The following is a 69,960-nucleotide window of genomic DNA, read 5'->3' on the forward strand; positions in this document are numbered from 1 at the left end:
GGGCAGAAGAACTGAATAGATATTTTTCCAAAAGAGGGAATGCAGATGGCCAACAGGAACATGAAAAGTTGCCCAACATCACCAGTATCAGGGAACTGCAGATCAAAATCACAGTGAGACACCATCTCACACCGATCAGAATGGCCATCATCAAAAAGAACACAAGTAACAAAAGTCAGCAAGGATGTGGAGAAAAGGGAACCCTTGTACACCACTGGTGAGACTGTAAATTGGCTCAGCCACCGTGGAAAACAACATGGAGGCTTCTCAAAAACCTAAAACTAGACGCACCATACGACCCAGCAATTCCACTTCTGGGTACACATCTGAGAAAAACAAAAACATTAATTCGAGAGAATACATGCACCCTGCTATTAATAGCAGCATTATTTACAATCACCGAGATACAGAAACATCCAAGGTGCACATCGACAGATGAATGGATAAAGAAGTTGTAGCATACATACCCAATGGAATACAGCTCACCCATATAAAAGAAGGATGTTTTGCCATTTGTGGCCCTTCATTTACTTTTATTTTTGCACTTCGAAAGCCAGAATTTTATAACTGGCATAAACATTTCCACTGCATCAAAAACAACAAAATACCTAGAAATAAACTTAACCAAGGCAGTTACCTATATTCTGAAAACTGTAAAATACCAATGAAGGAAATTGAAGATGGCACAAAGAAATGGAAAGATATCTTGTGCTCTTGGATTAGAAGAAGCAATGTTATTAAAATGGCCATACCACCCAAAGCAATCTACAGGTTCAATGTAACTCTTGTCAAAATATTCATGACAATTTTCACAGACTAGAATGAATAATTCTAAAATCTATATGGAATCATGAAAGACCCCAAATTGCCAATGCAATCTTTTATAGGTCTTTTTTTCCCCCTCTTTCTTCTTTTTGTTCTCTTTTCTTATTTTTTGATGATCAGAGAATTTCCTTTAACGTTTGTTGTAAAGCTGATTTGGTGGAAACAATAAGATATTTTTAATTAAGGCATATGCATTGTTTTTTAGACATGACGCTATTACAACTTAATAGACTACAGTCTAGCATAAGCATATCAGTTCTATGCACTGGGAAACCAAAAAATTCATGTGACTCATTTATTGTGATGTTGGCTTTGTTGCGGGGGTCTGGAACTGACCCTGCAGTGTCTCCAAGGTGTGCCTATACCTGAAATACCTCAGTCCCTGGAACCAGCCTCCCTGCCCCGCTTCCCTGTGATGCTCCGTGACTCCATCGTGCAGCCCACTTCTCCCTGTTCCCCTCCCTTCCCCAGCTGTTTCATGAAGCCACCTGGAACGCTTGCTCCCTTGTAAACAAGCTACACCATCAACTCTCGAAATTTTGCCTTCACTTCCTGTTCTTAACTGAAATCTGCCTTCTCTTTAAGGAATGGGAATTGAGTTTTACTTTCAGTCTCTTGTCTCTACATCTAGTCATTCATCAAGCCGCCAAGCTGAGCCTCCAGTTCTCTCTTGAGTCCAGTCACTTCTCTACATCCCTACTGTCATCACCATGGTCCCTGCTCCTGCGACCTCTTGCCCAGACAGTGGCCTCAAGCTCTTGGTTTGACTTCCTAGCTCCAGTCTTACTTTTCCTCAATACATTCTTCACTATGTGACCAGAAGGATGCTTAAACATGAACAAGTGATCATGCCACGCTATTCAAATAAACACCATGTCAGCATATTCTCCTTAATGTTTGAGAGAGTAGTCAAAGTGAACTTTGGACACAAATTTGAACATTTGTGCGATCTCGAGGAGAGAACCCATAAAAATTGCTTCTGAGATGTAGTCTTATCTAGGAAAGAGTGGAGTGTTTCAGAGTCAGGTAAATGTGAGTCAGGTAAATTCCAGCTTGACCATTTGCCAGTCTTCGCTCATCCTTTCTAGGTCTCAGTCCCCTATCCATACCCTTTGGATATTGGTATCTCCTTCCAGGGATTTTCCGAGGCTCGAATGAAAGGGCATGACTTATGGAATACTGGGAACTTTCTGCCTGTATTACAGTAGAGGCTGAGTTTCACACTCCCCCCTTAGGAAGTCCTGTCTTCACTTTCTTGAACTCGGATTTTTTTCCCTCAGGGATTTCTCCAATGTCCTTGGCATCTGGATACTGTCTAAAGCAAGCATTTTGGCTGAAACATTAGTCTAGATAAAGAACCAAGAAACATTAAGAAAATGAGAAGAGCTAGGAGAAGGGAGACTCTAAGTCATTCTGTGTAATGAATGGTCCAGGCTTCCAGCCACATCACTGAGTTCTCTGGGACCATTCAGTATGTCTCCAAATCTGCAGTGGGAATTAGCTGGTGAGTGACAGTGTTTTCTTCTTGAAGTTTTCCATTTCTTTTGGTAAATTCTCTGCCCTAATTTCCACTAACTAGACATGCACTTGAAAGGGTAGAATCTTCTTTCTACCGTACTCCCCCTAATAATCTCCAAATAAGCTCTTCTGAGGGGCTGTGACTCTTCTGGGGAGGAATTTGTGACTTTGCATGTGTTTAGCAGGCTGGGCATCATAAGGACCCTGAGATCCTTGAGAGAGAAGCATAAAGAGAGGAGGAGGAGAGAGATGGGATGGGAAGAGGGAGGGACTAAGTATAAATTTTGCACAGTTCTGAATTATGATTGCAACACCATGAGTCTGACCTATGCAAGGATTCACAGCATCACAGCCTCTGTAGAGATTCTATCCACAGCCTCCCGCACCCCACTTCTCCTAAAAACCTCAGGTTACCACACCCGAAGACTCCCTTTTCTTCTGGCCAAGTATAATTTGGATAAACCGCATTAGGCACACGCGTCCAGCTTTCCAGGCTTTGTAGTTATTTTCCAAGTAAAAGACATTTTGTTGGTGCCCATTTAGTCTGCAGAATCTGATGACCTGGGCCTTGTTTGGCACTGATTCAGAATAAATAAAAAATGCTTTACCATGAGATCTGATTTTTGCAACCTGTTTTCTGGACATTGGACCACAAACTCCATAGGGCTGGATGGGGCTAATTGCTCCAGATAAGAATTGCAGTCTTTATGCTGTCACTGGAGTTGACCTGGCACGTCACTAGTGTGAAAAGGTGTTAAGGAGACCTAACCCAAAATCGGAGTTGGGAAGCCGCGAAGGGAGGGCTTCCACGCATGTGTCACTCATCGCAGCTTGCATTGTTCAGCAGGAGGAAGGACGATTCCCTCTTACCGGCAACAGAAGCTGCAGGCGCCCAGCAGCGGCGCGCTTCCCTTGTCTGCAGCCGATAAGAACCGCCGCTTCGAACTCTCACTTTCCTCCAAGGAATTGTTGCTCAAAGCAACCCCTTCTAGCTTTCTTCTTTCCTCTATAAAACAGTGCTCTCCTCCTTTATTCTCTGGATGTGCCTGTGGTCTACCATAGTTTGCTTGCCCTGAATGGCAATTCCTCTGCTGTTCCCAAATAAATTTATTTATTTATCTTTAATGGAGGTACTGGGGACTGAATGTGAACAGACTAACCACCACAGCAACATTTTCCTTTTCTCCCCTCTCCTGTACCCTATGAACCCTTTATGGATATACATTATTAGCACTCCTCTCAGATAACTTCACTTGAAGTCAGCTAACTGATAAACTCAAAACCAGCCTATCTCACCCCAGCTGCATATCAAGAGGTAGTCATCCTCCCCAACCTGAGGGTCATGGTGTTTAGTGCCCTCCTCCCGCCCCCACCAGTAGCATGAGATCTTTTTCTCTAAGGAGTGTTCTGTGGTCTCCTCTCCCTTGGTCAGTGTCACAAAGCCTCTTCCCTTGCTGACTTCGGGGCATTTCTGGGGGTGGTGCTTTAGCTGGTCCTCAAATGTGAACGCACAGCTGTTAGAAACAGACTCACAGACATAGAGAACAAACTTATATAGTTACCAGGGGGTAAAGGGGATGGGAAGGGATAAATTAGGAGTTTGAAATTTGCATATACTAAATACTATATATAAAATAGATATACAACAAGTTTATACTGTATCACACAGGGAACTATATTCAATATCTTGTAATAACCTATAAGGAAAAACAGTATGAAAATAAGTATGTATAAAAAAGAGCAGAGATGTTATCTTCATGCGTTAAGGAGTTGGGCTGTGGTAGTCCCGGGCCTCAAACCAGTGTCTTTTTCTTTTCTCCTTCAAGTAGGCACTATTTCTCCAGCAGTGCTGGGACAGTCTTTCTAGGGTGACTCAGAGATGACTTCTCTGGTGGCCTCCTTCACCAACAAGGCTCCCACAAGACCCAGAGTCACAACACAGAGGGTCCAGATACCTTGAAGTAATGTGCTGCCGCCAAGCGAGATCCCAGTCTCCATCCTGCACAAAGCCTCCAGCAGCCTCTGCCCCTGATAATAGACCTTCACCTCTCCAGGGCTGAATGCCTCCACCTCCTCCTCTCCCCAGACTCATCTCCCTTCATGGACCATGTAGATTAAGCTTCCACAACCAACCAAGGAATCTCTTTATTACATGGGGACTGGTGGCAGGGGATTAAGGAAACTCAGCTTTTAGAAATGCTAACTAAAGAATGTTGCTAGCCGTCTGGTTCTACGAGGAGGATCGGGTCATTAACCACTGCAGTCACTGACCTTCAACATACCCTGAAAGGAACTCGGTGGGGAGCTCAGGAATGAGAAACTCATGCTCTGGGAAAACTGGCAGAATAGGGCTTCAGATGGTTAGATATTTGCAGGAGAAAATTTTATGAACTCCAATTCTTGCATGCTTAGAAAAGCCCTAAAATCATTCATGGAGATCTCTGCTCCTCGTGGTTAACAGGAACATACTAAGATGTGTGCCTGACTGCACATACCGTTTCTCTAAAATCACGTGTATGCTGACCTCCCATCTGACCTCTTTGGAGGAGTTCCTCTGAGAGGCTGTCTCCCAGGCTAGCCCTCAGTAAGCCCCCAAATAAATCTGAAATTCACAGCTCTCACCTGGTGCATTTTTATTTTAATCAACAGAAACAACGTTAGTACCTCTTTCCTGGGGTAGGAGTTGCAAAATAAGATATTAACAACAGTCAGTCTTTTTCTTCTAATTCTCTCTGAGATTATCTATCTATCTATCTATCTATCTATCTATCTATCTATCTATCTATCTATCTATCTATCTATCTATCTTAGATATAGTGTGTGCATGTGTATAATATAGCTCATGTGATTATAATACAAAGCTTAAGAAGTGACCTGGGAAGGGAGGATCTTGTAAAGACCTACTCAGAAGACAACTCACTCTCCAATCAATTTTTCAAAAAGCTATAGAAAGCCAGAGGGAAAAATGGTAGAATGCACAAAATATTACAACCCTTCTGGCAAATTGGAAAGGGTCAGTGAGCTAGGGGTTCCAGGAAGAACAATGTAGAAGAGCATGCAGCTAATTATAAAGCACGACAAGGGGCATGGAGCACCTGGAGGTGTGGGAGCTACACCAGCCAGACAGCAGGAGAGCCTGGTCTGTTTCAAACTGAGGAAGCTAAGGGGATGGAGAGGTATCCGAGAACACAGACTGAGGTTGTCCTGTTTACCACCCATCACTACTTCCTCAGACCTCGGACCACTTCATTATCACTGATTCCAGTTTATTCTTTCTCTCCATCCACTCATCTGCTCCTCCAGCCACATGCCCCGTCCAACCCACACTGTCTCGGGTTCGGGGTTGCTTCACAGAGGCACAAAGTTCCACTGGTTCCAGTCACAAGGCATACGGATAGCCTGTAGGTTGAAGCACACTTTTTGCACGATGTAATTGGCTCTATCTACATGGGAATACAGAGGGAAGCCAAGTTTGTCCAGACCCTGGAGATGAGCACAGCTGACATAGGTGATGAGGCCCTGGCCCCGGTACTCAGGCAAGGTGCCCGCCATCCTCATCTCTCCTGTCTGGTCCATCAGGACCCAGGACACAGGGGTCCCCTGGGGCCCCAGCAGGCAGAAGCTGGGGAAGGTCTGGATACAGTGCTCGATGAATCGCTGGCTCCTCTCATTGCCACCAAAAGACCAGAATTTATTCACCCAGACAGCGTGGGTAGGATCCAGGGATGAGGGTTTCAGCATCTTTTGATGGCTGTTGGGAACAAAAGGAAAGAATAGCCTGTAACATCACACATATTATGGCGTATTTTATTTGTTCCCCTCCACCGCCCCCCACCAAACTGTCCTCAGAGGTGAGCAGGAGCGTGTTTAAGGGTACGTGCTCTGTATTTAGGCTGCCTGGGTTCCTAATCTGGCTCCTTGTGTGATTACTGATTTCCCACCTGATTACTTCATTTCTCACCTCCTCTGTTTCCTCATCTGATAAATAAGGATGGTAATCACACCTTCCTTGTAGAATCATTGTGAGACTTAAATGAGCCAATGGATGTAGGTGCTTAGAACCAGTACCTAAGTACTTCACAGATACTAGCTACAATTATTTCATTTGGCCTGGACTGCAGTCTTCCAACCTAGATAAGACAAATATTCTTAACCTCATTTTATATAGAAGAAAAAAGTTGCAGAGTAAATAAATGCGTGCCCAAAAGCACACTCTAGCAAGCATTGAAGTCAGAGCCTAGAATGTTGATGTCCAAAGGCCCTTGGCTACCATTCAGAACAAGTTGCTGAAGTCTAGAAAGGGGCAGTTACATGGAGTGCAGGCGACCCCCGAGCTACAGAACACTGAAGTCTGAAGGCTCCTACAGGCTGCAGAGGGGCCTCGGGGGTGTCCTGGGAAGAGCCCGCAATGTGGGACTGGATCTAGACTCAGGCCCCATTTATGCCCTTAACCATCCGCGTGAACAAGCTATTTCACCCCCTGAGCCTGTTTTCTGTCCAGAAAGTGGAGGTAGTATCTCCCAACTTGTCTTCCTCATGGGGTGGATAAGAGAGTCAAATGATATTATAGATGTCGAGGTGTTTGTTAGGTGTAATGTGTGATGTAATTTTTTTCCTGTAATTATATTTTTATTGAAGTGTAGTCAGTTTATAATGTTGTGTCAATTTCTGGTGTACAGCGTAATGCCTCAGTCATACACGTACATACATATATTCATTTTCATACTCTTTTTCACCATAAGTTACTACAAGATATTGAATATAGTTCCCTGTGTTATATGGTATGAACTTGTTGTTTATTTATTTTATATGTATTAGTTAGTATCTGCAAATCTCCAACTCCCAATTTATCCCTTCCCATCCCCTTCTCTCCCTGGTAACTAAGTTTGTTTTCTGTCTGTGAGTCTGTTTCTGTTTTGTAAATAAGTTTGTCCTTTTTTTTTTTTTTTTTAAGATTTCACATATAAGTGATAACATATGGTATTTTTCTTTCTTTTTCTGGCTTACTTCATTTAGAATGACAGTCTCTAGATCCATCCATGTTGCTGCAAATGGCATTATTTTATTATTTTTTAATGGCTGAGTAGTATTCTGTTGTATAATTATATCACAACTTCTTTATCCAGCCATCTGTTGATGGACATTTATGTTGTTTCCATATCTTGACTATTGTAAACAGTGCTGCTATGAAAATTGATGTGCATATGTCTCTTTGAATTAAGGTTCCCTTTGGATATATGTCCAGGAGTGGGATTGCTGGATCATATGATAAGTCTATTTTTAGTTTTTTGAGGAACCTCCATACTGTTTTCCATAATGGCTGCACCAAACTACACTCTCACCAACAATATAGGAGGGTTCTCTTTTCTCCACACCCTCTCCACTATTCATTCTTTGTGGACTTTTTAATGATGGCCGTTCTGACTGGTGTGAGGTGATACCTCATTGTAGTTTTGATTTGCATTTCTCTGATAATTAGTGATATTGAGCATTTTCTCATGTGCTTATTGGCCATTTGTATGTCTTCATTGGAAAATTGCTTATTTAGGTCTTCTGCCCATTTTTGGATTGGGTTGCTTGTTTTTTATCATGAAGTTGTATGAGCTGTTTATATATTGTGGAAATTAAGCCCTTGTCAGTCTCATCTTATGGAAATATTTTCTCCCATTCTGTAGGTTGTCATTTTGTTTTGCTTATGGTTTCCTTTGCTGTGCAAAAGCTTATAAGTTTAATTAGGTCCCATTTGTTTATTTTTGCTTTTATTCCTATTGCTTGGGTAGACTGCCCTAGGAGAACATTGCTGAGATTTATGTTGGATAATGTATTCCCTGTGTTATCTTCTAAGAGGTTTATACTGTCTTATCTTATGTTTAAGTCTTTAAGCCACTTTGAGTTTATTTTTGTGTATGGTGTGAGGGAATATTCTAACTTCATTGATTTACATGCAGCTGTCCAGTTTTCCCAATACAATTTGCTGAAGAGACCGTCTTTACTCCATTGTATGGTCTTGCCTCCTTTGTCAAAGATTAATTGATCAAAAGTTTCTGAGTTTATTTCTGGGCTCTCTATCCTGTTCCATTGATCCATATGTCTGTTTTGATTACTGCAGCTCTGTAGTATTATCTGAAGTCTGGGAGGGTGATTCCTCCAGCTTCATTATTTTTCTTCAGTATTGCTTTTGCAATTCTGTTTTTTTTTTTTTTTTTGTGATTCCATATACATTTTAGGATTATTTGTTCTAGTTCTGTGAAAAATGTCCTGGGTAATTTAATAGGCATCACATTAAATGTGTAGATTGCTTTGGGTAGTATGGGCATTTTACCAATATTAATTCTTCCAATCCAAGAAAAGAACATGGGATATCTTTCCATTTCTTTAGGTCATATTTAATTTTCTTAGTCAATGTTTTACAGTTCTCAACATATACATTTTTCACTTCTGTGGTCAGATTTTCTCCTAAGTATTTTATTTTTTTGGATGCAATTTGAAAAGGGATTGTTTCTTTACTTTCCTTTTCTGATATTTCATTGTTAGTGTAAGAAATGCCATTGATTTCTGTATGTTAATCTTGTATCCTACTACCTTGCCGGGTTCTTTTATCAGCTCTAGTAGTTTTTGTGTGGAGCCTTTAGGGTTTTCTATACATAGTATCATGTCATCTGCATATAATCACAATTTTACCTCTTCTCTTCCAATTTTGATCTCTTTTACTTCTTTTTCTTGTCTAATTGCCATGGCTAGGACTTCCAATAGTATATTGAACAGAAGTGTTGAAAGTGGGCATCCTTGTCTTGTTCCAGATTTTAGGGGGAAAGCTTTCAGCTTCTCACCATTGAGTATTATGCTGGCTGTAGGTTTGTCATAAATAGCTTTTATTATGTTGAGATATGTTCCCTCTATATCCACTTTGGTTAGAATTTGTATCATAAATCGGTGTTGAATTTTATCAAATGCTTTTTCTGCGTCTGTTGAGGTGATCTTGTGATTTTTGTCCTTTAGTGGATGCAGTGTATCATGTTGATTGATTTCCATATGTTGAACCATCCTTGTGTCCCTGGGATGAATCTAACTTGATTATAGTGTATAATCTTTTTTATATGTTGTTGGATTCCGTTTTCTAATATTTTGTTGAGGATTTTTGCATCTATGTTCATCAAAGATATTATCCTAAAGTTTTCTTTTTGGTAGTGTCTTTGCCTGGCTTTGGTATCAGGGTGATGGTGGCTTCATAGAATGAGTTTGGGAGTATTCCCTCCTCTTCAATCTTTTGGAAGAGTTTGAGAAGGATCAGTATGAACTCTTCTTTGTCTGTTTGATAGAATTCCCCAGTGACGTCATCTGGTCCTGGACTTTTGTTTGCAGGGAGGTTTTTTATTGCTGATTCTATTCCATTTCTAGTGATTGGTCTGTTCAAATGATCTATTTCTTCTGGATTCAGTTTTGGTGGACTTCATATTTCTAGAAACTTTTTCCATTTCTTCTAAGTTGTCCAATCTATTGCCATACAGTTGTTCATAGTATTCTCTTATGATTTTTTGTACTTCTGTGGTGTTGGTTGTAATTTCTCTATCTTCATTTCTTATTTTGTTTATTTGTGTCCTCTCTCTTTTCTTCTTGGTGAGCCTGGCAAGGTTTGTCAATTTTGTTTATTCGTTCACAAAACCAGCTCTTGGTTTGATTGATTTTTTCTATTTTTTAAATTTCTATTTATTTATTTCCTCCCTGATCTTTATTTCTTTCCTTCTGCTGATTTTAGGTTTTGTTTGTGCTTCTTTTTCTAATTCTTTTGGTGGATTAGGTTGTTTATTTGTGATTTTTTTTTCTTTGAGGAAGGCCTGTATCACTATGAACTTCCCTCTTAGGTCTGCTTTTGCTGCATCCCATAGATTTTGTGTGTTTTTGTTTTCATTGTCATTTGCCTTAAAGTGTTTTTTTTTTTTACTTCTTTTGATTTCATCATTGACCCATTGGTTTTAAGTAGCATGTTGTTTAGTCTCTATGCTATTGTTTTCTTCTGTTTTTGTTTTTCTGTTTTTGATTTCTAGTTTCATGCCATTGTGGTCAGAGAAGATGCTTGAAATAATTTCTATCCTCTTAAATTTATTTTGTGCCTGAGTATGTAGTTTATCTTAGAGAATGTTCCATGAGCACCTGAAAAGAATGTACATTCTGTTTTGGGGGATGTAATGTCCTAAAAGCATCAACCAAGTCAACTGTTCTATTGTGTAATTTAGTATCTCCAGTGCCTTATTGATTTTCTGTCTGGAAGATCTGTCCAATGATGTTAGTGGGGTGTTAAAGTCTCCTACTATTATTGTATTTCCATCAATTTCTCCCTTTATGTCTGTTAGTATTTGTTTTATATATTTAAGTGCTCCTATATTGGATGCATATTTGTTAACGAGTGTAATATCTTCATCTTGTATTGCTCCTTTGATCATTATATAGTGTCCTTCTTTATCTTTCTTTATGGCCTTTGTTTTAAAGTGTATTTTGTCTGATATGAGTATTGCAGCTCCCACTTTCTTGTCATTTCCATTTGCATGAAATATCTTTTTCCATCCTCTTACTTTGAATCTATGTGTGTCCTTCACTCTAAAGTGAGTCCCTTGTAGGCAGCATATTGTAGGCTTTTGTTTTATTACCCAATCTGGCACTCTATGTCTTTTGATTGGAGCATTTAGTCTATTGACTTTTATGTTAATTATTGATAGATGTGTGTTTATTGCCATTTTGAACTTAGATTTCCAGTTGATTTGGTATTTCTTCTTTGTTCCTTTCTTTTCCTTTTTGTTATTCTTTCTGTGGTTTGACACATATGTATTAGCTTGGTTTCTTTTTGGTTTTTGTGACTCTCTTGTATGCTTTTGGTTTGTAGTTATCCTATTTTTCAAATATGTTAATCTATTACTATATCTGTTTGCTTTAGACTGGTAATCATGTAGGCTCAAACAAATCTTAAAAAGAACGAAGAAAAAAAGAGAGAGAGAAAAAGAAGACAGAGAAAGAAATCTATATTTTCTTGCTCTCTTCTCCTATCTTTTATGATTTTGATGTCCCTTTGTAACATCATGTTTATTGTTTTGCAACTCATTATGGTTATCACATTTCCAATTATGATTTTCTCATTTCTGTAGCTTCCTGCTTCTTTTCTATTTAGAGTAGATCTTTCAATATTTCTTTTAGGATAGGTTTAATATTGTTGAATTCTTTTAGTTTTTGCTTGTCTGTGAAATTCCTTAGCTCTCCTTCTACTCCAAAGGACAGACTTGCTGGATAGAGTATTCTAGGTTGCAGCTTTTTCTTATTCAGGACTTTGAATATATCTTGGCACTCCCTCTGGCCAGCAGTGTTTATGTAGAGAAATCAGCTGAAAGTTTTATGGAGATTCCTCAAAAAACTAAAAATAAACTTACCATATGATCCTGCAATCCCACTCCTGGGCACATATGCAGAGAAAACTGTAATTCAGAAAAACATGCACCCCAATGTTCATAGCAGCACTATTTACAGTGGTCAAGACATGGAAGCAACCTAAATGCCCATCAATAGATGACTGGATAAAGATGTGATGCATATATACAATGGAATACTACTCAGCCATTAAAACAAGAATGAAACAATGCCATTTGCAGCAACATAGATGGACCTAGAGATTATCATATTAGGTACAGTAAGTCAGTGAATGACAAATGTCACATGATATCACTTATATGTGAAATCTAAAAAAAAAGGGAAAAATTTTATTTACAAGCCAGAAACAGACTCATGCACATAGAAAACAAACTATGGTAATCAAAGGGGAAAGGAGGGGAGAGGGCTAAATTAGAAGTTTGGGATTAACAGATACACACTACTATGTATAAAATAGATAAACAACAAGGGCCTACTGTGTAGCACAGGGAACTATATTCAATTTCTTTTGATAAGCTGTAGTGGAAAAGAATGAAAAAAAATGTATGTATCTGTATAACTGAGTCACTTTGCTGTACACCTGAAACTACCATAGCAAATCAACTACACTTCAATAAAAAATAAAATTAAGAGAATAAAAATAAAATAAAATCAAGGTAACTTAAAAAAAAATTAAAAAGAAATACCCTTCAGCAGCAACAACAATAACAAAATGAGCCTGAGCTTGCAATGAGTGATAGCAGGAGGAATACCAGTGCTGTTGGGAGGAGTAAACAAGAGACAAGATGAGGTCTAGAAAGTAGATGAGTGTTAGCTCTTACAGGGCAATGAAGGAGTTCAGAATTATTTCCAAGTGAGATGAGAAGTACTGGAGTCTTTTAAGCAGGGAAGGAATATGATCTAATGTACATTTTTGAAAAGAAGATGACTCTGCTTTGCAGAAAATAGATTGCAAGGAGGCCAGAGCAAAAGCTAGAAGAGAAGATGGGAACTCTAGCAGGTTAGATGGTGCATCCACTCAAGAGGCATGTCCCCTGGAATCTTAAAACATTTCAGACCTTATTTAGAAAAAGAGTCCTTGCAGATACAACTACATCAAGGATCTCAACATGAAATCATGCTGGATTATCTAGTGGGTCTTTAATCCAATGACGACAAACATCTTTATAATAAGACATACAGACAGAGAAGGCCATGTGACGGCAATGTCAGCGATCTGAGTGATGAAGCCCCAAGCTGCTGAATGCCTAAAGCCACCAGAAGCTGGAAGAGGCAAGGAAAAATTCTCTCCTAGAAGGTTTGATGGGAACACGGACCTGCCAACCCTTTGACTTGAGACTTTTAGCCTCCTCACTAAATTTCTGTTGTTTTAAGCCACCCCAGTTGATTGTGATTTTTTTCATGGCTGCCCTAGAAAATTAACACATGGGCTACTTCAGTGGTGACAGACATGAGCAGTGTAGAACAGCTTCTATCAAACTTACATGAGCTTGTATTTGTCACCATTGGAGGATAAACTCTTTCCATCCATCACAGAAGAAGCCAATTTCTTTGTTGTCTCAGAGACTACATAGAGATTGCATTGTGTTAGCTTCACCTTGCTGAGTTGAACAGCTGCAAGATTTTTTATCACATAATCCAGGCTGGACTGTGTACCTGGATGGGGGAAATGAGAAATCAGATGAGATGTCACTGTTCATTTAAATGTTAGGAAAAAGCTGTTCAGTGGCTAGAAAGTGGTGGGTTTAGAATTATCCAAACTCATGTTCAATCATGAGAAAAATGGGATAATGGCAAATCACTCCCACATTTTAAAAATTCAAAATTGGGATAACAGTATAATTCCTGAGCATATCACAATGCAGCTATGATCATCAAAGGAGATGAACTATAAACATACCATCAAAGAGATGAAGTATAAACATAATAACCAAATTTATTGAACAGAAGCAAACTAAATGTCCATTGACAGATGATTGGATAAAGATGTGGTACACATGCGCAATGGAATGTTACCCAGCCACAGAAAAGAATGAAATAATATCATTTGCAGCAACATGGACGGATCTGGAAATTATCGTATTAGGTGGAGCAAGTCAGGCAAAGAAAGGTAAATATCATATGGTATTACTTATATGTGGAATCTAAAAAAATAATACAAATGAACTTATTTACAAACTGGAAATAGACACAGGAAACAAACTATGCTTACCAAAGGGGAAAGGAGTTGTGGGGAAGAGATAAATTAGGCATTTGGGATTAACACATACACACTACTATATATAAAATAGGTAAACCATAAGGTCCTACTGTATAGCACAGGGAACTATATTCAATACCTTGTAACAATCTACAATGGGAAAGGATCTGAAAAAGAATATATATGTATATGTATAACTGAATCACTTTGCCATACACCTGAAACTAACACAACATTGTAAATAAACTATACTTCAATAAAAATAAATTAAAATAATTTATCAGACAATTCTATGCACTCAGTGCAGGAGATTGTTGTTGCAATGGTGCCAGCTTGTTCCTCTTCACTCTTTAGATTTTTCTGTCCTGAACTGACTCTGGGATTGACCATGAAGCTTGCTTTGGCCAATGGAGCAATAGCAAATGTGAATCAGTAGGAAGCTTGAAAACTTACTAATCAGTAAGAGGCTTGCCTTCTCTTTCTGCCCTAGAGAACGCTGTGACTTCTTTACATTATCCAGTCCATGTCCATCTGCACAGACAAAGCTAGCATCAGCAGACAGACTTGGAATTGCGGCTAACCTAGCGCAGCCGGCTCATAGACAACCCCCAGCTCACTGCAGCCACATGTACGAATCTAGGAGAGGCCAGCGGAGGAATCACCTAGCTGAATCTAGTCCACATTGCTGACCCACAAAGTTGTGAACTAATAAATGATTGCTGTTTTAAGTCAGTATTTTGGGATGGTTTGAAAACCTAATTGATAAAACCAGGCATAGTGCTAAGCATATCACATTCAAGATCTCATTCAATCTTTAAATAGCTCTATGTTTTGGATACTATTATAAGCCTCATTTTTATACATAAGGAAACTGATCCACAGAGAGGTTATTACTTGCCTTAGATCACACAACTACTAACAGGCCCAACAAGGTCACGATTTTAGGTCATCTGACTCCAGAGAGCACATTCTTAACTACTAAATTCCTCCTTTGTAAGTACAACATAATGATAAAACAGAGATGAAATAGAAGGGAAGCCCTGCTCCGATATTCAAGCTCCTTAATAGATCCTAGGCTAAATCATGAATCCTTAGCTATTAAGAAATCATATTTCCCATGTAAACCCCATGCACTGCAGTCTTCAAGTTCTAATTCATTGTTATTGGAGGAGGCCATCAGAACGCTGTGGCTGCCAGTTGACGTGTGAGTTGGACTTGGGCAGCTGGAGGCTCCCCATCCTCTCTCCTGTCCTTGGAATGTGCGTTCCACTTGCCTTTCCAGTTCTCAGAAGCTGCTCCAAGGACACAGCCTTAAGATAGAAATGCAGTGTTGAAACCATCTGGACTGGGTACATGACTGAACCCCATTAAGGTCACTATGCACATTTTTAAGATTTTGGTAGGCAGGTGCAGTGGTCTACTCATCTTGCAGCCCCCCAAGACAAGCCTGGAAGTAAGTTCCCTTGCTTATGAAGCCTACCACCAATCTGGAGTGATCTGCTTCTTTCCTGGGTCTCTCCCTGCCATACACGTGTACGGGGGGCTGGTTTCAGATTTCACCTGGAAAGGTCCACAGGAGGTTTGTGAACTACACACTGTGGAGGTGGTGGCAGCTGAGAGAAAGAATGGACAGCAGGCTGAGGGTCTGGGACTTGGAGTAAAGACATAGAGGATATGGCGGTGTCACTCATAATGAAAAGCAACCCTACAGATGTAGACATAGGAGATCCCAGTAGCCAGCACAGACTCAGGTCCCCTTACTTTGAATCTGCAAATGTTGCTTCCAGTTGATGACTTCTGGTGAGCCAAGGAATTCCTGACATTTCTTGGGGTCTTTGGCGTAGACTTGGTAAGTGTTGGTGTAGTGATCAAGGTCATCTTTCATCTCCTGTTTCGGTTGGGAAATCAAACAAAATGCTTGTGTTTAGTAATTGCCATATTAGTTATCAGTGTTCCATTATATTATGATATTTTTAAACACTAGCATTTTTGTTGCATTAATTTTATTTAAGGATTATTTACATTATGAGATCAAGTCAGACTCCCTTATTCAAGTAATAATGAAAAATGTCCCAAACAAAACTATTCCTAACTCAGCTATTACTTTTAAATTTTCAAACTAAACAAAAATAATCCACTTAAAATTATTTTTCTGTATCTCCATGAAACTCAATAAGAAGCTTGAAAAGTGACTCTGCACTGAGTCTTGCCGTCTCTTTCTGCACTTGAGAACCCCGTGACTTGTATATGTGTCCAATCTACTTCCATCAGCATGGTCAAAAGCCAGCAAAAACCAAGTTGGCATCCACAGTCAGACTTGGGATTGTCACTAATCTAGTCCTACCGGCTCATGCAAAATGACAATTGAGAAGCAAAATCTTTGGCCAAAAGAATAAATCTTGCTCTTGTGCAAAGATTTGTAGAATATGTCTGTATTAAAACTGATGCAGATAACAGGTTAGATGATTCTTCTATAAACTATGAAACTTAGAAAAAATGATGAAATAGATTTGTTTCCTTTAAAAAAATCATACCATTGTTAAACAAACAACAGTTCCATCAGACAAGTAAACATACTCATTTAAATATATCTATCAAAATAATTAAACCTTACATGAGGTTATTTGAGGGTGAAGGAACAGATAGGAAAAAAATTACTTCAGCCAGTGCAGAATCAGAAAGCTTTTTTCCCCCTATAATATCTGGAAAACATGAAACAAATATAAACTTTCTATTCAGTAAGGATACTCCTGATCAAATTTTATTCTTAAGAGTGATGTCACCAAAATGTCAATGTAGGAGACCCTGGGCTCTGTCCTCCCACAAAGATCCACAATTAGACAGCTACCCATGAGCAAAAACAGCTCTGGGAGCTTGACAGCCCACTCAAGGAACTTCAGCGACACAGCAGAACAAAAAACCTGAGACTAACTGCAAGAAAAAAGAAGAAAGGCAACTTCATTTTATCTGTATCATCCCATCCACCCAGCCTGCAATCCTCAGTGCCAAAAGGTAACTCCCCAGCTAGAAAGAGTTCCCCCTCACCAAGAAAGGAAGAGCAGGGTGACCAACCAGCTTCCTCAGGCTTTGGGGACACCACACAAAGATCCCATCTCTGTTTCATACCACTCAGACTGACAAAACTGAGATGTATAGAGATGGCTAGGAACAAAGAGGAGAAATAGGGGCTACCAGTAGCAGCCATGTAGTGGGAGTGATTCGTGGTTCACCTTGGCCTGCCCTGCAGAAAAACCTAGCAGCTTCTGCCCCTGAAGAAACCAGCAGTCAGTACAGCCATCATGGACCCCCCGCAGATTTCACCAACTTACGCTCTGCAGGTGTTTACATTCTCTGATGCCAGTCCCCCCAGCCCCTCCTCACTTCCTTCCCCACAGGCTTGTGCTAGAGCCAGGGAACTGCACCAGCAGTCAGCGGCCAGCTGTCAGCTCTGCAGCTTCATGCGTGCCAGACACCAGCTTGGACCCATGCAGCTGACACCTACCCCACCTACCACACATTTTGGACTAGCCCCTCCAGCTGAGTACATGCATGCCACTGGCCCAACTGTCACTGGCCTCCACTGCCATTTGCACTCCATGCACACACAGAAGGTCACGTCAATAGCCAGGGCCCCCACAGCTGTTTGCAGGCCTGGCTCAGGCCCCATCTTCTGTCACTGGCCTGCACCACTGCAATAACCTGCAGCTGGCCCCTCCAGCTGTCCACTTGAATGCCCACAGCCCAACCCCCATTACCAGTCTCTACTGCTGTGCACTTGTGGCAAGACTCAGGATGCATGTAGTGCATTCCAACAGCCTGCTGCTCCCACAGTTGGTCCTGGCCCTTGCTGCCTGCCCTGGTCCCACCATTATGTGTATGTTTCCATATAGCCCCTACCACCATACAGGCGCCTGAAGCTGACCCCCACAGCTGTGCATGTACACACAAATGGCTTCAGTCACTACCACTGCCCTGGCCCATAGCCACTGGACTTGGAGACGCCACTGAGGACCCTAACAGTGTTACAGCCACTGTGGGCTCCCTGCAATGCTCACTAAGCATAGTCAATGATGTGGCCTGAGTAGAAGAGGTATTGCACACCCCCCAAATCAGTGCCTCCACGTGCCCCTGCACCCGATACCTGCATCACTAAACTTGGGGTCACAGCACATTCCAGAGTGCCCCTACCCACAGGTAAAATTTTTCCTTACCAAAGTTAGCCCATAATGTATGGAAGAGGTGCAGACACCCACACAAGGCTACAAGGATCATGCAGAACCAGGGACGCATGAGATCACCAAAAAACACAGTAAACCACCAGCAACCAGCCCCAAAGAAATGGATTTCCAGGAATTTCTTAACAAAGAATTCAAAGTAATTTTTCAAAAGATGCTGAGGGACCTATAAAAGAATACAGACAAACAACTGAACAATATCAGGACAACAATACCAGAACAAAATGAGAAGTTTGGAGATGGAAAACATAAAAAAGAGCCAAACAAAAATTTTGGACGTAAAGAATACAATGACTTCACTAAAGAATTCAACAGAGAACTTCAAAAGTAAACCAAGCCAAACATAAGAAAGAATGTGAGCTCAAAGTCAGACCAATTGAAATTATCTAATCAACAGAGAAAAAAGAGTAAGAATAAAAAACTGTGAGGAGAGCCTACAAGGTTTATGGGGTACTATCAAAATAACTAATTTGTAAACTATTAAAGTTCCAGAAGTATAAGAGAGGGAAGAGGGGCAAAAAGTTTAAAGTGGTTGAGAATCCCCCAAATTTGGGGAGAAACTGGATATCTAAGTTTATGAAGCTTATAGGTTTCCAAGCAAAATTGACTTAAAGAGAACCTCTTTTAGGCACATTGTAATAAAACCATTAAAAATCAAAGGCAAAGAGAGAATCTTAAAAGCATCCAGAGAAACCAAGCTTGTAACTTACAAGGAATCCCCAAAAGGCTATCAACAGATTTCTCAGAGACCTTGCAAGCCAGGAGAAAATGGGGCTATATATTCAAAGTGCTGAAAGAAACATACTGCCGACCAAAAATACTTCATCCTGCAAAGTTGTTCTTCAGAAATGATGGCAAGATAAAGACTTTCACTAACAACAACAACAAAAACTGAAGGAGTTCGTCACCAACAGACCTGCCTTATAAGACATTCTGAAATTCTGAAAGGGATTCTTTAAGCTGAAATGAAAGGATCATAATTGGTAACATGAAAACATATAGCTCACTGGTAAAAGTAAGCAAATAGTCAGATTCAGAATACTCTAATACTGTAATATGGTGGTAGGTTAACCAGTTAACACCAGTATAAAGATTAAAGGACAAAAGGATTAAAATATCTATAGCTACAATAATTTGTCAGTGCATACCCAATATAAAATATAAATTGTGACATCAAAAACATAAAACAGAGAGAGCAAAAGGATAGAGGTTTTGTATGTAATTGAACTTTAATTGTTATCAGAGTGAAATAGACTTATACCATAATATTTTTTATATAAGACTCATGGTACCACAAAGCAAAAACCTACAGTAGATTGACAAAAGATAAAAGAAGGGAGTCAACTAATGCTTACCACTACAGAAAACCATCAATTTACAAAGGAAGGCTGTGAAAGGAAGAAAGGAACAACAGAATAACAAAACAGTAGAAAACAACAAGGAGGCATTAATAAGTTCTTATCTATCAATAAGTACTTTAAATATTAATGGATTAACTTCTCCAATAAAAATATACAGAGTGGCTAACTGTATAACAAAATAAGATTGACTGTTGCCTACAAGAGACTCGCTTCAGCTTTAAGGAAACATATAGGCTGAAAGTGAAAGGATGAATAAAGTATACCTTGCAAATGGAAATCAAAAGCGAGCAAGAAGATCTGTACTGATACCAGATAAAATAGACTTTAAGCCAGGAATGGTAAATAACAAGGGGAAAAGAAGGCCATTATATACTGGTAAAGGGATCAATTCATCAACAAGATGTAACAATTATAAAAAAATGCAGTGAACAATAGAGTACCTAAATATATTAAGTAAACACAAACAGATCTGAAGGGATAAATAGAAAATAACCCAATAATAGTTGGAGAGTTCAATACCCCACTTTTAAAGGTGGATATTTTATCCAGACAGAAAATCAACAACCAAACATTCAACTTGAATCATTCTTTAGACCAAATAGACCTAACAGACATATACTGAATAAAAGAATGTCCATCTTTGCCACTTTTATTCAATGTAATATTGGAAGCCCTAGCTAGAATAAGCAGGCAAAAAAAAAAAAAAAAAAAAAAAAGAATTGAAAGGCACTCAAATCAGAAAGGAAGACATGAAATTGTCTTTGCAGGTAATGATCTTATATGTGGAAGATCCAAAGGATCCCACCAAACACTGAGAGCTAATCAGTGAACTTGGTAAAAACACAAAATCAATTTACAGAAATCAGTGGTGTTTGTATGCACTAACTGTAAAGAAATTATATAACTAACTGAAAAAGAAATTTTAATAATCCTATTCACAGTAGCATCAAAACAATAAAATACTTAGGAATCAATTTAACTAAGGTAGTGAGAGATATGTACACTGGAAACTACAGCACTGCTGAAAGAACTAAAGAAGAGACAAACAAATGGAAAGATATACCATTGAATTCATGGTTCATGGATTGGTTTATGGTTCATGGATTGAAAGAATTAATACTGTTAAAATATTCATACTACCTGAATCTGTAGATTTAATCAAAATTCCAAAAGCTTTTTTTTTTTTTGCAGAAATAGAAAAAAGAATCCTAAAATTTATATAGAACCACAAAAGACTTTGAATAGATAAAGCAATCCTGAGAAACAAAAACAAATCTGGAGGCTTCATACTTTCTGATTTCAAACTATGCTACAAAGCTATAGTAATCAAAGCAATATAGTACTGGCATAAAAATAGACACATAGACCAATGAAACAGAATTGAGATTATAAATAAACTCTCGCATATACAATCAACTAATATTTGACAAGGGAGCCAAGAACATGCAATGGAGAAAAGATAGTCTTTTCAATAAATGACATTGGGAAAGCCGGATAACCACATGCAGAAGAATAAAACTGGATCTCAAACTTACACCACTCATAAAATTAACACAAAGTGGACTAAAGACTTAAACATAAGTACTGAAACTATAAAAACCTACAAGAAAATATAGGGATAAAATTCATTGACATTGGCAGTGATATTTTGGATATGACACCAAAAGTACAAAGTAAGCAAAAAACAATGATTGGGATTACGTCAAACTAAAGAACTTTTGCACAGCAAAAGAAACAATCAACAAAATTAAGAGGCACCTATCAAATGGGAGAAATTATTTTCAAATTGTATATTAGATAAAGGGTTAATATCCAAAACACAATTTAAAAGCCCAAATAATTCCATTTAAAATGGACAGAGGAACTGAATAGACAGTTTCTAAAAGAAGACATGCAAATGGCCAACAGATACATGTAAAAGTGCTTATCATTACTAATAATCAAGGAAATGCAAAACAAAACCACTCATGTCAGAATGGTTATCATCAAAAAGACAAGAGACAGCAAGAAATGGTGGAGTTGTGGAGAAAAGGGCACCCTGTGCACTGCTGGTAAATTGGTAAAGCCACTATGGAAACAGTATGGAAGTTCCTCAAAAAATTAAAAATAGAATTGCCACATGAATCAGGAATTCCATTCTGGGTATATATCAAAAGGAAATAAAAACAAGATCTTGAAGAAATGTCTACACTTCAGCATAATTCACAATAGCCAAGATATGGAAACAATGAATGAATGGATAAAGAAAATATGGTACATCTATACAATGGAATATCAGCCAGCTATGAGAAAGAAGTAAATCCTGCTATTTGTGACAACACGGATAGACCTTGCAGGAATTATGCTACGTGAAATAAGTCAAACAGAGGAAGATAAATACTGTATGATCTCTTTTATATGGGGAATCTAAAAAAGCTGAATCATAGAAACAGAGTTGAACAGTGGTTACCAGAAGCTGGGGTGGTGGAGGGCAGGTGAAATGGGGAAATATTGGTCAGAGAATATAAACTTCTAGTTATAGGTTGAGTAAGTTCTGGGGATCTAATGTACAGCATGGAGATTATAGTTAATAATATTGTATTATATGCAGTTGACCCTTGAACAACATGGAGGGTAGGAGCACCAACTCTCCCCTCAGTCAAAAAATCCATGTACAACTTTATAGTCAGCCCTCTGTGACTTCAGTACCACATCCGTGGATTCCACCAGCCTCAGATGGTATGGTACTATAGCATGTAATTATGGAGAAAAATCCGCATATTTGTGGACCTGTGCAGTTCAAACCCATGTTGCTCAAGGGTCAACTGTATTTGAAGGTTGCTAAGAGAGTAGATCTTAAATGATTTTCCCACATATAAAAAAAAAAAATGGTAATCGTGTGGCATGATGGAGGTGTTAAAGCTACAGGGAAAATCATTTTACAATCTATGTGTATCAAATCTACATGTTGTACATTTTATATTTACACAATCTTATATGTCAATTACTGCTCATAAAGCTGGACAAAACTTATTTTTGAAACTACTTTTGAGAGTAACTCAAATAATATTATTTCTCATTCAGGTTTCTAACAATAATTAAAAGTACTCATTTTCAAATTATTAATTTGATTAATTGAATAATATTTTTTTACCACTTTCACTTGTATGTAAGTTATATTAAAATGGCAATATATTTAATATTTTATACCAAAAATTTGGATTTTTACTTGATATTTCAAAATATAATTACACATTTTAATTTTGAGATTTTTAACTACTTAATTTCACTAATTCAAAAGTTTACAGAAACTATTAGAAATAATGGAAGAATTCAGCAAGGTAGCAGGTTACAAGATTAACGTTCAAAAATCAGTTGCATTTCTTTACACTAATGATGAATCAACAGAAAAAGAAAGTAAAGAAACAATCCCCTTTAAAATAGCACCCACAGTAATAAAATACCTAAAAATAAATATAACGAAGGAGGTGAAAGAACTATACACAGAAAACTATAAACCATTGATGAAGGAAATTAAAGAAGACTTAAGAAAATGGAAAGATATCCTATGCTCTTGGATTGGAAGAATCAATATTGTTAAAATGGTCACACTGCCCAAGGCAATCTACAGATTTAATGCAATCCTTATCAAATTACCCAGGACATATTTCACAGAACTAGAACAAATCATAATAAAATTTATATGGAACCATCAAAGACCTAGAATTGCCAAAGTATTGCTGAAGAAAAAGAAAGAGGCTGGAAGAATAACTCTCCCAGACTTCAGACAATACTAAAGAACTACAGCCATCAAGACAGCATGGTATTGGTACAAAAACAGACACATAGACCAATGGAACAGAATAGAGAGCCCAGAAATGAACCCACAAACTTTTGGTCAACTCATCTTCGACAAAGGAGGCAAGAATATACAATGGAATAAAGATAGTCTCTTCAGCAAATGGTGTTGGGAAAACTGGAGAGCAGCATGTAAATCAATGAAGCTAGAACACTTCCTTAAACCATATACAAAAATCAACTCAAAATGGATCAAAGACTTAAACATAAGACAAGATTCAATAAAACTCCTAGAAGAAAATATAGGCAAAACATTATCTGACATACATCTCAAAAATGTTCCCCTAGAACAGTCCACCCAAGCAATAGAAATAAAAGCAAGAATAAACAAATGGAACCTAATGAAACTTACAAGCTTCTGCACAGCAAAGGAAACCATAAGTAAAACAAAAAGACAACCTATGGAATGGGAGAAACTTTTTGTAAATGAAACCGACAAAGGCTTGATCTCCAGAATATATAAGCAGCTCATACGACTTAATAAGAAAAAAACAAACAACCCAATCCAAAAATGGGCAAAAGACCTAAACAAGCAATTCTCCAAGGAAGAAATGCAAATGATCAATAGGCACATGAAAAAATGTTCAGTATCACTAATTATCAGAGAAATGCAAATCAAAACTACAATGAGATATCACCTCACACCAGTCATAATGGCCATCATTCAAAAGTCCACAAATGACAAATGCTGGAGAGGCTGTGGAGAAAGGGGAACCCTCCTACACTGCTGGTGGGAATGCAGTTTGGTGCAGCCACTGTGGAAAACAGTATGGAGATTCCTCAAAAGACTAGGAATAGACTTACCATATGACCCAGGAATCCCGCTCCTGGGCATATATCCAGAAGGAATCCTACTTCAAAATGACACCTGCACCCCAATGTTCATAGCAGCACTATTTACAATAGCCAAAACATGGAAACAGCCTAAATGTCCATCAACAGATGACTGGATAAAGAAGATGTGGTATATTTACACAATAGAATACTATTCATCCATAAAAACCGACAACATAATGCCATTTGCAGCAACGTGGATGCTCCTGGAGAATGTCATTCTAAGTGAAGTAAACCAGAAAGAGAAAGAAAAATACCAAATGAGATCGCTCATATGCGGAATCTAAAAAAATAAATACAAAACAGAAACAGATTCATAGACATAGATAAAAACCTGTGGTTGCCAGGGGGACAGAGGGTGGGAAGGGACTGGGATTTCAAAATGTAGAATAGATAAACAAGATTGTACTGTGTAGCACAGGGAACTATATACAGGATCTTGTGGAGGCTCACAGCAAAGGAGAATGTGACAATGAATGTATGTATGTTCATGTATAATTGAAAAATTGTTCTCTACACTGGAATTTGACACAACATTGTAAAATGACTATAACTCAATAAAAAATGTTTAAAAAATAAATAAAAAGATTACAGAATATGTAATCAATAATTCTAACCATGTCATTTTGCTCCTTAATTTTCCTTAATCCATTCTGTTTCAGACCTTATGCTTTGCAATTGTTACTTTCTCTACTTTGAATGCAATCCTGCCCTGCCACCATGTAAAATGTTTATTTTCAACATCCAATTTTGGTGAAATTTCTACTAAGAAGCATTTCTGATCCTCTCCCTGCAATTCTATCACACATAGTTTTTTTCCTGCTTTATTTTATTTGCTTTATTGATGACAGTAGGTTATAATACAGAGCAGCATGTCAATGTGAAGACAATATCACAATGAGAAGTTTTGAGTCAGCATGAATGACTTGATATGGTTTCAAAATTGGTGTTTTTAAAAGGTAGGAAATATTTTTTCCCTTAGGTTAAGAGTTTAAAATGGAACTAGGGTCTGATTGATTATAATGTAGGAATCTAGCCTGGGAAATGCTCCTGTAACATCTCTAACAAAAGATCAGGCTCTTGTCTATGCCATAAACATAATCTTAAATTAGCATAACATTACACTGATTGCCTTTATTCCCCAAAACTGGATGCAAGAAATAACAAAGTGTGGTTGGTCTTAAGCATCAGCAGGATGCTCTTTGTGCTCTGATTGTGCACATTTCACACCATGCTGTAATTTATCTGTGGATTTTCCTATAGTCTCCACCAGGCTTTGGACTTTTGAGGCCAAGGGCTTGCTAACCATCATCTTGATTCATTTCTATAGACCTAGGGTCTACCACATTGACAAGTGCATGGTAAGCACATAGTAAACATGAACATAGATGAATATTCATTCTACATTTGGCCCCTTACCTGTTCCTGAGGGCGGATAACCACTGTATTAAAATCAGGCCACTTGTCCACGAGGGCCTTTAGCCTGAACGGGTTTCCCTGGTTCATATGGAAGACGGTCCCATAAACCTGCAGTGTCCCAAGAAGGTGAGAAGGTTGGCTTATTAGGAAGAGATGGAAAAAGGCATTGTTTGATCAAGACAAAGTTTATTTCTATGAAATAATGGAATTGTTTGATTGGAAGTCACCTAATGAAAATTTCTGCAGACCATTTTTTTAGGTTCTACTTTTTTGCCCCCAAAAATATAGCTTTAAAAGATATTCATATAGAAAATATTCAGACCGACCAAATTTATGAATAAAATGAAATCCCTCATTGTATATATAATAAGATCCTTAATAGATTTCCTTTTATTCATGTATACACAGAACAAATTTCACAAAAATGAAAAATACTGGATATGCTCCACCCTATGTGTTTCCAACTTTTCAATGTGAAAAATGACTCTTCAAAGAATATCTTTTTGCAGAAATCTTTGCAAGTGTACCTGATATTTGCTCAGGGAAGGTCTTTAGAAGGGAGATTGCTGTGTCTAAAGTTATCTTCAAGTTTAAGGCTTTTTAACATATGTTTTTAAATTATCTTCCATTAAACGTAAATGATTTCTCACCAATGAGTGGAGGCTATAGTAATTAAACATCAGTGACAGTTATCTCTTTGGTCCTTTTATAGTAAACAAAAATAAACAGATCGTCTACCTGTAGAAGAATGCTTACCTTTCTCTCACCCAGAGTGAAAGGATGGTTTACAAATGGTTAAGATTGAGGAAGGTGAATATATTCATCTCACCTCAAAAACATGCCAAGTCTTTAAAGTATTAGCCTCAAATAAGAGAAACAGATGTATCCATGATTCACTCCATTGTAAATTTATGGTCTGATCTATAATAACAGTGGGTAATATTTGCATAGATTCTCTGTGTGCAAGGCACTGTTCCACCTGTTCAACATAACTTCCTCTCATCCTGACAATAACCCCAAGAGGCTGAAGTGCTCATTACTTCCACTTTGTATGAGAAAACTGAGGCATATAAAAGTTAAGTGATGCAGCATGGATATACAGCTTGTTGGTGGGAAAGGCAGTCACAGATCCAGGCGGCTGTTGCTGAGTCTGCTCTTTTAACCACAGAACCAGTGAGATGTCACTATCATCAACCTAACTCCCAAGGTAGGGTTAAGGTGCATGTTCTGGACAAAAATGAATAATAGCAATTGAAATATGTAATTTTTATTGATCAAGGTCCAGGGAATTGTGCCAAGTGCATAAGCATAATGGTTAGTCCTTGGCTTTGAGTATTAACTTGCCTAGAGTAAAATCCTGGCAACTTACTGTGCGAACTTGGTAAAGAACAGAGACCTGTGCCTGTGCAATACCACAGCCAGGATATTGACACTGACACTCTCAGGATGCAGAACATCTTCATCACCCCAAGGATCCCTCCTGTTGCTCTTTTATAGTCATATCCATTACCTTCCCACTTCCTACCTCCTTAACTTGTGGTTACTGTCAATCTGTTCTCCATTTCTGTAATCTTGTTACTTCAAGAATTTTATATAAATGGAGTCATATGGCATGTAACCTTTTGAGATTTTTTTTTTCATCCAGCATACTTTTTTGGAGATTCTTCTAAGCTGTTGAAAGCATTAATAGTTCACTCTTTTTTATCACCCAGTAGTATTTCATTGTATGGATGTACCGCAGTTTATTTAACCATTCACCTACTGAGGGACATCTGGGTTGTTTCCAGTTTTTGACTATTCTAGATAAGGTTATTATAGACACTTGTGGATATAATTTAGTGCAAACATAAGCTTGCATTTCTCTGGGACAAATGCTCAGGATTGAAATTGCTGGTTGTGTGTTGGTTGCATTGTTAGTTTTTAAAGGAACTTTTCCACCTCTGTTATCAGGAAGATGCAAACCTCTGGTACCCTAAGAATGTCTCAAGCTCACCTTTAAGGACTCTGGGAGGCTCTTCCTCAGGGATTTTTCTAGCATCAGCAGCTTCTGTGGACCCTGCAAGTAGAGCATCTTGGCAGGTACTTTAGCCTAGAGAGAGGAACAAGAAGCAATCAGGAATGAGGAGTTGCTGAACCAATAGGACCTAGAGCCACACATCTGTCCCTGAACCTTAGAAGGTAACAGGTGAGATTCATTTGCCTAAAATAATTGCTTTGGGAGAGGGAGAGAAAGTACAATCACCCTAGATTTCTAGCCTTATTATGAAGGACAGGAGTTTGGAGGAGCATCGTGAAAGTCCTGAAGGGACCAGGTCATAGAAGACAGCAAGAAATAAGAGTCACAGGCTCTATGCTTATGCTTAAGCCCAAGACCCTCTTCAGTGCTCTTCATTAGTGTCACTGTCACATTTTGAAACCCTTACCAGCTGCAAGGAAGGGTGAGAATTTCAGAAAGCAAAGTTCTCCTACTAGTAATTTCCTCTTCATTTTCTTACACTACTCCGAATTTCCGTCACTAAAGATACATTTATTCTAACAAACATATTCTTAAATATGCAAGTGCATCCTTTGGGATTAAGTTGCCATCAGTGATTATCCCAACGTCACCACTAACAAGCTATATAATCTTCCAAAATTTGCTTAACTTCTTCATTCCTCTGAAAACAGAGTCTATCCCAGAAAATTGTTGTGAGAATTAAACGAATTAATACATATTAAGTGTGTGGAAGAGTTTCTAGCATATATTAACTCAAAGCATTATTATTTTTACTATTGTTATTATTAGTATTGTCAGTGACAGTTAACTACACAGTAATTCAAATCAGTCCAATGGATTGTTCTTCTGTATTGAAGGAATGGGATGTAACTTCAACAATGCTTTGGGCTGTTGGTCTTTTTAACTTTAGCTAATCTATGGATGTGAAGCATTACCTCGCTGTGGTTTTCATTTGCATTTTCATCATGACCAAAAATGCTGAGCCTCTTTTCATGTGTTTATTGGTTATTTCTGTGTCTCGTGTATGCGTGCGCCTCCAGTGCCTGCTCAAACTTTAGCCCATTTTTAATTGGGTTGTTTGTCTTCTTATTAATGAATTGAAAGAATTCTTTATTTATTCTGTATACAAGTCCTTCATCATATATATTGAATATTTTCTTCTTGTCTGTGGCCTGCCTTTTTGTTTCTTGAACAGTGTATTTCAAAGATGAAAAGATTAAAGACGTTAAATAGGATAAAGTCTAATTTATCCATTTTTCTTTTAAGCTTTATGCTTTTTCATTCTATATATGAAATTTTTGCCTATCCTTTGATCACACAAATATCCTCTTATATCTTCCTTCAGAAGTCTTATAGTTTTGCTCTTATCTTTGGGTCAATGATAACTTTCAAGTTAACTTTTTGTGTGTGGTGTAAGAGTTGATAGTCACTTTTTCCCCAGTGTAGATACCAGTTGTTTAGTTACCAGCTATTGAAACGATTCTACTTTCTCTGTTGAATTGTCTTAGTGTTACCGTTGAAAAGCAGTTGAGCTTATATGCATGAGTGTATTTCTCTGATGGGTATATCTATTCTTATGATAATGCCTCTGTTTTGAGTTCTGTGGCTTTTACAGTAAGCCTTGAGATCTGGTAGTGTGAGTCTACCAAATTTTTAGATCTTTTTGCTTAGGTGTTTGCATTTCCATATACATTTTGGAATGAGCTTGTGAATTTTTAGTAAAAGTTTCTGAAATTTATACTGAGGTTACAGTAAATTTATATCTCAGTTAAGTGAGAAGTAACATCTGAACAATGTTGCATAGTCTAATCTGTGAATGTGATGTATCTCTACGTGTTTTTTTAGGTCTTCTTTAATTTTTTAGCAATGTATTTTAGCTTTTGGCTCATTGGACTTGAATAACTTTTGTTAAACTTATCCCCATTTATTTCCTTCTTTGGATGCTGTTATAAATAAATATATAACTGCAAATTATGTTATATTTTGAAGTTTAAAAATTGTTACTTGTTTATAGAAATACTATCAATTTTTCTATGTTGGCCTTATGTACTGTGACCTTATTGAATTATTATTACCTCTGGTAATTGTGTATTGGTCTTTTTTTTTTTGCAATTACTTAAAATTGTCTATGTATGTGATCAAGTATTTTGTTGCAAATAAAAATAATTTTTGTTTCTTCCATCTGTATGTATTTTGTTTCCTTCTCTTGTCTTTCTGTACTGCCTAGAACTTCTAGGAAAATATTGTATAGAAGGAACTAAGTGAGCATCCTTGCTTTGTTTTTGATATTAGGGAAAAACATTTGTTTTCTCACTTAAGCATGACAATAAGAAATATTACTTTATTTTTGCACCTGTCTTTATGAATGATATTGATTTATATTTTTCTTTTCTGCTAAGTTCTAATCTGTTTTGGTTTAGTAATATTTATGGTCATAAAATATTAACTGGGAAAGTGTTTCCTCCTCTATTTTCTTAAGAAATTTGTTCATTATTGGCATTATTTCTTCCTCAAATATTTGTTGATTTCAACATTGAAGCCATCTGGGACTAGTAAATATTTTTACTTGCAATTAAATTTCTCTGTGGAAATGTTTTAAGTAACAATTCAATATTTTTAGTAAATACATGCCTTTTCAGATTTTTTTTTTTTTTGGTAACTTCTGGTTATTTAGGTCTTTAGAAGGATTTGTCCATTTCATCTAAGCTGTCAAATGTATTGCACAAAGTTGTCACATATTCTTATCCTTTTAATGTCTGTGGGATCTATAGTAGTGTCCCCTCCCTCATTCCTGGTACACGTTCTTGAGTTTTATTTTTTGATCAGTTAAGAGCAGGGTTCCTTAAATTCAGCACTATTTATATTTCAGCCCAGATAATTCTTTGTTGCAGGAGGCAGTTCTGTGTGTTGTAGAACATAAAGTAACAACCCTGGCCTCCACCCACTAGCCATCAGGAGTAACACCCCCACTCTGTGTCATGAAAAACATAAGTGTCTCCAGCCTGTTGCTCCAGCTCCTTGAGTGTCTCGGGACTGTGGGAATCTAACACTCCTGGAGGCAAGTGTGACCTTTCATCCAGCAGCTTCTTTTAAGAGGCAAAATGAGGCAGAAGAGGCAAAATGAGTTTGAGGCCGAATTTCTAGGGTTGTAACATTATTATAACAGTGCAAAGCACACAGTGTGAGACAGCTCTACATGTAGACATGCTCACGTGCACACACTGAGAAATAACAACAGCAACAGCAAACAGAATAAGGCCCATTTAACAGGGGAGGATGGGACCCAAAGACGCTATGGAACTGTGCACTCAGTGCGAGCCTTTAGCTGTGGTAAAGGGCAAAGTCCACAAAGTAGGCACTTCAGACCCAGCCTTCCCCTTACTGGAAATGTTTCCAAAATGTTGAACAAAACAAGATCTAAGAAACAGTTTTTATAAAACAACATTAACAAATAGGAAGAAACAAGACACAGTCTTGATGTCTGGCCCTAGGATAAGGTTACATAAATTGTGATCTCTTAGTATGATGCAACTTTAGGAGCCATGAACACAACAACTATGACACACACAAGGCAGAATATTAAAATCAAAGGAGAAGGTGTAGAATATAAATCCTTGATTAGAATATGTGAATCTTTGCATAAAACATGGTCAACATGCAACATAGAATTATAAGGATGTAGAAAGATTAATTTAGAAGGGAAAACAAAAAATTAAAAACCCTTTTATGGCCATAGCGTTATTGATAAAATCTTAGCTCACTTTTTTTTCATGTGATTTGAATTAACAGTCAATCTGGCCTGCGTTCTAGTCTCTATTTCTCCGCATATTTTCTCTCAGTGTTTGAACAGAGTACTTCACTTTCCTGATTAAACTTTATCTAAGGAACACACTACCTCTGTTACAATGTCTCCTAAAGGAGCAAATAGAATAATGTCTGCATAGTACTTCAGTACAACAGGGGGCTGGATAAATGGTAATTAGATGAGCATACCTCTTTGCAAACGTTATTACCTCCCTACGCACCCACCAGCTTCCCATATCCCTCCATATCATTTATCTGCTCAGGATGGAAACCTGGCTAAGTCCTTCCCAGAATTATTCCCCGCGTGCAGCTGCTGTATACACAGTACATACGATGGATCATTTCTAATTGAATAGACTCCCTTTCCTTTGACATAAGAGTCCATAAATAAGCTGAGCCTTTCCTATCTAAAACCAACAAGAGCATTTGATTTTCCCCACCTTGTTGTGGGGGAAAAAGGAGGCGAGTGTCACAAAGCAGTGATTGTCTCCAGCGAGAAGTGTCCTCACCTGCAAAGCTGTCTCCACGGAGTAAGATTCCCAGGAACAAATGAGAAGGAGCAGACTTTTCAGAATATGAAATTGCCTTTATCCTGTCATGTACAAGCAGGGACTGCAAAGGGTGTTTTAGTAACTTTTCTACAGAAATAGCTAAATTGAAGCTGTTATTGTAGACTTTGCCTCTTTGAAAACAGAGGGGAGAAGCTTTGGTTGGCCGGTGTGGAGTCCGGCGGCACACAGTCCCTCCCTCTGGGTCACACGTTCTGCTACTTCTGCACATTTGGGAGTCTGGTTGGGCACAGCATTTGGCTTCTGATCCTACCACTTACCAGTCGTGTGTCTTTGGCCAAGTTATCAGATCTCTCTGTGCCTCTGTTCTGCCTCTATAGATGAGGTGACTAATATTGCCTGCTATTACTAGGTTTTTGTTTTTTTAAGTTAAATGGGCTGACATTTGTGACATGCTTAGGTGAGTGCCTGACAAATATAAAATGTATATTAATGTTTCTTAAATGAAACAAAGCAAAACAAAATCACCCCAACGTAAGGTAAGCTGCATATAGAAATGTGTCTCTCAAAATATTGAGTGAAATACCTTTTCCCTGAGGTTAAAGATCCAGCCCCTTTTGATCTGATCATTCTAATGGGACATAATGAAGAGAAGAATGTCCAAAAGAGATGACATGTTGTCGTGGTACACAGTCCTACACGGTCCAGAAAACTGTGTGAGCTTTTCCTACAAACATCCTCACCTAATTCTTTTATATTGACTCAAAGTGGCCATTCCTAACTAGCTCCTTGTACATAAGTGATTCTGCTCAAGCCACAATGTTAGATAAAGTTTTGCCTTAATTTGGAATTCCTGGTATTCAAGAAAAACAAATTCATGTTAAAACATTATCTAAAGGTAGTCAGATGGATTTCTTTTCCAGAATCACCCGCTTGTAGTTCACGTAAGGACGGATCTTGCAACTGATGAGGAAAGGCAACCTGCTCCTATTAAAGACAGCACAGAATTTACTAAGCTGGTCTTTTTCAGTCTTTCTCTAGGTCAGATTGTAAAATATTGGGATTTAGTATTGATGGAACTATTTCTTGTGAGATGGGTCTGCCAGTGAGCAGATCATACCCTTATAGGATGGGACATAATGGGATAACAAAATGAATAAATTTTATTTTACATTCCTGCCAGCAAATCATGCAAACTCAGCAATAACTTGAGTGAAACTCTGACACATGCAACAACATGGATACGCCTCACAGGCATTTGGTGAATGGAAATTCCAGGCATAAAAGAATACTTGATATATGACACTAATTTTGTGAAGTTTAAGAACCTGAAAAGTTAATCCCTGAAGAGATCTCACCTGTGGTCACCTCTGGTAGGGCTATAGATTGGTAAGAGGCATAAAAAAAAATTTCAGAGGTGACAGAATTGTTCCATTTTTTGAAAGGGATTCAGGTTTCGTGAGTGCAAGCTTGTTTCAATTTCACAGAACTGTAATTTAAGATCTGAGTGTTTGTTAATTATACCTCATTTTAAAAGAGAGAGAATCTCTGTGTATGATAAAAATTTTTCTTTAATTTATCCTTTTAACTGAGTACTGTTCTGCTTATCTTTCTGATTACAGGTTTAAGACCTTCCCTGAGAACTTTGATGATATCACGTCTCTGTTTGCTAAGTATCTGGGACTGTTAATGAGAATTCTGAAGTCAGCATGATTCTTATTTTTCTGAACACAACCAGTCAACCCCTTCTTTCTGGAGCCTTGTAAGATCTTGTCTTTATCTTTGGTGCTCTGAAGATTCATAGTGATATACCTAATGAGTTCTTTTCACACTCAGTCTTCAGTGAGTTATTTCCATCTTAAGTCTTTCCTCACTTTTGGAAAATCTGCTGTGTCTTCTGCTGTTTCTACCACCTTTCTTTTTCCTCCTTTTACACTGTTTCCATCACTCCATTTGCTCTATTCTCTTTTTTTTTTTGAAATGCCATTTAGATGAATATGCAAACTTGTTAATGTCGTCCAGTTCTCTTACATTTTCTTTCGTGTTTTCCACCCCGTTTTCATTCTGTGTGACATTCTGGGAGTCTACCTTCTGCCAGAACTTCTTAGCTTTAAAATCGTCTGTCAACTCTGTCCACTTTGCTGCTCGGTCCAACTGAGAGAGGTGATTAGGCAGACAGGCTTACTGACCGTGACTGGCTTCCAGCAGGGAGAGAAAGTGCCAGATTGATGAAAGGCAGGACATTTGTCTTATCCCACAGCTGGCTTCTTAATTCCAAGGACGTAGTCCTGCAACAGGAAGATTTATGTCCCGCAGTTGCTGCATTAATTCAAGGACACACCCCAGTATCTCTTTCTTTGTTCTCTTTCTCCCACTGAAGCTTCTGATTCAGGGCTGAGCTTCACAGGAGGAAAGAGCCAGTAATAGAGCGTGACTGACACCACTGAAGTGAAGATAATGAAGGCAGAGCCTTCCAGTAAAAGACCCTGCAGCCTGCTCAGAGGCTGGAGCTGCCTCTACCGGCTACCTCGCTGACGGCTCACCACTCGAGTGTTTTCCTTTTCTCTCTGCACAATTAAAGCAGCCTCCCCCCACCCCAACTTTGTCTCTCTGCCTCTACTGAAAATTCTTTCTCAGTCGGCAGGCAAGGACCCACACATTTGGGGGAGGTTTGCCCACATGTCCGTGGGCTTTCCAGTTTGGGGGTCCCTCTATCTGCTAACATATCTACCGAGATTTTTATTCAAAATTCCAATATTTAATTTCTAGTTGATTCTTCTATATGAATGCAACTTAAAATATCACAATTTGCTTTTTCTAACCTAACTGCTCTATTTCTTTCAGCAGGTGTGAATTCATCCCCCAGTTAAGTCTGATGCCTCTTTCCCTGTCAGTTCTTTGATTGTTCCTGGTTTTCTCTTTATCTTTGAGATTTCCTCTTCAGAACTGAAAAAAAAGTTACTCTTCCATGCCCCTGGTATTTTGGAGGTGGGGACTTGAATGTTACAAGTTGTGGCAAAAGTTTGCTGTCTTTGTGTGAGACCCTCCACTCTTCCAAGAGTCAAAAGCTCTCAGCTGCTTCCCCTCCCCAATGCCCAACCCCCAACTGCCTTATGCTCTAGTAACATTCACCCTTACAAAATGCTTAGCAAAAATCAGGACAGAAGCAAAGGTCAACCAGCCAAGCTTGCATAATCCAGCTCTGACAAGTAACAGGCCTGAGCTGGGTTTACTCCAGCTTGTCTGTCTGATGACTCTGGACTCATTCTGCCCTGCATGCTCTTCTAGCAGACATTGCACTCTTGTGTTATAGGTGGTCATTTCCTGAACTCATATCTCTCCAGAGTCTTGGTCCTTTTCATTCTCCAGCTCAGAGGAATTCCTCAACACATCTGGGGCATTAACAAATTCTTTTCTCTCTTTCCTGGCTCTTATTAATGATAACTTAGTCATTTAATGAGGCCTAGGCAAATGATAATGAGACAGGAAGAAAGAGGGCAGGGCACAGCCATTCAAGGAATGACAGCAATTAACACCAAGATGGCGGGAGATTCAACTCCCAGTAGACTTTGCGCTTCATTATATGCTAATTGTAATATATTAGCATGGTGAGTGGCACTCCCACAGGTGCCATGACAGCTTCGAGGTTGACTGTAAAAGGTCAAATAGTGGGCAGTGGCCCAATTCCTCCCACTTGTTAACGTGTGAAGCCACTGAGCCCATAGAAACTAACAACCCCCACACCTCACGGCCACTCTCCCTTCTGAGTGAGAGGGACCGCAATCTGCCTATGGAGTGTGTGACTACTTGTACTTTAAACTAAACACCCGCCCCCAAGCCTTCTGGCATCTCGCTCCCTGGCCTTCTGAGACGTCCCACACTCTGTCTGTGGAGTGTGTATCCACTTTTACTTTAAACTGAGTACCTAAACCCCACACTACATGGCCTTTCTCTTACCTTCTGAAACAGCCTGCACTCTGTCAGTGGAGTATGTGTCTCTCTGAATAAAATTACCTTTACTCAACTGTGGCTCACTCCTGAATTCCTTCCTGTGCAAAGTCAAGGACCCACACTTGGCGGGGCACGCCCCAGAGACTCAGTGGAGAACTGAGATGTGGTCATCCTCTCACCCCACATTGTTTCCTGTATCAATACCCAAGCTCCACCTGCAATTTTGAGCAATCCTTTTTGTGTCCATTTTCAGTGTGTGTTTTTAATCTGCATTCTGACAATGGGAAACCAAAATCTACAGTGTCGATGCGATATCCCCAGTATCACCCACCAGTGGCTGAACCACACTTGTAATTCAGACACACTCCTGACCCCCACCCCCGTGTTTTTACATTACCCAGGGTCCTAGATTTAGGTGTATTAAAACAATATTTGTAATTTTACAACATGTAGCGGTTATAAAGCACTTTCACATGCATTGTGTTATCTTTTCTCACAAAAGCCCTTGATATAGTGTAGGCCCCCGCCTGAAGGCCCTAGAGAATAAGCCATGGGCTGAACTGATAAACAAGCTGTGAGAAATGTCACGTAGCCAGCTGGATAAGAGATGGCCTATTTAATGTATTCAGTATGGACGGCTGGATAGCCAGTGACAGGTAAGGTCCTCAGAGGAGGACAACCTAAGACAGGCAGAGCTGGCTGGATAAGAGACAGCCTACTTAATGAAGTTTTGTGACGAACTTTCAAACAATCTGTCCTTGATCATGTAACATCCTGTGCTTACAGCAGGAGCCTGGGAACCTAAATAACTTAAGATTATTAACATTGTTATAACTTAGATGGTATGTGAAGCATCATGCATGTTATATATAAGCCCTTATACAAGAATCAATAGACAGAGAACTGCTTTGCCTCTCTCCGCATGGTGTTCGTGTGTACATGATATCGCGCCACCGACATATAGCATTATTATTTCCTCTAATCCAGAAACCTAGCAATTAAAACAAATAAAATTGTTGGAGGGAAATTACAAAAATGAATGTCTCGGATGAATGGCCTGAGCCTTTTCTAAAGCAACTAAATTAAGCACAGAACAATGAATTCTCTGCCAATTCTGGGAGAAGAATTGGAATAATCAGAGAATCCATTTCATATTTTTTTCTATTTTGGTAATAATAACAATGATAGATAACATTTGTTGAATATTTATTGTGGGCCAGACCCTATACATTGTACTTTATATGAATTCTCTCTTTTAATCGTTGTAGCAATTCAATGTAGTAGGTAGTCTATTCTTCTCACTCCACATATGAGAATCTTAAGGCAGATATCCTGACTTCTAAGACTAAATTTTTTTTTCAGTAAAAGTAACTGTGGGGGTCCACATTCATCTGACAGGTTCCTACTCCTACATGATTCCTCTGTTCTAAGGCCCCTCAGGCTCCTGACTGCTGCCTTTTAAAGATAACAAAACTTTCCTTTTCTAATATATACCTGTCTTAGCTGAACTAATTACCCTAGATAATAACCAGCTATACAATGCCTGGAAGCTTGATCACTAGGACTGGTCACAACCTCCTACCAAAAATCATGAGCCCTACCAAAAATCATGACCTCTGTCTTCAAATCCCTAGCCCTGCCCTTAACAACCCACTTTGTGCCCAATGTCACATAAGCACAAAACGTTCAAGGTTGCCCTCCCTTATAAAAGACCTCAGTAACTGACCCCTGTGAGCACATAGACACTGCTTGTCTGTGTGGCCTGCTGCTGCCCGTAGCATGTACCTAATAAATTCCTTCCTTATGTTCATCCTTTGTCTTTGGTAAATTCTTTTACTCACGCACCAGCCTGCCGAATCCCACAACAGTTACAACAGTAACCAAGACCTCTTGAAGAAATTATTGATTCTGTGTTTCCTGCAGAGAGCCATAAAGTACATTTGAGCCATTTTATGTGTCAGAAAGCAAGAAAGCATTCTAGCATTAATGAGGTCATATCCTAAGAATTCAAGGGCCAACAGAATAGAGGGGCTCTACTGGTCAAAGTTGTAGTAATGGAGAGTTACAAATGCATTTGAAATACATTGAATCTATGAAGAGACATGAGTCCATAAATGACATATAGAAAGATACTCAGAGAAAATGAACATAAAGTCCAGATAGGCAATGTGGTATTATTGATTTATGTACTGGATTTTTGAAAAATGTGAAAATTAATGATGTCTGCCACAGAAAGCAATTTTTTTTCTATTTAGCCTTTATTTTGTAAAAATTACAAGCCTACACAAAACTGCAACAATACTACATTAAACACATACATGCTTTTTACCTATATCCACCAATTAGAATTTTCCACATTTGTTTTATACATACATTTAAATTCTTTTATAGGTTGCAGATGTTACGATCATTTGCCCCAATTATTTTAGCAAACGTCATGGAAGTACAAAAAACATTCTCTTACATCACAATACAATGATCAAATTCAGAAAATTTAACTTTCCTCTACTGCTGGTAACTAATATACAGGCCATATACAAATTTTGCCAGTTATAACAATAATATTCTTTAAAGTACTTTTTTTCCCCTAATCCAGCATTTAATCTAGAACCTCAAATTGCTTTTCGCTGTCATATTGTTTAGATTGGTTTTATCTGGAACAACTCTTCAACATTTCTTATTCTTTCATGACATTTAGAATTTTTACTTGTACACATCCATTGTACTGTAGACTGTCTCTCCATTTTGGTTTGCTTTATTCTTTTCTGAAGGATTGGTTTACATCCTTTCCTAGTGACTAGATTCAGGTTATCCATATTGTGTAGTAATTTTACATTAAAGATGGTGTTTTTCCTTCAGCGCATCACTTTCAGAAACACATGATGTGCCCCATTATTGGTGGTGTTAATTTTGATCACCCGGCTAAGGAGGCGTTTTCTTGAACTCATAGATTGTATTTGAAAGCCCCAAAGCCATATAAAGACCCCAAATTTCAATTGGATGCCATTTAAAATATCCTTAGGAGTTACAGTGTCTCCAGGATATAAAAGAATAGAAGTGTCTCTTACTTATCAAAGTCTTAGACCCCGTCAAGCCCAGAGATCTCTAGATTTCAGTTTTGCATCTGAAAACTCTAAAGGTTAGTTAGTAGATCAACCAGGATGGAAGCTATAGACTTCTACGCTAGATAGGAAAATGAAGACACGAATGTAACTCTAACTCAGGGAAGTGGGTTAAATGGTTCCTCCCCCTTTGAAGTTATGAAGTTATTGACATAACATTAAAAATAGCAAATGGCCAATAGGCACATGAAAAAATGCTCAGTATTGCTAATTATCAGAGAAATGCAAATCAAAACTATAATGAGGTATCACCTCACACCAGTCAGAATGTCCATAATTCAAAAGTCCACAAATGATAAATGCTGGAGAGGCTGTGAAGAAGAGGAATTCTCCTACCCTCCTGGTGGGAATGCAGTTTGGTGCAGCCGTTACAGAAAACAATGTGGAGAGTCCTCAAAAGACTAAAGACAGACATACTATATGATCCAGCAATTCCACTCCTGGACATATATCCAAAGGGAACCTTAATTCAAAAAGACACATGCACCCCAATGTTCATAGCAGCACTATTTAATAGCCAAGACATGGAAACAACCTGAATGTCCATAGACAGATGACTGCATAAAGAAGTTGTGGTACATTTATACAATGGAATACTACTCAGTGATAAAAATAATAATACCATTTGCGGCAACATGGATGGACCTAGAGTTTGTCATTCTAAATGAAGAAAGTCAGAAAGAGAAAGAAAAATACCATATGATATGACTTACATGTGGAATACTAAAAAAAAAAAAAAAAAGACAAACGAACTTACAAAACAGAAACAGACTCACAAACAGAAAACAAACTTGTGGTTGCTGCGGGAGAATGGGGTGGGAAGGGATAAATTGGGAGTTTGAGATTTGCAGATATCATCTTCTATATATAAAATAGATAAACAAGAATTTTATACTGTCTAGCACAGGGAACTATATTCAATATCTTGTAGTGACTTATGGTGAAAAAGAATATGAAAAAGAATGGATGTATGTTCATGTATGACTGAAGCATTATGTTGTACACCAGAAATTGACACAACACTGTAAACTGACTATACTTCAATAAATAAATATAAATATATATATATATATATATATATATATATATATATACACACAAAAAAAATTAATAAATAATAGCTTTCAATAGGTTCTATCAGTTTCCTGAAGGAAAATATACTCAGCCTAAATCCTTTTTCTGGTAGGAAATAACTTCACTTGCCAAAAGTGGTACACACCTTTTTCAAGTAGGTAAGCATCTTTCAGTATCTGGAAGAAACAGAATTGAATATACAAATGTTTACAGCCCTGATCAATCTTGGCACCAGGTACCATACCTTGGTATGGAGATTTGGAGGCAGATAATTCTTTGTTTTGAGGGGCTGTCCTGTGCACTGTAGGATGTTTAGCTGCATCCTTCTACCCACCGGATGCCAGGAGCACCACCTCCCCAAACTGTAACAACTGAAATGTCTCCAGATATTTCCAAATGTCCTCTGGAATTTAAAACTCCCCTGGCTGAGAGTTTTGGGTGAATCAGACTCATTGAGCAAGTATTTTTGAATCAAGGAGGAAATTATGCCAGTTTAGTTTTTTCACATACTTACAATATGTGAAAGAATTTGCTTGTTAGAGTAATAAACTTTAAATACAAATTCAAAGGTATAATTGAATAATTGATTTAGATTTGTAATTTTTTTAAAGTTGAAATCTTCTTAAGCTTCTGCTTCAATATTAGAAGAGCCAATAAAAGTTTCAATTTAACATATGTATAATTTTTAAAGGTCAGTTTATTGGAACTATAAGAATTACTTAGCATTAAAAAAAAAAAAAAAAAAAAAGAACAGTTCATTTGTTGCCAGAAGTTGAAGCCCTTAAAAGAGAAATTAGATTTAAAGATGCAGACACAGTGGCTGCCACTGTGGAAAACAGTATGGAGATTCCTCAAAAGACTAGGAATAGACTTACCATATGACCCAGGAATCCCGCTCCTGGGCATATATCCAGAAGGAAGCCTACTTCAAAATGACACCTGTGTAGGCCCCTGTCTGAAGGCTCTAGAGAATAAGCCATGGGCTAAACTGATAAACAAGCTGTGAGGAATGTCACGTATCCAGGCTGGATAAGAAATGGCCTACTTAATGTATCCAGTATGGACAGCTGGATAGACAGTGACGGAGGAGGAGGACAACCTAAGACAGGTGCAGCCAGCTAGATGAGAGATGGCCTACTTAATGAAGTTTTGTGATGAACTTTCAAACGATCTGTCCTTGATCGTGTAGCATCCTGTGCTTACCGCAGGAGCTTGGGGACCTTAATAGCCTAAGATTATTAACATTGTTATAACTTAGATGATATGCGAGGCATCGTGCATGTCCTATACAAACCCTTTTCTAAGAATCAATAAACAGAGAACTGCTTCGCTTCTCTCTGCGCGGTGTTTGTGTGTACATGATACTGCGCCACCAACAGATGGTGACCCCGAAGTGATATGAGACTCGGCAACACATAAGTGGAACTAGGGAAATTTTCGGGGATTTTTCAGCCTAACAGACATGCCAATAATATTCATGGGGCAACAGCTTACTAAGCAGCAGCATGATATCAGTGCGGCGACTACATGTAAGTAAGGGAACAAATTTATATCGGGGATTTTCAGCCTATTAGGCACTCCGCAATGTAACCATGGGACAGCAGCTGGCAGTACAGCAAAAGATTTATTTCCATATTCTGCAGCAATTGTTAAAGGCTATTTCAAAGCATGGCACCCTCCCAGGTGCCCCTCAAAAACAAATGAAGAAAATCAATGTCAGCCAAATTCCCATGTCACCATTTCTGACCTCATCACAGCTTCCCCTGGGAGCACAAGTTTAGATCTAATGACTATTGAGTAAATAAATGACAGTTATAAAACCTACTTAATCTCTACTGGAGTTTGGGGACTTTTACCTTCTGGGTATTTTGGATTGCTAATAGGGAGATCATCTATGGGCTTAAAAGGGTTAACAGTTTTACCTGGTGTTATTGATAATGATTATACTGGAAAAATTAAAATTATGGTTCATGCCTCTTCTTATTACATTATTCCGAAGCAATCTCAAATTGCTCAAATTATTTTAAAACCTTATTTATTTGCTCAAAAATTTGCCAAAAATAATAGAGGAGACAAGGGCTTCAGACACACAGGACAGCAAGCTTTTTGGACACATTCATTAACCGATAACAGATCTGTTTTAACAGTTTCAATACAAGGAAAGCAATTTACAGGGTTATTACACACAGGAGCAGACAAAACTGTTACAATTTTACAAACAAAGGGCCTTTTTGTTGCTCAAGATAAAGTAACTATTAACACATAAACTATTAGGCCACACAATATAAAATTAAATATCAAGCCTTATATGACGTTAGTTCAATTGCAACAGTTGCTAAAACATATTAACTGGATCAGACTTTTTTTAGGAATACCTACAGTCCAATTACCTCATTTATTTCAATTGTTAAAAGGAAATAAGAAACCTGCCTCATTACTTACATTAACCACTAGAGCTATCAAAAAATTTATAAAGGCTAAACAATTTCATGCCTTACACCACTGCAATGTCCAGGCCTTAAGAGCTATTTATTTATTTATTTATTTTTTAAACATTTTTTATTGATTTATAATCATTTTACAATGTTGTGTCAAATTCCAGTGTTCAGCACAATTTTTCAGTTATTCATGGACATATACACACTCATTGTCACATTTTTTTCTCTGTGAGTTATCATAACATTTTGTGTATATTTCCCTGTGCTATACAGTGTAGTCTATTCTACAATTTTGAAATCCCAGTCTATCCCTTCCCACCCTCCACCCCCCTGGTAACCACAAGTCTGTATTCTCTGTGAGTTTATTTCTGTCCTTTATTTACGCTTTGTTTTTGTTTGTTTGTTTGTTTTTGTTTTTGTTTTTTAGATTCCACATATGAGCGATCTCATATGGTATTTTTCTTTCTCTTTCTGGCTTACTTCACTTAGAATGACATTCTCCAGGAGCATCCATGTTGCTGCAAATGGCATTATGTTGTCAGTTTTTATGGCTCAGTAGTATTCCATTGTATAATTATACCACCTCTTCTTTATCCAGTCACCTGTTGATGGACATTTAGGCTGTTTCCATGTTTTGGCTATTGTAAATAGTGCTGCTATGAACATTGGGGTGCAGGTGTCATCCTGAAGTAGGGTTCCTTCTGGATACAAGCCCAGGAGTGGGATTCCTGGGTCATATGGTAAGTCTATTCCTAGTCTTTTGAGGAATCTCCACACTGTTTTCCATAGTGGCTGCACCAAACTGCATTCCCACCAGCAGTGTAGGAGGGTTCCCCTTTCTCCACAGCCTCTCCAGCATTTGTCACTTGTGGATTTTTGAATGACGGCCATTCTGACTGGTGTGAGGTGATACCTCATTGTAGTTTTGATTTGCATTTCTCTGATAATTAGTGATATTGAGCATTTTTTCATGTGCTTTTTGATCATTTGTATGTCTTCCTTGGAGAATTGCTTGTTTAGGTCTTCTGCCCATTTTTGGATTGGGTTGTTTATTTTTTCCTTATTGAGTCATATGAGCTGCTTATATATTCTGGAGATCAAGGCTTTGTCGGTTTCACTTGCAAAAATTTTCTCCCATTCCGTAGGTTTTCTTCTTGTTTAATTTCTGGTTTCCTTTGCTGTGCAGAAGCTTGTAAGTTTCATTAGGTTCCATTTGTTTATTCTTGCTTTTATTTCTACTAGGAGAAAATTTTTTAAATGTATGTCAGATAATGTTTTGTCTATGTTTTCCTCTAGGAGTTTTATTGTATCTTGTCTTATGATTAAGTCTTTGATCCATTTTGAGTTGATTTTTGTATATGGTGTAAGGGAGTGTTCTAGCTTCATTGCTTTACATGCTGCTCTCCAGTTTTCCCAACACCATTTGCTGAAGAGACTGTCTTTATTCCAATGTATATTCTTGCCTCCTTTGTCAAAGATGAGTTGACCAAAAGTTTGTGGGTTCATTTCTGGGCTCTCTATTCTGTTCCATTGGTCTATATGTCTGTTTTTGTACCAATACCATGCTGTCTTGATGACTGTAGCTCTCTAGTATTGTCTGAAGTCTGGGAGAGTTATTCCTCCAGCCTCTTTCTTTCTCTTCAGTAATGCTTTGGCAATTCTAGGTCTTTGATGGTTCCATATGAATTTTATTATGATTTGTTCTAGTTCTGTGAAATATGTCCTGGGTAATTGGATAGGGATTGCATTAAATCTGTAGATTGCCTTGGGCAGTGTGACCATTTTAACAATATTGATTCTTCCAATCCAAGAGCATGGGATATCTTTCCGTTTTTTGAAGTCTTCTTTAATTTCGTTCATCAATGGTTTATAGTTTTCTGTGTATAATTCTTTCACCTCCTTGGTTAGATTTATTCCCAGATATTTTATTACTTTGGGTGCTATTTTAAAGGGGATTGTTTCTTTACTTTCTTCTTCTGTTGATTTATCGTTAGTGTAAAGAAATGCAACTGATTTTTGAACGTTAATTTTGTAACCTGCTACCTTGCTGAATTCTTCAATCAGCTCTAGTAGCTTTTGTGTGGACCTTTTAGGGTTTTCTATATATAGTAACATGTCATCAGCATATAATGACACTTTTACCTCTTCTTTTCGAATTTGGATCCCTTTTATTTCTTTCTCTTGCCTGACTGCTGTGGCTAGGACTTCCAGGACTATGTTGAATAGGAGTGGTGATAGTGGGCATCCTTGTCTTGTCCCAGATTTTAGTGGGAAGCTTTTGAGTTTTTCACCATCGAGTACTATGCTGGCTGTAGGTTTGTCATATATAGCTTTTATTATGTTGAGATATGTTCCCTCTATACCCACTTTGGCGAGAGTTTTTATCATAAATGGGTGTTGAATTTTATCAAATGCTTTTTCTGCATCGATTGAGAGGATCATGTGGTTTTTGTCCTTTCTCTTGTTGATGTGATGTATTACACTGATTGATTTGCGTATGTTGAACCAGCCTTGTGTCCCTGGGATGAACCCCACTTGGTCATGATGTATTATCTTTTTTATGTGTTGTTGGATTCTATTTGCTAAAATTTTGGTGAGGATTTTGGCGTCTATGTTCATCAGTGATATTGGCCTATAATTCTCTTTTTTTGTAGTGTCTTTGCCTGGTTTTGGTATCAGGGTGATGGTGGCTTCATAGAATGAGTTTGGGAGTATTCCCTCCTTTTCAATCATCTGGAAGAGTTTGAGAAGGACTGGTATGAGTTCTTCTTTGTATGTTTGGTAGAATTCCCCGGTGAAGCCGTCCGGTCCTGGACTTTTATTTGTAGGGAGGCTTTTAATTGCTATTTCTATTTCCTTTCTAGTGATCGGATTGTTCAAGTGTTCAGATTCTTCTTGATTCAGTTTTGGTGGACAGTATGTTTCCGGAAACTTGTCCATCTCCTCTAGGTCATCCAGTTTGGTTCCATATAGTTTTTCATAATATTCTCGTATGATTTTCTGTATTTCTATTTTGTTTGTTGTAATTTCTCCATTTTCCTTTCTTATTTTGCTAATTTGTGCTCTCTCTTTTTTCTTCTTTGTGAGTTTGGCCAGAGGTTTGTCGATTTTATTTACTTTTTCAAAAAACCAGCTTTTGGTTTGGTTGATTTTTTCTATGGTCTTGTTAATCTCCATTGTATTTAATTCCTCTCTGATCTTTATTATTTCCTTCCTTCTGCTGCTTTTTGGGGCTTTTTGTTCTTCTTTTTCTAATTCATTCAGGTGGTGGGTTAAATTGTTTATTTGAGATTGTTCTTCTTTTTTGAGGGAGGCCTGTATCGCTATAAACTTCCCTCTTGGCACTGCCTTTGCTGTGTCCCATAGGTTTTTAGTGGTTGTGCTTTCATTATCATTTGTCTCAAGGTATTTTTTAATTTCAGCTTTGATTTCCTCATTGATCCATTGTTTTTTCAATAACATATTGTTTAATCTCCATGCTTTCCGTTTTTTCTCCTTTGTTTCTCTGTTGTTGATTTCCAGTTTCATGGCATTGTGGTCAGTAAAGATGCTTGAGATAATTTCTATCTTCTTAAAGTTGCTGAGGTTTCTTTTGTGCCCAAGTACATGATCGATCCTGGAAAATGTTCCATGTGCACTTGAAAAGAATGTATATCCTATTTTTGGGGGGTGTAATGTTCTGAAAATATCCACCAAATCTAGTTTTTCTATTGTAGTATTTAATTTCTCTGTTGCCTTGTTTATTTTCTGTCTGGAAGATCTGTCTAGTGATGTTAATGCAGTGTCAAAATCTCCAACTATGATTGTATTCCCATCAATATCCCCCTTTATCTCTGTTAGTAATTCTTGTATGTACTTAGGTGCTCCTATATTGGGTGCATATATATTAACGAGTGTAATATCCTCATCTTGTATCACTCCTTTAATCATTATAAAATGTCCTTCTTTATCTTTCTTTATGGCCTTTGTTTTAAAGTCTATTTTGTCTGAAATCAGTACTGCAACACCTGCTTTTTTGGCTTTTCCATTTGCATGGAATATCCTTTTCCATCCTTTCACTCTCAATCTATATGTGTCCTTCTCCCTAAAGTGGGTCTCTTGTATGCAGCATATTGAAGGTTCTTGCTTTATTATCCAGTCTGCTACTCTGTGTCTTTTGACTGGAGCATTTAGTCCATTAACATTTACAGTAATTAATGATAGATGTGTGTTTATTGCCATTTTGAACTTATGTTTGCAGTTGAATTGGTATATCCTCTTTGTTCCTTTCTTCTTCCTTTTGTGGTTTGGTAATTTTCCTTTGTATTATCATGGATTTTATTTAATTTTTGTGACTCCTTTGTAAATTTTTGGCTTGTGGTTACCCTTTTTTGTAAATCTATCAACCCATTACTATAACTGTTTTTATTAAACTGATAGTAACATGATCTCAAACCCATCCTACTGTTAAAAAAATTTAAAAAAGAAAGAAAAAAATATTCTATATTTCCCTGCCTCCCTCTCCCACTCTCAGTGATTTGTATGTCTTCTTTTATAATTTCATGTTTACTTTATTTGTAATTCATGAGTTATCACCTTTCCAGTTGTGTGTTTCTCATTTCTGTAGCATCCTGCTGCTTTTCTATTTAGAATAGCCCTTTCAATATTTCTTTTAGCATGGGTTTAGTGTTGCTAAACTCCTGCAGCTTTTTTTGTCTGTGAAACTCTTTATTTCTCCTTGTATCCTCAAGGATAGCCTTGCTGGATAAAGGATCCTAGGCTGCATCTTTTTTTCATTCAGGGCTTTGAATATATCTTGCCACTCCCTTCTGGCCTGTAGTGTTTGTGTAGAGAAATCAGCTGAGAGCCTTATGGGGGTTCCCTTGTAACTTACTCTTTGCTTTTCTCTTGCTGCCTTTAGAATCATTTCTTTATCCTTGACTCTGGTCATCTTGATTATGATATGTCTTGGTGTGGGTCTATTTGGGTTCTTCCTGTTTGGGACCCTCTGAGCTTCCTGTACTTGGATATCTGATTCCTTCTTTAAGTTTGGGAAGTTTTCAGTCATGATTTCTTCAAAAACCTTTTCAATCCCCTTTGATCTTTCTTCTCCTTCTGGGACCCCTATTATGTGAAGATTGGGACGCTTTATATTATCCCATCGGTCCCTTATGCTATTTTCATTATTTTTTATTTGCTTCTCTTGTAGTTCTTCTGAATGGGTGCTTTCTATTGCTCTGTCTTCTAGATCACTAATTCGTTCCTCTGCATTATCTAGTCGGCTTTGCACAGCTATTAGATCATGCCTCATCTCTGTCAATGAGTTTACCCATTCTACTTGGCTCTTCTTTATAGCTTCAATTTCATTTTTGACATATTTTATATCTCTAAACACTATCTCTTTTAATTCCTTCAGCAATTCGATCACTCCTTTTTTGAAATCTTGATCTAGTAGGCTATCGATGTCTATTTTGTTGATCTTTCTTTCAGGGGATTTCTCTTGTTCTTTTAATTGGGAAAGGTTTTTCTGCTTCTTCATCTTGCTCATACCTCTTTGGCACTGTGGTTTATGGAGTATCAGTTGTTTATTTTGGCCCTTAAGGATTTTATCTATCTAATGCCTATTTAGGAATAGAACTTAGGAAAAAAAGAAAAAAAAATAAGAGAGAGAGAGAAAGAATTTTAAAAGAAGGGAGAAAGAAGGTTTGAAAACAGTGTATAATGAATAATAGAAGAGTGAGTTGAAGCAGAGTATTAATCGGGTTGAGACGTCCTTTTAAAACCTTTACAAAAAAAGGGGGGGGGAGATGAATAGATGTATTTGAATCCTGTGTCTAATCAATAGCAGGACATCAAAACCCAAGAGAAATAGAAATGAATTAATAAGTAAAAATTAAGAGAGTAATAGAAAATAGAACAGGTAAAAACAGATTTTAAAAAAAAGGGGGGGGGGTTTGTCGGTGTTCTCCTGGAGTCTGTGTGTTTTTAATGTGAAGTCTTTCTGTCTTTCTCCTGTTTTGGAAGCTCAGCTTGCTGTTTTCTGAGGCCCTCCGTTGGCGCCCTCTTCTGTGCTGCTCCCAGCACCTGTCGGCAAGCAGATCGCGCCTCCTCCTAATACTGGGTCAGGTGCAGCTCTCTGCTGTGGGTGGGTGGGTCGCTGCCCCTCCGGATGCCGCAGTCAGATGTTGCAGACTGGCCAGGTAGGAGGGCGGGTCGTGCCCCCTCCCAGCACCTCGGTCAGGGGCTGTGTTCCTGCCCGAAAGGCGGGGGGGCCGCTCTCCCTCTACCTGCGCTGCAGGTAGCTCCGCTGCTCTGTGCGGCTGCGCACTCCGCCCTGGTCGGCGCTCCGCGGGTGGGCTCGGGGAAGACCGAGGGACAGCCCTGTCCCTGCTCCGAGCCAAAACCCAGCTCCTTGTTTGTCTTTGTGGAGCAAGTTCTCTGAGGGACCAAGAAGGAAGGATCCTATCTGCCCCGGGCTGCAGGCCAGTCTCAGTCTGGCCTTTGAGGCTGCTAAGCCCTTCGGTGCGGATGCAGGTTTCGCCCCCGCCCCCGCCTGTGTTCAGCGCCGGAGGATATGGCGGCTGTGCCTGAGCCCCGCCTCTCTTCCCCCAAAAACTTTCCGCGGGTTTTCAGAGATGGGGGTGTGCACCCTTCCCCCGAGAGCACATCAACCTTGCTGTTTTATGGAGGGCCCAGGTTGTTCTGCCCTGTGCACCCACAGCCACGGCGCGCAGCCCCTTGCGTTCCCCCGGGGCTGCCTCCGTGCAGCCACTTCCGTCCTCTGCCCGGCTTGTGCAGCCTGGCCCTGCCTGCCGCTGCCGGCCCGCGTCTCAGGCTGGGTGTCGGGGGGACGCTCTGTGCCAGTTTAACTTAGTTCTGTCAGTCAAGGGCTGCTCTGTACAGATCCGAGCCTCGGAGGCTCCCCCTCCGTCCCGCTGGCCTCTCAGTTGGAGAGGGGAGACCCAGCGAGCGAGCGCCAGTCCTCCTTTGCCGCTCCCTCCCCGCGGGAACCGTCCCGCTGCTTTGCCTTTTGTTCTTTCTTTTTTCCTTTTCTCCTACCAGATTTTTGGCGTCTTTATCTTTTGAAGAGGGCGATGTTCTGTTGGAGTTCCGCAGGTGCTCTGGTTGGCTGAGTGGGTCTGTAGATGTGGGTCTTGGTGTATTTGTGGGAGAGGGTGACCTGCGAGCGTCCTTCTACTCCGCCATCTTCTCCGTCTCCCCAAGAGCTATTTATGATATAACTAAAAGACAAGCAAAACAAATCATACAGGCATACTCACAATGTAATCAATTTACAATTGCTAAACCAAATTATAATTTAGAGGACATTAATCCAAGAGGCATTCAGAGTATTCAAATTTGGCAAACAGACACCACCTTGTTTCCCTCCTTCGGCCATTTGCTATATATCATAATTTCTGTGGACATTTTTTCTAATTTTATATATGCCACGTTGCATACTAAATGTAATGCCCACAACATCATTAGACATTGGTTATCTGCTTTTAGTGTTTTAGGTAAACCCCACAAAATTAAAACTGACAATGGTCCTGAGTTTTCTGCAAAGATTATTTCACAATTTTGTCAAGATTGGGAAATTGACCATACTACTGGTATTCCTTATAATTCCACTAGTCAAGCTATTGTTAAACGACGTCATCAAACACGAATATCTTATTTACATAAATTAAAAGGGGCGAATAATTACAGAATACAAGAAAGCCATAATATATTACATCATGCACTTTTTACACTTAATTTTTTAAATCAAGGACTAAATAGATTTACACCAGCTGAAAAGTTTATAAACCCACCTTTAGACGTGAAAGGAGTTAAGGTATAAGTAAGAAAACCATTTACTGATATTTCGGAAGGGGATCTTTATGTATTGATACAGGTACTAGATTAAAGCGGGTACCCCAGAAGAGTCTTAAGAAGTTCATTGAAAAGGACAGCTGAAGATGGGTAAAGTATGGTTCTGTACTCTTATACTTATACTTACTTACAAAACAAAGCAGACTCATAGGCATAGAATACAAACTTATGTTTGCCAAGGGGGCTGGGGGTGGGAAGGGATAGACTGGGATTTCAAAATGTAGAATAGAGAAACAAGGTTATACTGTATAGCACAGGGAAATATATACAAGATCTTGTGGTAGCTCACAGAGAAAAAAATGTGACAATGAATAGATATATGTTCATGTGTAACTGAACAATTGTGCTCTACACTGGAGTTTGGCACAACATTGTAAAATGATTATAAATCAATAAAAATGTTTAAAAAATTAAATAAAAGTAAAACTGAAAAAAAAATTAAATAAAGGTGTGGACACAGACTGTCACCTGCCATTTCAGAAAACAAAGAATGTTGCTTGCCATTTAAAAGCATCATCCACTACATCCAAGCCCCCCAACCCCAGCCATAGTGCACCCCGGGGGGTACTCAGAACACTGGCCCTAGAGAGTTAATACGCACATCAAAGGAATACTTTCAATAATCCCAAACCCTTGCATCTTCCCATACGCAGAAATGCCCTAAAATCATTAACTTGAGATGTCTTTGTAATTAGCAGTTATCTTTCGATGTTCAACTATGTTTTTTCCCTCCCAGCAAAAACTCCTGTACATACTGGCTTCTCCCTTACACTCTATCAAAGAGGCTATTTCCAGGCTATATCCCTCAATTATGCCTCAAATAAAACATAATTAAGTTTTGAAGTTGTGCGTTTTTTTCCAGCTGACCTAGGTATAGCTTAAAGTGTTTAATTCATTTTATTTATAATATAAATGGGAACAAACATGATTTAAAGTCTTCTTAAAGAATTTTTTTTTAATTGCAGACTTTAAATGATTTATACATAAAACAGTTGAATTCACCAGCTGAATTTAAAGCATGGATGTAATCCACTGTTTTTCACCATCCAGTCTCAGTTATGTCCCAGAGCAGAAGTCATTACCCTGCATCGTCCACAGAAGACGAAAAGAAGTCCTCAGAGAGTCCTTGAAGACTGCACGGGTGTGTGGAATCAGTAACCTCTGGATTTGTGCTGGGATAATGTCGGTGGCCAGACCCTCCTCCTCTCCACCGCTCCCCTGGTGTACCACCCTCACAGGTCCCCTGCAGGAGGGGTAAACAAGATCATCCCAGGAAGCATATTAAGAGCTTAATGGATCAGAAATTGGTATAAATGTAGAGATCATGTTTCCACAGAGGAGGAATTTTATGAGTCAGTCACCTGATCATAAAATACTACCATGTGTCAGAGGATAGACAAAGGAACAGCTTTTTCAACAAACTGCATGCATAGCAAATGCTTAGCACTTCATTCTCCTTCAAATGCCTATGTAATAGGTGCCCCTTTCAAATTGGGTTTCATTTTTTGGTTTTTTTTTTTTTTATTTATTTCACTTCTGTTTTTATTTGGATCTCTCAGTTTATTCAACAGAACACTTACTGGCTGGTTATTGCAGACATATTCCACTGGATGCTGTTGATAATATAAAGATGATGCCATCAGCAGTTTTTTCTTTTCACTGAAGCATAGTTGATTCACAATATTGCATTAGTTTCAGATATACAGCATAGAGATTCAGTTTTTCTGGCAGATTGCATTTCATTTTAGGTTATTACACAATACTGAATATAATTCCCTGTGTTATACAGTAAAGCCTTGTTGCTTATCTATTTTACGTATAGTCGTTTGTATCTGTTAACCCCATACTCCTAATTTGTCCCTCCCTTCTTCTTTCTCCCCTTTGGGAACTGTAAGTTTATCTTCTCTGTCTGTGAGTCCATTTCTGTTTTCTGTATAGATTCATTTGTATTGTTTTTATATTCTACATACAAGTGATATCAAACAGTATTTGTCTTTCTCTGTCTGGCTTACTTCACTAAGCACAATTCTGTCCAGGTCCATCCACGTAGCTGTGTCCGCTGACTTCTGCAGACAAAGTCCACGCCCCTTCACCTCATGTGTTCCACAGGGCCAACTTTTGGTTTCAGGAATGTCGTGAGATCTTGGCTCTTGTGCCGATGTTTTCTTTTACCCAAGCCTGAGGTCCTTCTCCCTGTTTCAGTGCCACAAAACCTATTTTCCTTTGCTGACTCCAGGGAATTCTTGGAGAAGAGTCTCAGCTTGTACTCATGCAGAAATGAAAGTGGCATGGGCTACAGATTTTCATCTATAGTTCCAGGGGATAAAATATGTCCTACACCAGTGGTTCTCAAGGTGTGGTCCCTGGACTTCCAGCAGCAGGATCACCTGGAGACTTGTTAAAAATGTAAATTCTGGAACTCTACCCAAGATCTACTAAACCAGAAAATCTGGGGGTGCGGCCCTGCAATCTGTTTTAACTAGGTGATTTTTTTTAATTTATTGAAGTATAGTTGATTTACAATGTTAGTTTCATGTTAATTTCAGGTGTGCAGAAAAGTGATTCAGTTATACGCATACGTACATATATATTTTTTTTCTTTTCAGATTCTTTTCCATTCTATTTAACTAAGTGATCCTGATGCATGATCAGCTTTGAGAACTACTTATCTAAATTCCAGCCAGAGGTGACTTAGCCTCTAGGGAACATTTACTAATATCTGGAGGCATTTTTTGGCATAATTGGCATGAAGGATGCTATTGACATCTGGTGGGTAGAGGCCAGGGGTCCTGCTAAACATCCTACAAATGCACAGGACAGCCTTATAGCAAGAATTGTCCAGTCTAAAATGTCCTTTCTGTCAAAGTCAAGAAATCTGCTCCACACTAAGCCTCCACTCTCTTGACTGGCCAAGAAATTAAACCTTAGTCCTCTGTGTGTCTGTGTGTGCCTTCATCCTCAATTCTGCAGCTTAATTGCAGGTTTAGGTGGACCAGAGGGAACAGGTTCTTAATCCAGGTGATCACCTTCATTCCAGTGCTCTGTTCACTGCTGAGTACTGGTATTTAATGCTGTTTCTCTCGAAAGGTTGGGGCAAGAAACTCTCCCACCTAACCTGTCCCAACCAGGAAGGTTATCCCTCCACACCATCAACCAGACTCTCCCATGAGACAGTGGCCTGAACTGCATAGAATTCTGGCATCCTAAAGTAATGTGCCAAGGTCAAGCAGAACTTAGGTATCCATGGTGTACCACCCTCCCCTTCAACTTCCATTTCTTCTCAATGAATACTCACCTTCCTGTGTCTGTCTGGGTACCCCCACTTTCCTCTTTCCATGAACTCACTGTGGGGGCCAGCTGGCATCTTTCAAAGTCCAGGAACCCCCACTCCTGGGTTCCCAGATGCCTGCTTGCAATCCCTCAGAAGGTAACATGTATTCTTTTCTGGCATGTGTTTGCCCTAACAGAACTAATCACCCTAGGTAATGTCTAATCTCACGGTAGCTCAGGCTGGTTTGTTTCAACCTATGTTTCCTTCTTATCAGAGTCATAAATCCCATTGCCTCTTCACAGACCCTAACTTTTTTACCTTACCTACAGCCAATCAGAAACTTGTGCAAGAGCTGATCCTGCAGCCCCCTCTGCTCATCAACCCCTTCCCACAAAAGACCCTAAGCTTTCACCCTTGATGCACACACAGGCACCTCTTGTCTGTGTGACCTGCTGCTGTCCATGGCAGCCTACCCCTAATAAACTTTTTCTTTCACTTTGCTTTGTCTCTGGTAAATTTTTTTTACCATCTTTGGCACTGGCCTGCTTTGTCCCACGACACTCACTCCATCCTCTTTCCATCCAGAACCACTTAGGTTCAACTTGTGCAATCAAATACAAATCTCTTTATTGTTTGAGGGTTTTGGGTAAGTTTAGGAAGCTCAGCTCTTAGACACAATGTTGAGTCATTTTCCCTGGAGTGGAGGCAGAGAGAGGACAGGCTAACATAGGTTAGTCTTTTTCTTAATAACTCTTCCTGCTATATCATGTGTATTTTGTTTAGCACAATATCTCATATATTTTTGTATATAATATATTTAATATGCTTATAAAGCAGCAATCAGAGGAGAGGATAATCTCTATAGAGCTAACAAGTGGAGTCCACCTGCTCTTCACTAAGGGAAAGGCCAGAGAAAGAGAGGAATAAGTCATAATGTCCAGAAAATAATACCCCCCCCTGGAAAAACCAGCAAGGCCCCATCACCCTGTGCACTAAGTGTTCTAGGAGGAGGCACCTGGGGCCACATGTAGCTGGTGAAGAAGCAGGGCAGAGATCCCAGAAGCGTGGGGGACTCAACTATGTGAAATCACTGCAGGAGAGCTGCTGCTGCTTATACTGAGATACTGGGGGAAGCCCACTGGCAGTTTGAGTGCAGGGGTAGCAGTGGTCCTGTTGACCAGTCACACAGCTTCCCCAGAGCCCAAACAGCAGCCACTCCTTTACTGATGATTACGATTACAATTTATTCTTTCCCTCTGTCCACCCATCTGCTCCTTCAGCCATGCCCTCATGCCCATCCCACACTGTCTTGGGTTCAGGGTGGCTTCACAGAGGCACACAGTTCCACTGGTTCCAGTCACAGGGCATGAGGATGTGATTCAGACTGTGACTCATCTTCTGCATAATTTTGTTCTTCCTGTCTACGTGAGAATACACAGGGAAGCCGAATTTGAGCAGAGCCTGGGTGTGGGTATAGATGAGGTAGGTAATGAGGCCCTGGGCCCGGTACTCAGGCGTGGTGCCTGCCATCCGCAGCTCTCCTGTATGGTCCATCAGGGACCAAGATACAGGGGTCCCCTCGGGCCCCAGCAGGCAGAAGTTGGGTAAGGTCCGGATACAGCGCTCAATGAATCTCTGGCTCCTCTCATTGCCACCAAAAGACCAGAATTTATTCACCAAGGCAGCATAGATAGGATCCATGGATGAGAGTTTCAATGTCTTTTGGTCACTGTGGAGATTCCAGGAGAAAAGCAAAGTCCATGAGTTTTGAGGTTTATATTTATTCTTACTTCTATTATCTTGAGAGACAGAGTAGGCAGAGGAAATAGCACATGCAAAGTCCTGGAGTATGGGTGAGCTTGCAATGACAGAGGAACAGAAAGAAGGCCAATGTCATTGGAATGGGCAGACTGGAAGGACAAGACAGGTCAAGGGAAACTGACCCAGGCCTGGTATCTTCCAGATGAGAAAGGAAATGGTGGAGTGTTTTAAACAAGGGAGAAAGATGTTTTGAATTACATTAAAAAAAAAAAAAAGATTATTCTGGCTGCTTTGAAGAAAATTGATTGCGTGGAGCCAGAGTGACAGCAGGGAGAGAAGCTGGGAGGTTTTTTGGGTAGTGAGGGGTCTGAGCCCTGCAGGGTAGCTTTTATCAAACTCACATGGCCTTGGGCTTGCCATCGCTCAGTGACAAGTTCTTCACATCCAGCAGGGAAGGAGCCAGTTCCTTTGTTGTCTCACTTGTCATATAGAGAAGGTTTTGTGTTACCTTGACTTTGAAGGATTTTGTGGCTGCAAGATTTTGTATTACTTCGTTCAGGCTGTTCTGTGAACCTGGATGTTATAAGAAGAAATGCAATGATTTAAGTCTATTCTAGGAAGAAACTCTCCAGCGGAACAGGAAGTATGTGAGGATTTTGAGAATTTTGGTCATGAGCTTGGTGCTGCTGCTGTGTGACTGGGGTCATATGGTCAGGAGTTGTGCAATTTTTTATGTTTTACATAAGTGAAAATGTGCCTAGAAGTTCATTCAGCCATGGTCATGCCATTGGTGGCAAAATGATTAGAAATACACATAATCATGTAGTTTTGATGATAAAAGAAGATGAGTTATAAAAATCATATTTTTTACAGCACTTATTGGGTTCTCGATGTGATAGACCATTGCAGTAATGGCTCACAATTTGGCCACATCTCCTTGTATCCATTCCCTGGAATGTTCCCCTCCTGCACCACATCTTACTTTGGCCATATGATTTGCTTTCACCAATGGGAGGGACAATTTGATGCAGGGAGAGGTTCAAAAGTGTTTGCCCATTGGGGATTGCCATAACTCCTGGTTACCTTGGGATCAACTGAACCATATGAACTGGCCTAGGTTAGCCTGCTGAGGACATGTGCTCCTATCATGGTATCACTGTGGCCAATAAGCCAGCACTGACAGCCAGAACAAACATTCAGACATATAAGTGAGGCCATGCTAAAGCAAGCAGCCCATAGTCTACCCATCAGCTAACTGCATCTGCATAGGTAAACCCAGAGGAGACCAGCAGATTGTTGATTCACAGAATTATGAGGTTTGCTACGTAGTGAAAGTTAACTGAAGCATCCAGGTATCATACTAGGCAATTCCTATACAAGATTTCACTTAATCTTGTCAACACTCATGTTTTAGGTACCATTATTATCCCTATTTTTATGTAGGAAAATCATGATCTCAGAGAAGATAAGGTAATTGGCTAGGATCACATAGCAAGTGACAGGCAAACACCATCTTAGGTGGTCTGTCTCTGGAGGGCAAAAGCTTAGGCACACAGGTGTTCTTTGTGACCTGGGAGGTGTTCTGTGGCACAAGTTGTCATTCCTGGAATGTCCCTAGGGGAAAAGTCCCTAGAGGAAGCTCGGCTCTGACACCCAATCACCCTAAGGGATCCTGGACATGTCTGCAAAATATGCTATAAATCCTTGGCTTTCAGGGAATTATGCTATGGTTCTTTATATGAAGCCCAGCCTGTGAAGCTTTGAGAGTGTTTTTCCCCCGTTACAAATATAGTTGCAGCTGAGTAAAAAAACTGACAGCAGGCTCTGGAGCTTGGAGAAAAGAGGTATGTGTCATAGGAGAAATTGTTCAGGATGGAGATGTGAGTCAGCATGTATCCCATGCCTTTTACTGACTTTGGATCTGCAAATGCTGTTTCCAGTTGATCACTTCTGGTAAGCCAAGGAATTCCTGACAGTTCTTGAGGTCCTTGGAGTAGATATGGTAAGTATTGGTGTAGTGATCAAGGTCATCTTTCATCTCCTGTTACCATTGAGAAAAGGGGAATAAAACACATTTCTTATATTTCATGATTATAATACTTGCTTCTAAATTCCACTACACTGTGATATTTTTAAGTACCAAAATATTGGTATTTGTATTAACGCATTACAGTTTTTGCTGAGTCCTTCAAATCACGAGATCAAGATGAGAGATTCATGTATTCAAATTATGATAGAAAATTACACAAAAATACCCATTTCAACTCGAATAAAGACACAACTATTTAGAAAGCACTCTTCAATACGTTCATTCTCCTCAACAGGAAGAAGAGAAAAGCAATTGACAAGGAAAAGCTTCTACTATAAGAATAAATTTTACTGCATTTGAAATACTTGTAGAATACACAAACTATGAAGAGGGCTGTATTAAATTTCGTTATGGATAACTCTGGATTGAAATCTCCATCTATACTTAATGAAGCCAAAGAGGATGAAAACCAACTAGAAATGCTTTCTTAAAATAATACAATAGTTGAACAAATTGTAGTTACAGAAAAACAAAGAAACCACTTATTTAGAAAGATCACCTCAAATTATTAAATAAGAGATTAGATTTTTTGAAAGAAGAGGGTACAGGAAAATATTACCACAATGAGTACAGAATTAGAAACCTTTTTTAAACAATTAGAATATGTTGCACAAAAATATACTCACAAGTCAGCAATGATACCACTAACATATTTTGTTCCTTAGGATAACATTTATGATAAAAGATCAAACAATTTTATTTCAGTTCAGCTTTTATTATTAATATACATTTCTTTATTTTTATATTGTTTGATTTAGTGGTTTTTAAATAACTTTATTTGTATGATAGGTATATTTGTATTTTTATAATTTATTTTTTAACATTTTTTATTGATTTATAATCATTTTACAATGTTGTGTCAAATTCCAGTGTAGAGCACAATTTTTCAGTTCTACATGAACATATATATATTCATTGTCACATTTTTTCTCTGTGAGCTACCATAAGATCTTGTATATATCTCCCTGTGCTATACAGTATAATCTTGTTTATCTATTCTACAATTTTGAAATCCCAGTCTATCTTTTCCCACCCCCTGCCCCCTTGGCAACCACAAGTTTGTATTCTATGTCTGTGAGTCTATTTCTGTTTTGTATTTATGCTTTGTTTGTTTGTTTGTTTTTAGGTTCCATGTATGAGTGATCTCATATGGTATTTTTCTTTCTCTTTTTGGCTTAATTCACTTAGAATGACATTCTCCAGGAGCATCCATGTTGCGGCAAATGGCATTATGTTGTCCGTTTTTATGGCTGAGTATTATTCCATTGTATAAATATATCACAATTTATAATTTTACTGGATATTTTAAAATAAGTTTAGGATTTTTTGTCTTTTAAAGATATTAACTATTTAGTTTCACTAATTTTTAAGTGTTTCCCCAAAATGCATACGGAAGTTCTAGTATTATAAATTTGCTTTTTATAATCACCCTAACTCACCAACCTATTTTATACCTTCCTATCTTTGCCTTTCCTACTTTCTCTGGTTAGAATGTCCTCCTTTCCTTGTCAGCCTAACAAAGATACATTTATCTACAAAATCCAGTTCCAGTGAAACATCAACTAAGAAATATCTCTAACCTATTCCTGTACCCTCCATCTCCAACCTCCATAGTTTACTCAGCTTTCATCTGTGCTGTCTCTGTATGTGCAACATCTTCTGTTCTTGTATACTTTACACTAAGTTGTAATTTATTTACTCATCTATATTCTCCATCAGGCTGTGAGGTTCTTTAGGACAGGGACTTGTTCACCATCACTACAATTCATTTCTGTGTCCCTAGGGTCTACCACATTGCCAGATGCCTGGTAGGCACATAGCAAATATTAACATAGATGCACATTCACTCTACACATTCATTCATCTGGTACCTTACCTGTTCCTGAGGGCGGATAACCACCGTATTAAAATCAGGCCACTTGTCCACCAGGGCCTTTAGGTTGAACGGGTTTCCCTGGTTCATGTGGAAGACGGTCCCATAAACCTGCAGTGTCCCAAGAAGGTGAGAAGATCGGCTTATTAGGAAGGGATGACAATGGGCATTGTTTGATCAAGATAAGGTTTATTTCTATGAAATCAAAAAATATTACAGTGGGAAAGGGCCAAATAAGGCATCTCATTCAAGCTTTTTCTTCCCATTTAAGACAAATTATAGATGCATATAGTAAAATATTTGTACAAATAAAGCTAATGATCTTAGGAACACCACTCTTTATTGTAGGGTTTAATATTATCTTTTCCCAGACACTCTTCTATTCATATACATAGAGACACACAATTTTACAAGGTGTTTTTCCCCACTGAATACACTGTGGGTATATTTCTATGTTCATAAAACACAAAACTTTTCAATTATGTTCTAATGGCTGCATTGGATTCCATTATATGGATGGATCACAGTTCATTTATTCATTTGCCTATCGATGGTCATTTCAGTTGTTTCCAAATTTTCACTTTAACAAAGAATTCCTCATAGAGTATGCTTGCACAGAAATCATTGCATGAGCACCTGATATTTTCTTAGATTATCCAGAAGGGTAATTTCTGGTTCAAAGGTTAAGGACATGTTTAAAACTCTTTAACATATATGTCCACATTACCCTCTGGAAAGTTTAAATGAGCTCCCACCAATAAGCAGAGGCTACAGCCTAGCTCTCAAGAGAATCAGCTGTGGAGTCCCATAGCCTCAATCCAGTCTTGGATCTGCAACCCCACCATGTTGCACAGGATGTTGAGAAAGAGAGAAGAGTGGGGAGACAATGAATGAGATCTCTATGGACAAAGTGTCCTAGTGGTTTGGGGGCTGGATGGAGATCAGCATGAGTCTCATGACAATTGTGAACATGAAGCCTCTGCAGATACCAGCATAGAAACATGCCAGAGATCAAAGGTCAAATACACACACACACACACACACACATGCCAGTGACCAGAGGTCAAGTGTATATATATGGTTTCTACCATGGGTAGATCGTGACCAAGCACTGTACCAACTTCCTTCCCTCCAACCACCCTCCACCCCACATGAACTCTTGATGTTAAATCATAGAGAAAGAGAAGAGAAAAAAGATTTAAGTTGACTGAGCTTATCCAAATGTCTCCTGTTTTCAGCCATGAATGGAGGATTAATACAGAAATTCAGTATTGTTTGGCAAAATGTAGACATTTTCTTTTTACACATTTGTGTTTGGGGGTCTGTAAAATTGTGTTGCACTAATTACTATCCATTGCAAGATTTGACAATATGTGGAACTGCTATTTTTTCTTATTCCTCTGACCTAATTAGTTAAAACTTGTCTTTTTTTCTGCTGAACTCAGAACATAATGAGCCAGGCAGCTACTCTAAATTGACTCAAGTGGAGTTGACACATGCAATAAAATGCATTTAACACCTAACACTTAGCAGAATGGATGGATATTTTCTCAACTGAGACTCAGGCAAGCATTGAGTTCTGGGTTATACCTCCATTGAAAGAAGCTGCAGACATTTATTCCAGATTTCAACTAGGGTAAAATGTATGTTTTTAATATACTACCAATGCTATCTCTTCATGAAAGTTGAGGAGTCAAGAGGGCCCCTTTATCTTATGACAGAGATGCTCCAAGTAAGGACACTTGGGAACCACCAAGAGTTTTCTCAAAATGATTGAGGCCCACTCAAAATGAGGAGTAAAGAGAAATCTGAATCACAAAATTCTACACTCTAGAGCGTGGAAGAAAGACTTTTAGCAGGAAGAACTTTCAAAATAGCTACTCACCATAAAAATATCTTAGGCAAGTGTTATAAAGTGTGTAACTTGTGTAATCTCCAAGAATAATTGACTGTCTCTCTGAGAGATTGCCTGGATCTTAAGGATTATTAAGCAAAAGCAGTTAAATATTAGGTAAGAGGGATGAATGTTAGTGGGATGTACCAAAGAAGGTGGGTGACTTTAGTTTCAGATCAGTTAATTTGAAGTCTCTTTTTTGGGGGGCAGTAAATAAAGAATTAAGGTGAGTTGTTTCATTGTGTATTTCTAATAAATGAAAATGAAGCCATACGATCTACAATGCTAATGTTTTCTCTTTTATACTGAAAAAAGGGAGTAACAAATCCATTAGGGAGGTGAGGAGGTGAATGCATTTATCTTATCTAAAATGTATGTATCTGATAGGAGTATCTTTCTTATAAAACAGTGGATATTTAGTTTCTATTTCTACACAAAAAAATTTTAGAGGAAAACAATTGTCCTCCAAATACACAGACACACACAAAGAGACACAGACACACACGGCTGTGCTTAAATTCCACTGGAATAGATCCCATCCCTTTGGTTGCTAAAGAAAAACTCAAGTGAGGACCTCAGCCTATCATTAGAGTTTCTCTTGAATGGTTCTGGATGTAGGCATTTATGTGTATGTTTTATTTAACCCTGAGATTTCCAATCAACTGTACTAGGTTAACAGAGATACTGGGAATCAGCCACAAAATGGCCTGACATGCAACAAGTTCAGAGCAATTGGAAAATTTAAGTCAAATAGAAATTGACTTATTAATTTCAAAGAAGGTTCATGATGGTTAACCTCCCACCTGGCAAGTGTTCCTTTAGGGAGAACAAATTAAAAATTAACATGTAGTGTCTCAGCTAACTTTGTAGGAGGAAAGTGCTATTATAGAATGTCTCCCGGAAAGGAGCAAGGGAATACTTTTTGAATCAGCTTGGAGCAAAAGGCAGTGTGAGGTCTCAGGCATTCTTATGTTTATACCATAGCATTGCAAGTCACTACTTGTGGAGAATCACTTAACTGAACCTCCATCTTCTCATCAGTGACACGGACATAGCAGCAAATATCTTGTAGAGAGGTTATGCAAATTCAATGAAAGAAAACAAGCAATAGTGCCTGGCACAGAATAGGTGCTCAGCAAATATTAGTCTCTCTTCCTCTTCATTCACATGAGGTTTCTATTCCTTGCTCTCCTCAGAATTTTCCATTGTCACCTTTAAGGATGTAGGAAGGCTGTTCCTCAAGGATCTCTCCAGCATCTGCAGCATCTGGGCACCTTGCAATGGGAACATCGTGGAAGACAATTCAGTAGCCTAGAGAAACAATCAACAAACAGCCAGGAATGAGAAGAGCTGGAGGAAATTCAGAAACAAGAATAGCAAGTTCTGTGCCAATTGCTGGAGACCTCTTCAATGTCTCGTTATTGGTGTCCTCTTCACTAAAGTCCTCACCAATTCCAAAGAAGAATGAGACTGTTAGAAACTGCAGGACCTGTTTCTGAATTTCTATCACTAATTCTTCTGACTCTACCAGTAATAAGCTGTGTAACCTTGGGAAAGTTACCTAGCCTCTCTGTGCCTTGGTTTTCTCAAAGTAGATGGCATAATAGCACTATCTAACTCTTAGAATTCTTGTGACGATTAAATGAGCTAATACATCAAAAGAGTAAATAAGTGCCTGGAAAAGTATCTGTCATATATAAACACCTATTTTATTACTACTCCCATTCCTCTTCCTCTCCTTCCTCTTCCTTCCCATTCCTCCTTCTTCCCACTTGATTTAAAGTGCATTATATTGCCTGATATTTTGATGCAGACTTTCTAATATAGGGCACTTTGACATGATTTAAAATATTAACAATTAACCTTATTGTTTGTTTGTTTAATTGCCAAGTCATATTTCAAGCTGGTACTCTCACCTTAGCACTGAGCCTCCCCCTAGTTTTGAGTCTTATGCCATCTCTAAGCCTCACTCTTGGATCTGTGATACCTGTTGCACAATTACCAGGCAGCATAAACATAGTATTTTTACATATTTGACTCACTGCATCAAATTGGGATTACTAAAATATCCCGTAAAATCCTATCTACATGAAAAACGAAGAAAAAAGGTTGCGTCACAGTGTCTTGGTTTGGAACTTTGATCTTGGGAGGAGCAGAAAGTTACTTTTTCAAGACAACACTGAAGAGGTTTTCTGAGAAGATACGTATTAAAACAGGCCATGCACGAGATGCCACACTCCAAGGGAGAACTGGGTAGGTAACTTTGTGATTTTAGAACAGCAAGGTACTTTCCTTTCTGGCCAAAGATAGAGTCATAGCATCTGGATTATTAACCTTCCCACCTGAAACAATGACGAAATTAAACAAAGTAAATAAAACAACAGTTTTCATAGGCTGGACATCAGGCAACATAGTAATATGATCCCTAAGAAAAGAGAAACAGAAAATGTGAGCCTTGGCATTGAATCAACTTATTTGAAGGCTGCAGTTCAGAGAAATGAAACTGATCAGAGCACAGGGTCTCACTGACTTGTGCCTGCAGAGACTAGAGTCTGGGGAGGCCAGAGTGGAGAATCAGAGACAGAGAGAAAAGAGAGAGAGAGAGAAAGCCAGCTGGAGAATTCTTGGGGAAGAGCAATCTCCTAGATGCTTTGGCTCAGTGCTGATCTGTGTAAGGGAAAACTACCTTAGATTTTAGCCTAGGGAAAGAATCACTGGAAAGGCATAGGTGGGAAATCCTCTACAGCTCACACAAGGCTAGGAAGAATTTGTGTTCTCATCGACTGTAATGGAAGGATCTCATAACATAAGCGCATTGGGTAAGATCCTCAGGCTTAGCAGGGGGTTAAATTCAGCCTCGTCTCTTCTAGATTCACCCTAACACTGGTTAAAAGCAAGTCTTGAAATGATCCAACTGATCCCAATAATTTAATTGTGCACCAGAACAAAAGACAATACTAGAAATAAGTACAACAAAGTCTAATTTGAATTGTCTACCATTCAGTAAAATGCTAAGAATATAAAGAAACAGGAAAATACAAAAACACACATCAGTAAAATTAGACCCAGGGGAGACACTTGCAAAGCCATACTGAAAAATATATTTATGATCGCAATAGTGCTATCCCCTCTAATGTAATAATCCCTGCAAATAAGGGTTCTCTTTACCTAAAAAAAATTAAAGTAGGTAAATGCAGAGATGTTGGAATCTGCAGACAAGAATGCTGAATAGTTGCAATCCTGCTCCTCATTTTTAAGAAGGTAAAGGAACACATGATCGTGATAGGGAGAAAAATGGAAGACATAAAGATGAATACGGAGTTTATAGAAATGAAAAAAATACAGTATCTTAAATGAAAACTACCCGGGATATGATTAACTATAGAAAAGACACTGCAAAAGAAAAGGAAAGCGGAAGACATAGCAATTCAAACTCTCCATAATGATGCATGGAAAGGAAAAAAAGAATTAGAAGACTCATTATTGCTAATATGTCACAATTTTTTCCCCCAAGTTGATCTATAGGTTCAAACTAGTCGTAAAACACCCAAGTTTCACTTGTAGAACATCACAAGCTGATTCTAAAATGTATGTGATTTCAAAGCTTGCTAGCAAGATCGAGTAATCATGGCAGGATAGTCTTGGCATAAGGACAGACAAATAGGTAAATGAAATAGAGAAGAGAGCTTAGAAATATATGGACATTTGTGGTCAACTGATTTTCTACAAAGAGGTTTCAACAATTACATGGAGATAGGACAGCCTTTTCAACCAATGGTGCTGATTTTTAAATTTTTAAACAGTCAAGAAGACTCCCTGATGGACTCAAGTGGTTGTAAAGTTCTGAATGTAGATGTTCGAAGAAAGTCATGGTCTTCTATACTTACTTGCTTCCGCTACTTTCTGCTCCCTGGGTGGTTTATCTAAAATAGCTCCCCATTCCATTTTGGGAGTGTTTTATGAATTTGAGAAAGAAAGAAAAAAAAAGCAGCCCTAAAACATAACACTTTCAGAAAACAGCAACATGAGGCAAGGTCATTCTGTGGCCGTAATGAAGTGAGACAAAAACAAGCCCATTTCACAATGATGTTCAAGAACACGGATAAAAGCAAGAGGCCAGTCTCTTCTGCCGATATGGCCAAATACTCCTCTCCCCAGTCAACAAGTACCTGCTACTTCTTTACCTCTGCTTTTTGCCTTCTGCCTCATGGATTACAGTTTAACAGAATTGCAACACTGCCTGGCAGTACCCAAGCGAGAGCAAACCCATGCTTCCTGGGACCCTTCCCCACATCACCTACCTGTTCAGTCCCTACTGATGTATTCTCACCGAGATTTGCCTCAATTCCCCACAGTGTGCTGTCTGTCTCGTTGCAACAGACAATAAGCCTGTTTTTGTTGGACACTAGAGTGTTCCACGTGGTCTTTGACTAGAAGTTATTGGCAAAATGAATTGTTAAGCTCTGGGGCATCAGCACCAACTGGCTAGTTCTCTGTTTACTTTGACTTCCCAGAGCCTCTTCTTTCCAGCTTAACTCCTCAGGACTACTGGTTCTTCAGGACGGTTGCGAAAGGTTTGGATCTGCAGAAATGGAACAAATATTAGTTTGTTTCTAGGGAAAAATACATATCTAGGTTACAAGTATTTCACTATATTTTTGGCTTCTGCAGCTTTAACGTGTTAGGTAATGTGTGACTGGGGAATGTTCCAGATTTTCCCATGTGTGTGTCCCCTGTCTCCTTCCTAGATCCTTGCTAATCATTTGAATAGAATAACAGATGCATAATTTCTCTTTGCATCTCCTTCATGATATGAGAAGAGGAGAGACTTAGCCAGACCCTGAAGGCTCTGGTTTACATTGACCATAGCTGCTGACCTCCTTAAGATTCACTTAGGGAGTGTAGATGGGATCTTCTTTACCATCTGGCTCTGGTCTATCTTCCTAGACTCTTCTGTGGTTACTCCTCATCACCTAAGACCACCGGACATTTCTTCAATGCAGTGTCTTCTTTAGCACCTCTGTCCTTTCTGCATTTTGTTTCCTGTTTGGAAATCCCTGATTCTACTATTCTGAATTCACCTTCCATTCATTCTTCAAAGTCTAGCTTAAGGCCCTGTCATCCCTAGTGACTCCCTCTCTTGTTTCTTACTCCCTTTTCTCTGCTCTCATAAGTGCTTACACACATCTGCATTACAGAACTTGTTACATTCGGCTAGAGTCTACTTTTCAAGACGGTGAACTCCTCTGGGGCAGAAAACGCATCTTATTTATTGCCGTATCCACTGTATTTATCACAGTATCTGGCACATAGTATGCCTTCAATAAATGTGTTGTGAATGAGGTAATGAACAAAAATGCTTGTGTTCACCTCTCTGTCTAGTCACGGTCAGGGACACAGATTGATTGATTGATTGATGAATCCAATCAATGTATATGCACTGAGTGCATAAATAAATATATGCTGGATGTGGGAAATGTTTTCTGCTACTTTGTACTAGGGTATGTCTTGAATAAAAGTCCAGACCAAGGTAGAGGCACCCTTGTCTTGTCTTGGAGGGTCTTAAAACTGTAAAAAGTATAGCATTCCTGAAGGCCAATCTTATCTTTTATCTAGAGGCGACTCTCAAGCAAGATACATGAGTATGAGATGCAATGTAGAGACGGATGTCAAGTCTGCGGGGTGTAATATTACTGTATTTCCTGAAAAATATAGATTTGGAACCACCCTTCAAGGATGCACACACAAGCCAATAAACAAGAATGGTGCCTCATAAATAAGACAGACTGAAAGCAACTGAGAGTGAGCTTCTCCAGGAAACTGGATACACCCAGTTGAGCTGGCACAATTGGGCAACATGCAGGAGTGAAATTCAGGACCTTTGACTTAGTCATTCCCAGAGGGAGAAATTAGCCCAAAGAAAGCAATTCAAAATTGATAAAGCCACACAAATGTAAGCAAGGACTGAACAAAATCTCAATGCCCAGCAATAGGGAAAGAAATAAAAAAATCTGATGCAACTCCATCACGACGTAAATGTAATTCCTATACATGGGACACATGGGACACATGGGAAAGTGTGAAAATAAAATGAGATAGCGTAGGACATAAAACAGTTCATATACCACATATATAAGCATAAATTTTAAAAAGAACACAGGCAAATAAAAACCTGGATTGTGGTAAGAGCAGTACAGGTGAAATCTTTAAAGTAAATTTGTTTATTATATGATTTAAATAAACAAAGAATCTGGCCTGTATTCTTGTCATTAATCATCTGCTCTTTTCCTTGTTGATGTTAAGTACAACAATCTTCTTGTTCAGGCAAAACACCGCCTACCTGAAAATATAACCAGAAGTACTACATATGGTAATGTTTGCAGTGTCTTCACATATTAAGTGCTCCATTCACCCACCCACTTCCAGAAAGTGTCCAAATCTTTCCTCATTCATTTATTAGTTCAGATTAGAAACCTGCAAGAATTTTTCATAGTACCTAACAAGTTGCCTCTTACGGACTAGGTGACAAATACATGGCTTTTTTTTTTCAGTTGAAGTTATTCCTTTTCCTGAGTTATATTTGTCAGCATCTCCTGAGCAGAACATAATATGAGCATTTTGATTTGTCTCCCGTAAGTGGAGAGGATGTCATGAGGCAATGATGAGCTCTTTTTTCTTTTCTTTTAGCATGAATTCTCACCTGGAAAGCTGTCTTCACACCAAGCTCTGCAGGAACGAATGAAGAAGAGCAACGTCTATATCATGAAATTTCCCTCTAATGCAGTTGGTTCAACAGCGTCTGGTAGAGTACATTGTATTTAGGAATGTTTTCTTCAGATTTGGCCAAGCTGAGGATTGTCATGTGGACCTTTGCACTAGGCATAAAAAAAAAAAGTGGGGGTATCAGCTCTCTACAATCCAGCCCTTCCTCCCAGGATCTCATGTTGATGGGACTGGCTCTGCCAGGCTGGGAGGCTGCCAAGGTGCCATCTGAGCTTCTCTTTTCAAAACACCAGGCTGCTCTTTGCCTCCCAGGCCCTGCCATTACTCTGAAAACCAAGCAGTATGAAACTAACAGGCCAGATACTGGAAGAAGTGTCACTCTTTATAGGCAATACCTTCTTCCTTCCCCTTCCCATTCTCAAGTATTTGCAATAAGACTAAGGTAATGGGAGAGATATGATTCAAGTCTGATTTACAGAATCTGATCTCTCTTCTTACACATACGCAGAACGGAAAATTATTTGCATGGAGTGACTCAAGCTGTTAGGATCCTGCTTTTTTTTTTTTTTTTCAGGATAAGCTGTGTCCTCTCCCTGTCCATTCTGAGGCTACAGTTAAACATCCCCACAGTGACTCAGCATGGGTACTTTTTAGTCTCACATTTATAGAGAAGGAAACCGAGGCTCAATGTGGCTGAATTAGATAGAATTCAAACATAGATACTTTCACTCTCAAATGTCCAAAACCCCACATTAAACTTACTCTATACCATCCTCAGAAAAGAAAAGAGGGTTCATAGAAACGATAGTCTGAGTCCCAACTCCACTGTGTGAAACAACCGGGGTGGGATGTTTGACACTACCTGGGTCCTTGTCCTCACCACTCGTGTCCCCATCAACCAGGTGAGTGGATAGTTTCTTTGTGGATGGAAGGAGTCACTCTGATCAGAGGAGCAGGGACAGGGCTGACTGGTGTCTAGAGAGAAAGCTGAAAAAGCATGTGTGATTCTTCAGTCCACGGAGCAGCCCAGCACAAGTTTATACATATTTATCTCCCACTAGGAGTCTTGTCCCTCCTGGAATATTAATCCTCAATCTTGTCTCCTGGAGTTGAAGTCATTATAATCACTCATTACTCTTTCTCCAAGGCTAAAGGCCATTGAAACTGTTCTGTCACTATCAGCGGAGTTGACCCCTTGGTCCCAGTAGCGTCCATATCTCACAAAGACTGTCTACAACACAAGAGAGGGGTCCTCCTGGGCCCCACCCAAAACCAGATTCCTGGTCCTCTGTCTCCTTCAGTCCTTACACTCACTCAGTCAGAAAGTTCAAGGGTGTCTACCACCCTTTACCTTAAACTAGTCTCTTAATCTTTCTGGATTGTTTCCCTAGCTGGAATGGGTGTTGTCATGCCACATAACCAAGCATTTTCTCTGCTCTTCTGTTACCAACCCTCTCCAGTAGCTCCCCAACAAGGGTTCCACTGCCTGGCATTGCTTGCACCAGTAAAACAAGACTGAGTTTGGTTTAGAAGCAAAGGAAGGCTTTATTTTTTGATCAAAGAATGCAGAGGCATGAGCTCACACTCTACAACATGTGCTCTCCCGACAGACAACAGGTGGGGCTACTTTGTGGGGTTCTCGGTGGTGGGAGGGGGCACAGCTCTCTTAGGTTGAGCACAGGCTCACTGCTCTGGGCTCCGACCACAGTGCCCAGCGCAGGGTCTCTGCACACGGCCCTTGGCTGCCATCTTGAATCACAGTGTCCTGCCTGGTGCTTCTGCACAAGGCTCAGGAGCTGGCACCTCAGCTCAGCCATTTCATTTTGCACAAGGAACCCTAATGGAAGCACCAGGTGCAAGGCCTCTGCATGTGGCCCCCCTGTGAGCAAGTGAAACAAGAGGAAGCACAAAGGAAAAGAAAAAGGTTAGACTTTATTACACAGATTCTATTTCTATTC

At 39.0% G+C, this 69,960-nt stretch overlaps 2 protein-coding genes across 4 annotated transcripts; both read right to left on the minus strand.

The window, feature by feature from the left end:
- Window positions 1-4,957: 4,957 nt before the first annotated feature.
- LOC102523093 (glycine N-acyltransferase) lies at window positions 4,958-32,136 on the minus strand. 2 transcript variants are annotated; one of them, XM_014553678.2, is made up of 7 exons: window positions 31,953-32,136; window positions 27,637-27,732; window positions 25,644-25,751; window positions 15,719-15,845; window positions 14,411-14,488; window positions 13,242-13,413; window positions 4,958-6,094 (listed from the first exon to the last, which is right to left on the minus strand). In XM_014553678.2, exons 2-7 carry the CDS (start codon window positions 27,712-27,714, stop codon window positions 5,692-5,694), a joined length of 966 nt encoding a protein of 321 aa, XP_014409164.1. In that variant the 5' UTR covers window positions 27,715-27,732; window positions 31,953-32,136; the 3' UTR covers window positions 4,958-5,691. The 2 variants fall into 2 exon arrangements, with proteins under 2 accessions (XP_014409164.1, XP_006173036.1); XM_006172974.3 differs by lacking the exon at window positions 14,411-14,488 and having other exon boundaries at window positions 31,953-32,130.
- Window positions 32,137-54,267: 22,131 nt separating this feature from the next.
- LOC102512308 (glycine N-acyltransferase) lies at window positions 54,268-68,136 on the minus strand. Of its 2 annotated transcripts, XM_014563424.2 has the most exons (7): window positions 67,980-68,136; window positions 65,581-65,861; window positions 62,492-62,590; window positions 59,389-59,496; window positions 57,338-57,464; window positions 55,825-55,996; window positions 54,268-55,391 (listed from the first exon to the last, which is right to left on the minus strand). In XM_014563424.2, exons 3-7 carry the CDS (start codon window positions 62,567-62,569, stop codon window positions 54,989-54,991), a joined length of 888 nt encoding a protein of 295 aa, XP_014418910.1. In that variant the 5' UTR covers window positions 62,570-62,590; window positions 65,581-65,861; window positions 67,980-68,136; the 3' UTR covers window positions 54,268-54,988. The 2 variants fall into 2 exon arrangements, with proteins under 2 accessions (XP_014418910.1, XP_014418911.1); XM_014563425.2 differs by lacking the exons at window positions 65,581-65,861; window positions 67,980-68,136 and adding an exon at window positions 65,167-65,458.
- Window positions 68,137-69,960: the final 1,824 nt, after the last annotated feature.

Source organism: Camelus ferus, chromosome 10 (genome assembly GCF_009834535.1).
Source record: "Camelus ferus isolate YT-003-E chromosome 10, BCGSAC_Cfer_1.0, whole genome shotgun sequence".
In the NCBI taxonomy this organism is placed as follows: Eukaryota; Metazoa; Chordata; class Mammalia; order Artiodactyla; family Camelidae; genus Camelus; species Camelus ferus.

What these genes read in the sequence shown, in the direction of transcription:
- LOC102523093 (XM_014553678.2), bottom strand. Translation starts at nt 27,714, where the DNA reads ATGCTCTACTTGCAGGGTCCACAGAAGCTGCTGATGCTAGAAAAATCC. An exon ending in GCAACATTTGCAGATTCAAA is followed by an intron (nt 14,489 to 15,718) that starts GTAAGGGGACCT and finishes TTGTCTGTGCAG; the next exon opens with ATGGACATGGACTGGATAAT. An exon ending in GGCAAGCCTCTTACTGATTA is followed by an intron (nt 13,414 to 14,410) that starts GTAAGTTTTCAA and finishes TCCCCCATCCAG; the next exon opens with GTACACAGTCCAGCCTGGAT.
- LOC102512308 (XM_014563424.2), bottom strand. Translation starts at nt 62,569, where the DNA reads ATGTTCCCATTGCAAGGTGCCCAGATGCTGCAGATGCTGGAGAGATCC. An exon ending in GCCTTCCTACATCCTTAAAG is followed by an intron (nt 59,497 to 62,491) that starts GTGACAATGGAA and finishes GGGACACTGCAG; the next exon opens with GTTTATGGGACCGTCTTCCA. An exon ending in ACAGCATTTGCAGATCCAAA is followed by an intron (nt 55,997 to 57,337) that starts GTCAGTAAAAGG and finishes TATAACATCCAG; the next exon opens with GTTCACAGAACAGCCTGAAC.